The sequence below is a fragment of the Schistocerca nitens genome, chromosome 2 (genome assembly GCF_023898315.1).
Source record: "Schistocerca nitens isolate TAMUIC-IGC-003100 chromosome 2, iqSchNite1.1, whole genome shotgun sequence".
NCBI lineage: Eukaryota > Metazoa > Arthropoda > Insecta > Orthoptera > Acrididae > Schistocerca > Schistocerca nitens.
Genome location: NC_064615.1, coordinates 912,575,717 through 912,647,805, shown reverse-complemented (window position 1 = coordinate 912,647,805; position 72,089 = coordinate 912,575,717). Strand labels below are relative to the sequence as shown.

Below are 72,089 nucleotides of genomic sequence, written 5' to 3'. Positions count from 1 at the left end.
AGGATATGAATGGTATGTTTATTACATCCACACGGTACACGGTGATATATTGCTGGGTTGGATATCGGTTTCACACTTTAATATTCATGCTCCCGCCCTCAGTGGGAAAGCAGTGTATTTGAGTAACAGTCTTTCAGTATTTGATGATTTAGATGGCACTTTGCAAGGTTTAATTGTCAGTGCAATATGTTGATCAGTGTAAAATAGTTTATTGCTACTGAATGTCATGTCTGTAGAAAGAAAGAAAAGGCTGATGGTGTTTTCTTAGGACTGAGGAGCATCATGACATATAGCCGGTGTGAGTGTATGCATACCATAATTTTTTTATGTACTGTACAGATATGAAATATAACTGCACTGTTCGTGTAAAATGTGTATATATTGTACTGTAAAGTTACTGTGGCTCATGTTGTGTAACATGTGTATATATTGCATTGTAGAGTTATTATGCTTTATGTTGCGGCATGACTAGAGAGGATGACTGTGTGTGTCCTATCGTGAGGGGCGTATACATTCAGCACTTCGATAAATGTGAGATATTTTTTACGTGGAAAATTATGTGCGCTATAGATAGTGAGATTCATTCCAGAAGCACAACTGTCAAGAGCAGAAATTACGTGTATACTGATCGGTGTCAGACTGTTGTGGCAATTGTAATAATATTTAATTGGAGTTAGACTGGTAAACATGTTCCTGGCTTCTGACATTCTTGTGAGTCTCGTATGTATTTAATGATGTGTAGGCAATTTTGCGGGTTTAACTGTCAATGTAATTTAGCAATCTGTGCAAAATAATTTTACCACTGAAAGTCCCATTTGCAGAAAGAAAGTAAAGGTAAATGGTACTTTGATTCTGGGGGCATCAGTAAGTCAGTGGATAAATTCAATAAGAGCCAATCATAATGCTCGATTCATTCAAATCCTTTGTGCTCGGATATAGGGGCCTCTACATAGTGGAGGGAATGTTTGTGTGTGTGTTGAAAGCAGGAAGGGTAACACGTAATGGACTTGGCTATTCTGCATTATTTTCGTGAACAGCTTCTGTTATTGTAAGAATTTTCATGCATACAAGCTGAGACATCAAGAAAGTTAGCGTTAACTATTTCTGGGACACTACAATTTCTACGAGGTCGACTCTGTTCTTATTTTTTACATAGTCACGTGACATGAGTATAACATTGAGAATGTTGGTAGATATGTTTGCGAATTTTTGTAGCTTCTCTGTCATCAAAGACACGTGCTGCCCCGCAGGTGTCTCGCATATGGGTATTGCATGAGCACGCCTTGCAGTTCTGTGACATCAGTATAGCAGTGATTGTATACTAGAAAATAGAGGCTACTTTCACCAGCATCCGGTGGCGGCTTTTGGCTGTTATGGTGCTTGCGGTAATGGAGAATTTGCGCTCCCACCCGGTCACGTCAACACGAGTGCCTAGGTGAACACTTATTTTGCTAGGAATTTCTCGGGTGTCAAGTATGAATGCGGTGCCACCATGTCATGCCTGTGGGACCTTAACAGGAATCTGTATGTGGTTTGACAACTGACAGCTGCATCTTTTGGCAGGGGCTGCTGGCAACCTCCTGTACAGTGTAATGGAAAAGGGGTGGCGGAGGGTGCTTGCATGCATTGATTGTGTGGCTGTTGCATTATTTTGTGAGCAGATCTGTAGGCTGTGCTATGTGTTATTTGGACAGTTTACGATTTCGTGTCTGCACATCACTCTGCTGCATTATTTAAGAGGAGTTTGCATGTCTGCAGACTGTGTATTTTGACCCCAAGCACATCAGGGCGAGTGTTTTGTATCAGTGTGATAAATATACTCCATCCCTAAATATATTGTTCCAAAATAAATAAAGCACACTCCTTCCTCTCTCCAGCAGCCCAGTGCAGGCTGAGTCATTTTCCCACCAATCCCTAGGAAGAGGTAGCATTCGGGTGTCTTAGGTTATTGGAGCTGAGCTTTGTTTTCCGCAGTTTTCTTAGGTTGGTAGGGAAACCCCAACTCCAAAATTCAAACTTTGCACCAGTTCTTAGGATGAGGTGGCGGTCGAGTGACTTAGGTTAGTGGCGGTAGTCCAGGTGTCCTTTCTGTTGCACCATTTTCTTAGCTTAATAGACATACACGAATTGAGCTTTTTTTAACACCAAAATTCAAACTTGGCGCCAGGTCCTAGGAAGAGGTGACGGTCGGGTGACTTAGGTTAGTGGAGGTAGCCCAGGTGACCTATCTTCCTGTGATTTTCTTAAGTTAGTAGAGATAACCGTGATGTGATGCATTAACCTGTTGGAATTTGAACTTCCTGCCATTTTTCTGGGAGAGGGGAGTGGGTTGTGGCACCTTCCCACCAAAAGCTGCCATCTTGGATAACGGTACTTGTGTCATCAGCTGACATCATGGTCGCCATCTTGGATGATGTCATCGCTGCCACCTTGGATGATGTCATCGCCGCCATCTTGGATAACGGTACCTTGGGCCAGATGAACTTTGTTCCAATACTCACATAAGCGACTATGTTTGTGTGTCAGAAAATAATATGCTGCCCATATGGTTTGCTGAATACCGAAGTAATAACTCTAGAAACCTCCTCAATATGTTTCTGGAAGTGCCACCTGTACAAAGCCTTCTGGATCCAAGGACATACTCGAGCTTCTGTGTACATGGTAAGTGGCCAGTGGCCAGTCATTTAATACATGAAGTAAGGTGCACTCCTCTTCTGTAAAATGTATTTTCTTCACCTACCACTGCAATGGGTACGTCACAACCCTTTTCTTTACATATACAGTTGTGAATGCAGAACTTCAGAGCCAGAGCTCGGCATCTCAGCTGTTTGGGCCAAAGGGGCTGGGCACATCTGCACAAGTAGTTGGTGATACAGCGATGGTATGGGCACACCTCCTCAGATAGCAGTGTCACTGTTGTCTGAGGTTGCTAGTACATGGGTACATGGGTGGTGATTCAACCATTAACGGGAAAGTCCTGCGTACCGTAGGAAGTATATTTGCTGGATGCACTGCAACCCAAGAATGACCTAGAATATGATATAGAGCACTTCTGCAATGGAATACCTGTTTCCACCCAGGTAACTGCCACCACCCTACACAGAGGAATTGAGTAATAAAAATACTAGTAGACAGGGGGCAGGTCATTTAGGAGGCATTAATTTTGCCCCAGGAACTGAAACACCTCAGAACTGTACTCCGTAAAAACGGATACTCTAAATGCCAAGCCGGCTGCTATGGCCGAGCGGTTCTAGGCGGTTCAGTCCAGAACCGCGCTGCTGCTACGGTTGCAGGTTCAAATCCTGCCTCGAGCATGGATGTGTGTGATGTCCTTAGGTTAGTTAGGTTTAAGTAGATCTAAGTCTAGGGGACCTCCCTCATGAACCATGGACCTTGCCGTTGGTGGGGAGGCTTGGGTGCCTCAACGATACAGATAGCCATACTGTAGGTGCAACCACAATGGAGGGGTATCTGTTGAGAGGCCAGACAAACGTGTGGTTCCTGAAGAGGGGCAGCAGCCTTTTCAGTAGTTGCAGGGGCAACAGTCTGGATGATTGACTGATCTGGCCTTGTAACACTAACCAAAACGGCCTTGGTGTTGTGGTACTGCGAACGGCTGAAAGCAAGGGGAAACTACAGCCGTAATTTTTCCCGAGGGCATGCAGCTTTACTGTATCGTTAAATGATGACTGCGTCCTCTTGGGTAAAATATTCTGGAGGTAAAATAATCCCCCATTTGGATCTACGGGCGGGGACTACTCCAGAGGACGTTGTTATCAGGAGAAAGAAAACTGGCATTCTACAGATCGGAGCGTGGAATGTCAGATCCCTTAATCGGGCAGGTAGGTTAGAAAATTTAAAAAGGGAAATGGATAGGTTAAAGTTAGATATAGTGGGAATTAGCGAAGTTCGGTGGCAGGAGGAACAAGACTTCTGGTCAGGTGAATACAGGGTTATAAATACAAAATCAAATAGGGGTAATGAAGGAGTAGGTTTAATAATGAATAAAAAAAATAGGAGTGCGGGTAAGCTACTACAAACAGCATAGTGAACGTATTATACTGGCCAAGATAGACACGAAGCCCATGCCTACTACAGTGGTACAAGTTTATATGCCAACTAACACTGCAGATGACGAAGAAATTGAAGAAATGTATGATGGGATAAAAGAAATTATTCAGGTAGTGAAGGGAGACGAAAATTTAATAGTCATGGGTGACTGGAATTCGACAGTAGGAAAAGGGAGAGAAGGAAACATAGTAGGTGAATATGGATTGGGGCTAGGAAATGAAAGAGGAAGCCGTCTGGTAGAATTTTGCACAGAGCATAACTTAATCATAGCTAACACTTGGTTCAAGAATCATAAAATAAGGTTGTATACATGGAAGAATCCTGGAGATACTAAAAGGTATCAGATAGATTATATAATGGTAAGACAGAGATTTAGGAACCAGGTTTTAAATTGTAGGACATTTCCAAGGGCAGATGTGGACTCTGACCACAATCTGTTGGTTATGAACTGTAGATTAAAAGTGAAGAAATTGCAAAAAGGTGGGAATTTAAGGAGCTGGGACCTGGATAAACTGAGTAAACCAGAGGTTGTACAGAGTTTCAGGGACAGCATAAGGGAACAATTGACAGGAATGGGGGAAAGAAATACAGTAGAAGACGAATGGGTAGCTTTGAGGGATGAAGTAGTTAAGGCAGCAGAGGATCAAGTAGGTAAAAAGAAGCCTAGTAGAAATCCTTGGGTAACAGAAGAAATATTGAATTTAATTGATGAAAGGAGAAAATACAAAAATGCAGTAAATGAAGCAGGGAAAAAGGAATACAAACGTCTCAAAAATGAGATCGACAAGAAGTCCAAAATGGCAAAGCAGGCATGGCTAGAGGACAAATGTAAGGATGTGGAGGCTTATCTCACTAGGGGTAAGATAGATACTGCCTACAGGAAAATTAAAGAGACCTTTGGAGAAAAGAGAGCCTCTTGTATGAATATCAAGAGCTCAGATGGAAACACAGTTCTAAGCAAAGAGGGGAAAGCAGAAAGGTGGAAGGAGTATATAGAGGGTCTATACAAGGGCAATGTACTTGAGGACAATATATGGAAATGGAAGAGGATGTAGATGAAGATGAAATGGGAGATACGATACTGCGTGAAGAGTTTGACAGAGCACTGAAAGACCTGAGTCGAAACAAGGCCCCAGGAGTAGACAACATTCCATTAGAATTACTGACGGCCTCGGGAGAGCCAGTCCTGACAAAACTCTACCATCTGGTAAGCAAGATGTGCGAGACAGGCGAAATACCCTCAGACTTCAAGAAGAATATAATAATTCGAATCCCAAAGAAAGCAGGTGTTGACAGATGTGAAAATTACCAATCAGTTTAATAAGTCACAGCTGCAAAATACTAACGCGAATTATTTACAGACGAATGGAAAAACTGGTAGAAGCCAACCTCGGGGAAGATCAGTTTGGATTCCGTAGAAATGTTGGAACACGTGAGGCAATACAGACCTTACGACTTATCTTAGAAGAAAGATAAAGGAAAGGCAAACCTACGTTTCTAGCATCTGTAGACTTAGAGAAAGCTTTTGACAATGTTGGCTGGAATACTCTCTTTCAAATTCTGAAGGTGGCAGGGGTAAAATACAGGGAGCGAAAGGCTATTTACAATTTGTACAGAAACCAGATGGCAGTTATAAGAGTCGAGGGACATGAAAGGGAAGCAGTGGTTGGGAAGGGAGTAAGACAGGGTTGTGGCCTCTCCCCGATGTTGCTCAATCTGTATATTGAGCAAGCAGTAAAGGAAACAAAAGAAAAATTTGGAGTAGGTATTAATATCCAGGGAGAAGAAATAAAAACTTTGAGATTCGCCGATGACACTGTAATTCTGTCAGAGACAGCAAAGGACTTGGAAGAGCAGCTGAACGGAATGGACAGTGTCTTGAAAGGAGGGTATATGATGAACATCAACAAAAGCAAAACGAGGATAATGGAATGTACTAGAATTAAGTCGGGTGATGCTGAGGGAATGAGATTAGGAAATGAGACACTTAAAGTAGTAAAGGAGTTTTGCTATTTGGGGTGCAAAATAACTGATGATGGTCGAAGTAGAGAGGATATAGAATGTAGACTGGCAATGGCAAGGAAAGCGTTTCTGAAGAAGAGAACTTTGTTAACATCGAGTATAGATTTAAGTGTCAGGAAGTCGTCTCTGAAAGTATTTGTATGGAGTGTAGCCATGTATGGAAGTGAAACATGGACGATAAATAGTTTGGACAAGAAGAGAATAGAAGCTTTCGAAATGTGGTGCTACAGAAGAATGCTGAAGATTAGATGGGTAGATCACATAACTAATGAGGAGCTATTGAATAGAATTGGGGAGAAGAGGAGTTTGTTGCACAACTTGACTAGAAGAAGGGATCGGTTGGTAGGACTTGTCCTGAGGCATCAAGGGATCACAAATTTAGCATTGGAGGGCAGCGTGGAGGGTAAAAATCGTAGAGGGAGACCATGAGATGAATACACTAAGCAGATTCAGAAGGATGTAAGTTGCAGTAGGTACTGGGAGATGAAGGAGCTTGCACAGGATAGATTAGCATGGAGAGCTGCAGCAAACCAGTCTCAGGACTGAAGACCACAACAACAAACAAACAAGTCTAGGGGACTGATGACCTCAGATGTTAAGTCCCATAGTGCTTAGAGCCATTTCTGAATGGCAGATTAAGAGCGCTCCCCCCCCCCCCCCCCCCAATACAGTACAACCTGTGGAGATGGAAGAAATGACAGATGAAGAGGTAACCACAGCCTTCATTCTCTACACAGGTGTGCTATTGGGAAAAGTGGAGCACATACTGAGGAAAACACCGCGTAAGAACTATCTTTTGCTCGCCCAATAAAACACAGATATTATTGGGAACTGTCAAAGATGACCTAGGTTTGCAGAAGGCTGTGGTATATCAGATCCCTGCCAATGTGGCAAGACAGATACTGGACAAACAGTGCTCACCATCGAAGATCGATGTCGAGAACACCAATGACACACCTGACTAATGTACTCCCATAAGTCGGCGATTCAGAGCATATTGTTTTTCAGGGGATCATGCCTTGAAATACGGACGTACTAGGATGTTAGCTCAGACATCCAAATAATGGGACAGTGTCGTTAGAGGAGCCATCGAAATTCGCACCAAGGGTAGTCTTGTCAACCGGGACGGCGGCTGTAGCCTCAGTACGGATTCGGAGCCAGCACTGAGCCTAATTAAGAAGACGCTCAGCTAACACAACGGTACAGCGACCACGACAGACAAAGCAACCACAACGCCGACGCTAACGTCTCCGCGACTGCCGACGAGTGCCCATGGGCACGGACCACGAAGGAAACAGCTTGCAGTGCGAGGGGACATAAATCGGCTGCACGCCCTCAGGAGCTTTGTTTGTCGATACAACTGACGATGGTGAAGTGTCTAATCGCCCAATTATTGTACCCATTGGACACTATAGACCGACTGTACACCCGTGGAATGTTCGATCAACAAATACGCCAGGAGAAACTGAAGAGTAACATCACACAGAACTATCCATACCGTTAATGGGTTATTAAACAAACCAATTTAGCTAAAACCGAACTCAAAATTTTTACAGCATCGGACTCTAGACAATTTCAGACAAAGCAATGGTCATCAAATTAATCTATTGCACGAAATTAAATTAAAGAATCAAAGTATGGGATCTCGAAACGCTTCCCTAATGTAAATAAAGGTTAAATAAAACAGATTACACGCTGCTGCAAGCTAAAATATTACTTTAAATTACCTACATCCACAGCTGAACATGCCAATTCAGTATAGCGTTTATGTCCACACACCAGGACGCTGTCAGAGAAATGAGCATGGTGTCAAGGCGAAAACGGTTAGTGTTTCAAGTTGGTGGAGGAAAGAGCGGTCCCATTATGTCTGATCTAAGACCACCTGACAAAGTATGAATCTAACATTTACCTTTGGCTCTGTTCTCAACCTTGTTTCTGTACTAAACCAGTGGGTACACAATATGCGCAATACTTGTGCTTGCTCACAGAAACATCTGAATTCCGAGTACTGAATTCCACTTACTCATGATCACGTATAGGACTCACGGTAATTGGAAACGGTTTATATAACCAATCAATGGAACAAATGGGTTCATCCCTTCTGCAGAGGCTGCTGCTAAACAGAACAGAGTAACTATAATTAAATGTTTCAGTTAATTTACTAAACGATCAAAATCATTAGTGACACAAGAAATGTAATCACGATGGCGTTCACATACCAATGAGTTAATGAGCACAGACCCACATCATCACGTCTCCGTGTACGTAAACCAAACGAAATCTGGGTTTTCAAAATAAAAGTAATCGGCAGTACGTTAAAGTGAAGGATTTACTTTGTTTTCATTGATGTAATCCAACTATAATCAACACGCAATGGGCAACCAACTGCAATAGTTCTATCGCCAAGGAGGAGATGCACGTGGTGTTACACTTCATTTGTTATCTAATTCCGTAATACATTTGTCGGTGAATTAGCAAAAATCATAACGTTTTGATATCTTTGTAATTGTCCTTCTTAAATGCGGTTTCATGGTTTTCTTGCAAGTGTGTCGCTATGTATTCTACACCTTCTCGTTTGCGTACGTCGTATGGTGGAGAACATAGCCGGTTTCGATACTGTCATTCACTTTGGCGGGAGCCTTGCAATCAAGGTCGCCCATACCCGACGGCACGGGGGAGAAGGGGGCGGGGGCGACCCCCCCCCACGGCTGGCTCTAAGGGAAAGGAAAAAATATAGTGTAGTCACGTGTTTTTCTTTCAACAAAATCATTTAAAAGTCGGTATTAGACAAGTGTTTTACAGGATCGGACCTGGAACATTTTTTGGCTGTTTACAGTTGGCGTTCATTTTCAAAAATATAACAGAAATTCTCCATACCTCCAGATCTAATTCGCACGCCCCTCCCCACCCCTACAAACTATAGTATGGGAGCCGTTACCTGCAACGTATGGCCGTTTAAAACTTTAAACGATCCTGTAGCCATTGCAGATGCACATTCAATGTGATTTCTTCCTCTGCTTAACAGCTAGTTATAAACGCCGACTTGCGGAGGGTAGCCAAATGATGCTCGGATGCAACACACAATACCCCTCTTCGAGGCTCGCACATGGTATATGCAGTTCCTTATTTCAGAGTTGCGCAGTGTGCGGAACTGCGTTGCCGACCAGTCAACAACCAGTTGGCGATTTAGAAAGCCCGCCCGTTGCGTTCCTTTTCAGTCGCTTCGTGCGCGGACGAAATCAGACATCGACCTCGCGTCGATTTTAGTTTCCGCACACTACGTGGTTTGCTGCAATTTTGTAATTGTAATATTGTCTAGCGGTTCTCAGTGTGGGAAATAACTCGGTGTGGTGAACTAGGTAGCAGGGCGAGGATGTTCCTTTTGTGACGTTTTCTCTGGTTTTTATAGATTGCTGTCAAGAACATCGGCTACTTTATTTTGCGAGTTCAAGTATTTACGTAGCAGGTAGCTAGGAATTTTTGTTGTTGTATATAAATATATCTTCCGTAGAACTCCTTATTACATGAGTAATTTGCTCACTGAATGCACGGCCCTTATCAAATGTTATACCTCAGCACTTAATATCGTCTTTGCAATACAACCGCATATTATTAAAAGTAATTTGTTTATTAGGCATTAATCTTCTGGGGTGCACATAATTGCCTGTGTTTTGTCACAATTTTCTACTGTCTGTCATTACTAACCCCAGTGTTGAATTTGATCTCCGTATTGTTTCACTTTTATTGTTCCAAAAGATTTGGACTCCTGCTGTACAGAACACTGACTCCTGGGAATATTGATAAATAACTCCCAGGCTGCTTCAACGAGTCAGCTACACTTTAATAAAGAATACTGTTTGTAGCACACACGCCACTATTGGTATAATTTGGCTAATTGTTCCAGCCAGATGTGCAAAAAAAATTCTGCATTGAAAGAAGAATTAAAACATCCAGACATCGGTTTCTAGTTGTAGTAAAGTTATTTAGTTAAAACTGTGTTAATAATAATATTAATCTCCTGTTACTGAGATAATGAGTTAGCCTTTGCAATGGGAGGAAAGCTTGCAGATAAATATTTACCTAGCCTTTTTATTCCTGTTCTAAACAGAGTTTGCCTTTCACTAAGAACTGAAATATTAACACAGCAAGACGTCTTTAGTTATTAGATCGTTAGAACGTAAGAGTTAACAACTATGTGATCGAAAGTATCCGAACACCCCCAAAAACGTTTCCATGTTAGGTGCATTGTGCTGCCACCTGCTGCCCATATCAGCGACCTCAGTAGTCATTAGACATCGTGAGAGAGCAGAATGGGGCGCTCGGCGGAACTCACGGTCTTCGAAAGTGGTCAGGTGATTGGATGTCACTTGTGTCATACGTCTGTAGGCGAGGTTTCCACACTCCTAAGCATCCCTAGATCCACTGTTTTCGATGTGATAGTCAGGTGGAAACGTGGAGAGACACGTACAGCACAAAACGGTACAGGCCGAGTTCGTCTGTTGACTGACAGAGACTGCCCACAGTTGAAGAGGGTCGTAATGTATAACAGGCAGACATCTATCCAGACCGTCACACAGGAATTCCAAATTGCATCAGGATCCACTGCAGGTACTATGACACTTAAGCGGGAGGTGAGAAAACTTGGATTTCATGCTCGAGCGGCTGCTCATAAGCCACACATCACGCCGGTAAATGCCAAACAACGCCTCGCTTGGTGTAAGGAGCGTAAACATTGGACGATTGAACAGTGGAAAAACGTTGTGTGGAATGACGAATCACGGTACAAAATGTGGCGATGCAACGACAGGGTGTGGGTACGGAGAATGTCCAGTGAACGACATCTGCCAGCTTGAGTAGCACCAGCAGTAAAATTCTGAGGCTGTGGTGTTATGGTGTGGTCGTGTTTTTCATGGAGGGGGATTGCACCCAATGTTGTTTTGCGTTGCACTATCACAGCACAGGCCAACATTGATGTTTTAAGCAGCTTCTCGCTTCCCACTGCTGAAGAGCAATTCGGGGATGGCGACTGCGTCTTTCAACACGATCGAGCACCTGTTCATAAAGCACGGCCTGTGGCGGAGTGGTTACACTCACCGACCGACATCGATACCTCTCCTCAGTGCAGTATCCGTGAAGAATGGGCTGCCATTCCCCAAGAAAATTATCAGCACCTGATTGAACGTATGTCTGCGAGAGAAGCTGTCATCAAAGCTAAGGATGGGTCAGCACCATACTGAATTCCAACATTACCGATCGAGGGCGCCACGAACTTGTAAGTCATTTTCAGTCAGCTGTCCGGATACTTTTGATCACATAGTGTATTGTATTGTATTGTATGTTAACCGGGGGCGTAGAAATAACGGAGATGCTCCGTCCCCGCCGCAGCCGCGGTGGTCCACAACCCACGACGACTACCACGGTTCACTTCACCCCTCCGCCGCCTCACACCGAACCATCTCTTTCAGGGTTGTTGTGCGGATTCGGCCTCCGGTGGACTCCCCCCCCCCCCGCCCCCCCCCCCCCCCCCCCGCAGGGAACGTCTCACACCAGGAGAGTGTACCGCCTATGTTGGCGTGGTAGAGTAATGGTAGCGTACGCGTACGTGGAGAACTTGTTTGTGCAGCAATCGCCGACATAGTGTAGCTGAGGAGGAATAAGGGGAACCAGCCCGCTTTAGCCGAGGCAGATGGAAATCCCCCTAAAAACCATCCACTGCCTGGCCGGCTCACCGGACCTCGACACAAGTCGAGCGGATTCGTGCCGGGGACCAGGCACGTCTGACCGGGCGGGCTATCACATAGTGTACTATCAGCAAGTATTGTTTTACAATAGTGCAGATTATCCGTTACTATGTTTACAGTCTCTGTCTTGATCTACAGCTTTTGCGCTCTACAGCTCCCTCTAGCACAATGGAAGTCATTCCCTGATGTCTCAACAGATGTCCTATCATCGTGTCCCTTCTCCTTGTTAGTGTTTTCCACATATCCCTTTCCTCTCTGATTCTGCGCAGAACCTCTTCATTCCTTACTTTCTCAGTCTGCTTAGTTTTCAACATTCGTCTGCAGCACCTCATATCAAATCCTTCGATTCTCTTCGTAACCATCAATCCTGAAGTTAAGTTTCTCACTCTCAGTCCGTATTCTGTACTCATTAGACTGTTCATTCCATTCAACAGATCATGTAATTCTTCTGCACATTGACTGAGCATAGCAATATCATCAGCGAATCATATCATGGATATCCTTTCACCCGGAATTTTAATTTCAAAATGTTCAAAAAATGTGTGTGAAATCTTATGGGACTTAACTGCTAAGGTCATAAGTCCCTAGGCTTATACACTACTTAACGTAAATTATCCTGAGGACAAACACACACACCCATGCCCGAGGGAGGACTCGAACCTCTGCCGGGACCAGCCGCACAGTCCATAACTGCAGCGCCTGAAACCACTCGGCTAATCCCGGGCGGCTTTTAATTTCACTCCTGAACTTTTCTTTTATTTCCATCATTGCTTCTTCACTGCACAAACTGAGCAGTAGGGGTGAAAGACTGCATCCCTGTCTTACGCCCTTTTTAATCCGATCACTTTGTTCTTGGTCATCTACCCTTATTATTCCCTCTTGGTTCTCTCCTTATAGCGTACCCGTATTTTTCTCAGATTTTCGAACATCTTGCAGCATTTTACATTGTCGAACGCTTTTTCCAGGTCGAAAAATCCTATGAACGTGTCTTGATTTTTCTTTAGTCTTGCTTCCATTATCAGTCGCAACGTCAGAATTGCCTCTCTGGTTCCTTTCCCTTCCTAAAGCAAAACTGATCGTCATCTAACATATCCTCAATTTTCTTTTCCATCTTCTGTATATTATTCTTGTAAGCATCTTGGATGTGTGAGAAGTTAAGTTGATTGTGCGATAATTCTCGCACTTGTCAGCTCTTGCAGTCTTCGGAATTGTGTGGATGACATTTTTCCGAAAGTCACATGGTATGTCGCCACCCATCGTGAATAGTCGTTTTGTTGCCACTTCCCCCAACGATTTTTGAAATTCTGATGGAATTTTATCCATCCCTTTCACCTTATTTGATCTCAAGTCATCCAAAGCTCTCTTAAGTTCTGATCCTAATACTGGATCCCCTGTCTCTCCTATATCGACTCCTGTTTCTTCTTCTATCACATCAGACAAATCTTCCCCCTCATAGAGGCCGTCAATGTTATTCCTTCCACCTATCCGCTCCCTCCTCTAGATTTAACAGTGCAATTCCACTATTAATGTTTCCACCTTTGTAATTTCACCAAAACTTGTTTAGGCTTTCCTATATGCTGAGTCAGTCCTTCCAACAATCATTTCTTTTTCGATTTCTGCACATTTTTATGCGGCCATTTCGTCTTAGCTTTCCTGCACTTCCTTTTTATTTCATTCCTCAGATACTTGTATTTTTGTATTCATGAATTTTCCTGAACATTTTTGTGTTTCCTTTTTTCATTGATCAGCTTGATTTCTTCTGTTGACCATGGTTCCTGCGCAGTTCCCATCTTTGTATCTACGTTTTTCTTTCCAACTTCTGTGACTGCGCTTTTTAGAGGTGCCCATTCCTCTTAAACTGTAGTGCCTACTGAGCTCTTCCTTACTGCTGTATCTATAGCCTTAGAGAACTTCAAGCGTAGCTCGTCATTCCTTTGTGCTTCCGTATCCCACTTCCTTGCATATTCATTCTTCGTGACTAATCTCTTAGACTTCAGCCTTCTCTTCATCGCTACTACATTGTGATCTGACTCTGTATCTGCTCTTGGGTACACATTACAGTCCAGTATCTGATTTCGGAATCACCGTTTGACCATGATGTAATCCAGCTGAAATCTTCCCGTGTCACCCGGCCTTTTCCAAGTATATGTCCTCCTCGTGTGATTCTTGACCAGCGTATTTGCTATTACTGGCTGCAATTTATTACTGAAGTCAATTAATCTTTCTCCTCTCTCATTCCTTGTCCCAGGCCCATATTCTCCTGTACCCTTTTCTTCTACTCCTTTCCCTACAACTGCATTCCATTTCCCCTTGACTATCAGATTTTCATCTTCCTTTACGTACTGTATTACTCCTCAGTATCCTCATATACTTTATCTCTTCACCTTCAGCTTGCGACGCCGGCATGTATACCTGAACTATCGTTGTCGATGTTGGTTTGCTCTCGATTCAGATAAGGACAAACCTATCACTGAAGTGTTCACAGTAACATGCTCTCTGCCCTACCTTCCTATTCATAAAACAATCCTACTCCCGTTATACCATTTTCTGCTGCTGTTGATATTACCCTATACTCATCTGACCAGAAATCCTTGTTTTATTTTCATTTCACTTCACTGACCCCTACTACATCTAGATTGAGCCTTTACATTTCCCTTTTCAGATTTTCTAGCTTCCCTACCACGTTCAAGCTTCTAATGTTCCGCCCCAACTCGTAGAACGTTATATTTTCGTTGGTTACTCAATCTTCCTCTCGTGGTCACCTCCCCCTTGGCAGTCCTTCCCATAGATCGGAATGGGGGACTATTCCGGAATCTTTTGCCAAAGGAGAGATTATGATGACACTTTTTCATTAGAGGCCACAAGTTCTGTGGATGCAAGTCGTGTGTCTTTAATGCAGTGATTGCCATTTCCTTCTGCATCCTCATGCCATTGCTCATTGCTGATTCTTCCGCGTTTCAGGACAGTTTCCAACACCAAAGACAAGAGAGTGCCCTGAACCTCTGTCCGCTCCTCCGCCTTCTTTGATGAGGTCATATGAGGGTGACTCCTTATGCCAGAAGTCTTCCACCGCCATTGCTGATTATTAATCAAAATTCAAACTGGGGGAGGTTTCGAAGCCGCGTCCTATGCCGTTTTGATTGTTAATTAAAGACGCAATCCTAGACCAGGTGGGAAATCCAAGAATATTATTGTTTTAAAAACTCCTCAATCTGTTGCAACCCTCTTTGACTATAGTGCATCTGACAAGAATGACTGAAAGAAACCAGTTAATTTAATTAAGTTAACGACAGTGTTATTAGAAAATATCAACAAATGTGCATACTGTAAAACAGTTTATTACTGTTGCATGGTTCAAATGGCTCTGAGCACTATGTGACTTAACTTCTGAGTCGCCTAGAACTTAGAACTAATTAAACCTAACTAACCTAAGGACATCACACACATCCATGCCCGAGGCAGGATTCGAACCTGCGACCGTAGCGGTCGTTCGGCTCCAGACTGCAGCGCCTAGAACTGCACGGCCACTCCGGCCAGCCACTGTTTCATGACATTAAACTAATTTGACATAAAGAAATTGCTGCACTACACAACAGATAACAGTCTTCTGTCTCAATGAGGATACTTCAGCTAATTCTTGGTTCAAATGACGTTCACTAGCTGTTAAAGTTTCGGCTTCAACTCTGATAAACGTTGTAAGACTCGTTGGTTCCTGAGATGTTACGTTTTGTCCACGCTGCTGAGTCCAGAGAAGTGGCCGCAGTACAAAGACATGACCAATGAAGATAGAATTCTAACCTCCTTGGACATAACGCACCTTCAAACAGCATCTGTATTGTGCGTGTGCTCGTTTTTATGGCATAATGTCTTCATCTTGCACTAGACGGACGAAGATGGCGTAGTCCCTCTTGCTATATTAAAGTTAATTACATGTAAGAAATTACGTCATGGTAAATTAGTGATGTAAAGCTGACACTGTTTCTGGTCCCAACATATTTAAGGTATCTGTAGTTACAGGAAATGTTAGAATGGGATTTTTAGGTTTGGAACAGGTGAAACGCTAAAAGCTTATTATTCCAGAACATGCATATTTACTGATCTTTCCATCAGTAACACATAAAACTCACTTTTGGCCTTTATAATTGAATTATAATGCTAATATGCTGTTACGGTGCTCATAATCACAAATCTTTTACGTCTTCTGTGCTTCTGTAGCACAGTTTTCGAAGGTCACAGGTTATAGACGAGCGCCTATTATAGACGAGCGCCTATCAGTGCAGCAATATCACAGTCCACACTTTTCACTTCGTTCTTCTATTAACTGACTTTCTCTCTCCCACACAGTCCAAATCTGAAATCTAAGTTGCCAAATTGGTCTCTTTTAAAAACAGAACAATCAGCCATTTGCTTAAAGATACAAAACACTGAAATCGCGCGTCTCCAAGGCCTCCAAATTGACTCATTTCGGTAAAACATGACCCAGCTCTTCTTTTCCATGTCTTTCAAAATACTTCCCAGCTATTACTAAGCCTTGACTTCAAATTCCTGCTCAGCCAGATCAAAGTTTTTGAAATTGGCGTGCACGGTTTTATTGATGTTATGTGTTGAAATAAGGGTGGAAGGTGATTTAGTTGAAGAAACCGAATTTTGTCTGGCTCTGATAACTTAGTCTTTCTGATACTGTTCATGTGATTGTTAACGCTGAATACATCTGCACGGTTGAAAGATGGCCTGCCTTGAGCTCTGTTTCATTTGGTAGCATAGGCAGCGCCTCAGGGGCTCGATGTTTCAGTGGGAATGAGACTTCCACAGCTGGGGCCGTGGTTCAGACTCCGTAGGCTCTGGACAAGTAAGATAGTCTTAGTGATAGGACAATTTCTATGCAAATCGAAGATGGAGGAGGGGAGAAAGTAAAGGAAAGGGAAGGGATTACTGATGTCAGCTGCATCGGGACATTACGCGGAATCGACAACGAGTGAAAATATCTACTGGACCAGGATTCGAACCCAGGATGTGCTGCTTACTAGGCAGGGGTGTTAACCACTGTGTAATAAGGAGCAAAGTGTTGTTGCACCTGCGATGACTATCTCAGTATGTCTCATGGCTGATCACATTCCCACCGAGCGTCATCTACCAGTAGTCTTTGTCTATTTCCTTCATGCTCGCTTCTCTGAGATTCCCACAGAAGGTCAGACATACTTGTGCATCTTCGCTGAAGAAGGTGGATCCATTACCCATCTAGGCGAATTAATTATATGTATGCATGGTGCCCATTCTTTTGGACATGTCCGAAAGAACAGATACCACGCATACATATAAGGACAATATTCCTCGCACCTCACAAAACCACTCAAAAAAGCGGGTAATAAACGTCACGTCTGTCTCATCGTAGAGGGAGACCAAGAGATGAATACACTAAGCAGTTTCAGAAGGATGTAGGTTGCAGTAGGTACTGGCAGATGAAGAAGCTTGCACAGGATAGAGTAGCATGGAGAGCTGCATCAAACCAGTCTCAGGACTGAAGACCACAACAACAACAACAACTGTCTCATCTAGCTACGTATCTCTCTGTACAAAGAGTATGAATGGTCCTTTACCGGAAATATTATTAAAAGGACTGGAGTTCTAGGACTCTAAGACATCATTTCTAAATTGATCTTAGTTGAACACATTTATTCCATTGATCTAATGTCTAATAACTTATCACCCACTTTTAATCGAAACTTGTTAAGGTGAACCGGCTGGGGTGGCCGAGCGGTTCTAGGCGCTACAGTCTGGAACCACGCGACCGCTATGGTCGCAGGTTCGAATCCTGCCTCGGGCATGGGTGTGTGTTACGTCCGTAGGTTAGTTAGGTTTAAATAATTCTAAGTTCTAGCGGACTGATGACCTCAGAAGTTAAGTCCCATAGTGCTCAGAGCCATTTGAACCATTTCTTAAGGTATTATGCGGGTCATACAATATTTCCTTTTGTGCAGTGTTGCTGCCTTCATGTAAATTATCGTATCTCACAGTCTTAATGTAAAGAAACGTAACAGAGTTGAATGGATGTCACACTCTGTGAGGAGGAAGAGTTTTTTAATAAGAATAATTAGAAGTAATAAGGTAAGAGTGGTATGATACTAAAAAAAATGTGTACTCTGGCCTAATATGCTTTATAGAAATACCATTTCAGGCAGACTGCGCCGCCAGCTGTTGTGAATTGATTTCTGAATTGTTCCTCTTCTGTGCAGCCAGTGATTTAAGTTTGTGTTTGTACTCAGAAGCATCCAACAATGCCTAGTAAACGGTCATACGTGTGATGGATAATCGAAAGTTCCAGTGAGCTGCAGAGCCAGTATGTCGATTAATTTCATAGAGTGTGATAGGAACGAGTGCTAAATGGGTCATGACAAATTTACGGCAGAGAATATTCTCTGATAGACAACTTCGTGCATTGCGTGTACGTCTGCATTTCATTGCCTAAGAAGACACTGTCAGGCTCACATTACTGTGATTGATAACAGCATCTTTTCGGGTGCATAGCCGTTACTGACGATTTGCCTCCACAAGCACTATCGGAGCGATGTTGATTTACAAGGTATAGCAAGTGCTCTGTTTGGCGCCGTTGGATGTAATTCCACTGTGTAGGGGAATGGAAAACAAAAAATGGCACTGGAGGAAACTTTTTAGTCCTTACAATATTTGGTTATCATATGCATTATTGCTATATATGTTAATTTTGTTAAATTATACTCCATCTTACCATTATTCATCATTTTTGAGCAGACTTGCTTACAAAACTATGTCGTTGATTGGAACGAGCAAATTAATCTGTGCTTTTGCAATGAACAGTAAAGAGGGAGAGTAAAATTTCAGTTTATTCTTTGCTTCAATAAATCATGTAAAAGTCCACTTACACAGTGACACAGGCAGCAAAACAAAGAAATTGAGAGTAATGCTATGTGTGTTCCTGTGCATCACATGTTCAGCATTGCTTGTACTCATAGACTATCGTGTCGATGCAGTGGGTGACTTCAGTAATGTAATGAAACCTATACAAAATGTATACCACATAATACTCGACCCATTAGTAACGCTGCAATTTATTGTACTCATGTTGGAAGTGTGGGCTGGATTCAAAGCTGTGAACAGTAGCATTATACAGACAGTAGTGCCAAGAATCGACTCGTGTGTGGTGGGTACACTTCTGCGTCTCTCAAGGTCACCAGCTACTACATCAAGCAATTTCCAAGACCTGCGACAGGCACATCTGTTACTTCATCGGGCTGCGGAAGTTCTGCAGAATCATTTCGGAATGACGGTAGTTCTAGACCTCACTTTTTCAATTTCTGGAATCATCTGCAGCTCGTACGAGGTAATTGCCGCTATCAGCCGCCAGGAAGAGGCGGGAAACATCCTGTAGGAATGGGCTACGTGCGTGTCTCCGCTGTGACTGGTGCTGCACGCGTGGAAGTTGGCGGCGCTGACGCTGAGCTGCTCGGCGGTTTCCGCAGAGGCGGCAGCTATGCAGCTGCTGCTGCAGAGGGCGGTCGGCCTCCACAGCACGTCGGGTCCCCAGCTGGGGTCGCTGCTGCAGCTGGTCGCCCTCAGTCCGCAGCTGCGCTTCACCGCCGCCGGGTTCGTCACCGTTGGCCGCAGCCTGCTGGTGTCTGCCCTGGCTGCGGCAGTCACGTACCTCGTCTTACTGACTCAGTTCAGTGGTAACTGCTGAATACTACAACATTTTATAAATGTACTGCTAATAACTTCACCAGATAAGATATTATCCACCCCCTCCAAAGGGCACAGTGATCGGTTTGGAGCACTGTTAGCACAGTAAGATGGGTCAAGTGGGACTTGACAGAGAAATAGAAAGGAGTTATTGTGTTTCGGAGTCCCCACGACCACACCATGACTGAAAGCGCCCAATTTGTTGGAGTATCAACAAAGACTGGCCAAAGTGTCTACAAGAAATTGTGTACCACTCGAAGCCATGTCAGACGTGCAAGAACAATGGTCATGAAAAGATTGTAAGTAGGCTGTTTAGGTTTTTATGTTGGTAACGCCACGTAGCGCTCTATATGAAAATCACTGACTGTGCTGTGTGAAGTCCGTGGCTGGTTGGCATTGTTGGAATAGTCGCTATTGTAATGTTGGGCAGTAGGATGTGAATAGCGCGTAGCGTTGCGCAGTTGGAGGTGAGCCGCCAGCAGTGTTGGATATGGGGAGAGAGATGGCGGAGTTTTGAGAGCGGATGATCTGGACGTGTGTCAATCAGAGACAGTAAATTTGTAAGACTGGACGTCATGAACTGATATACAGGGTATTACGAAAAGGTACAGCCAAACTTTCAGGAAACATTCCTCACACACAAAGAAAGAAAATATGTTATGTGGACATGTGTCCAGAAACGCTTACTTTCCATGTTATAGCTCATTTTATTACTTCTCTTCAAATCACATTAATCATGGAATTGAAACACACAGCAACAGAATGTACCAGCATGACTTCAAATACTTTGTTACAGGAAATGTTCAATATGTCCTCTGTTAGCGAGGATATATGCATCCACCCTCCGTCGCATGGAATCCCTGATGCGCTGATGCAGCACTGGAGAATGGCGTATTGTACCACAACCGTCCACAATACGAGCACGAAGAGTCTCTACATTTGGTACCGGGGTTGCGCAGACAAGAGCTTTCAAATGCCCCCAAAAATGCAAGTCAAGAGGGTTGAGGACAGGAGAGCGTGGAGGCCATGGAATTGGTGCGCCTCTACCAATCCATAGGTCACCGAATCTGTTGTTGAGAAGCAGACGAACACTTCGACTGAAATGTGCAGGAGCTCCATCGTGCATAACCACATGTTGTGTCGTACTTGTAAAGGCACATGTTCTAGCAGCACAGGTAGAGTATCCCGTATGAAATCATGGCGGTGAATCGCGGGAGTACAGTACATACTGACGAAACTAACATGAGCTCTAACATGGAAATTAAGCGTTTCCGGACACGTGGCCACATAACATCTAACATCTTTTCTTTATTTGTGTGTGAGGAATGTTTCCTGAAAGTTTGGCCCTACCTTTTTGTAACACCCTGTATATATATGACTTTTGAACACTATTAAGGTAAATACATTGTTTGTTCTCTATCAAAATCTTTCATTTGCTAACTATGCCTTTCAGTAGTTAGTGCCTTCAGTAGTTAGAATCTTATATTTAGCTGACAGTATTGGCGCTCGCTGTATTGCAGTAGTTCGAGTAACGAAGATTTTTGTGAGGTAAGTGATTCATGAAAGTTATAGGTTATTGTTAGTCAGGGCCATTCTTTTGTAGGGACTGTTGAAAGTCAGATTGCGTTGAGCTAAAAATATTGTGTGTCAGTTTAGTGTTGATCTGAATAAGCAAAGAGGGAAACGTCTGAGTACGGTCAGTTCTGCTCAGCTGTTTGAAAATCAAATAATGTTAGAGGTTTATCAGTACAGTAATTCATTAATTTTGACGTTTCAAGATCCTAACACGGACCAGAGACGAGTGACACGCCTGGACAATGACAATTTGTTTCAAACTGGGAGGAATTCCTGCTGTTGGTGACTTGTCCGCAGCTCGTGGTCGTGCGGTAGCGTTCTCGCTTCCCACGCCCGGGTTCCCAGGTTCGATTCCCGGCGGGGTCAGAGATTTTCTCTGCCTCGTGATGACTGGGTGTTGTGTGATGTCCTTAGGTTAGTTAGGTTTAAGTAGTTCTAGGGGACCGATGACCATAGATGTTAAGTCCCATAGTGCTCAGAGCCATTTGAACCATTTTTTGTTGGTGAATTAAGGTCCATCTTAACAAGTTTCCAAGTGAATAATGCGAAAAGAACTTTAAAAACGGATTACAAACAGCACAATAAAATATTTATTTCAGTGGTTATATTTTGGTCAGAATGTGACTATCCTCATTTATAACATTTGGTAGGCGGACCTGTGAGATGTTGACGTTTGTGGAGTCGTAACACCTGCTCCATTCACCGCTACCGCCAACCATTGTGGTATAAATCGTCTGAGGATAGTCACTCAATAATAACATTTGGTAGGCGGACCTGTGAGATGTTGACGTTCTTGGAGTCGTAACACCTGCTCCAATCACCGCAACCGCCAACCATCGTGGTATAAATCGTCTGAGGATAGTCACAGTCTGACCGAAACTGGTAACTATTGAAATAAATTTTTCCTGCTGTCGTGACTGTTTTTAATCCATTTTAAAGTACTTTCAGCCAGATCACTGTTTCTTCATGGGAAATGTTCTCAAAAATTAAATAAAGAAGATTGCACCCAAGTCGAGTACCTCGCCAAACACCATTGCTCGCAGTGGCACCTAAAGCTGCATGTTTTCAACTCTCCAAATAACACACAAACATGACAGGATCTGGCTGAAGGTATTTGTTGTGATAGGATGAGTTGCGATTTCGACTCCGTTGGAATTATACGTAGTGTCTAGTGGACTGTCGCCCCAGTGAGTTATTTAACTCTCAGTATCTAGTGATTGTAATTCTGTCTATGAGTGGTGCTGTGATGTTTTAGATGTGAAAAAATGAAATAATCGTACAGCACTGATCGCTGGGAGTCACCACGTGGGGAAGTTTGGCCGCCGAGTTGCAAGTCTTTCAGTTGACGCCACACTGGACGACTTGCCCGTAGGTGATGATAAAATGCTGATGAGGACAATACAACACTCAATCATCAAGTGGTGAAAATCTCTGAGCTGGCCAGGAATTGAACCCAGGCCCACTGATGGCAGTCACACGTGCTGACCACTCGGTAATGAGGGCATGATTTTGGAGCTATTCTCGTACGATGTTTGGCCTGCTCATTCAGGTTACTTCGAACATGAACCAGAATTGTTTATATCAACATACTCAGTGACGAACTATTGCCCCTTCTTATGCATTTTCGTCCTGAGTAAGTTGTGGACACTGTTGTATTCCAAGATGGCAACAGCCATGTTCACAGGGTTCTTATATACGCTCTTGGTTTGACAAAAAATTAAACATCGTTTTTGCACATTGACTGGCACTCTATATCATTCGATCTTAATCTAATAAAAAATCTGGAACTATTCGGAACAGCTGGTTAAATGAAAGTAACAATCAATATTCCGTCAATATCTGTGCTCTGTGGGATCTCATCTCAACAAGTGGCTTCAGCTGGTAAAACTTGTGTACTTCTCTACTCCCTGAACTGAGGTCAGTGTCACACGAGATTAGCGTCATGTCTGCGGTGACAAAGTTTTTGTCATGCTTTTGCTTAAAGCTGTATAAGCTATCACCATTCAAAGGAAACAAGTGTTTAGTGGCTGCCTAAGAATCTTGCAACTCTGAGTGCTCTTCTACATCCACACAAGGACTCGTGTGTCACTACAGTTGTTTTAAGGGATACGTTTCAGCAATGTAAATTTCATATTCACGCATCTAGTGGATAGATGTGAAGGACTAATGGGATACATGATTACTTCCACCATAACTCGTCATACAAGTGCTTGATCAGTCACCGCACTGATCAAATCTAGATAACTAAACTGCGTGGTACACAACAATATTCTCGATTACACTTAGACATTATTCCACGTTTCTTCATATGCATTTACTTCTCCATCTTCTTCAGCAGTGAGATTAAGACTTTGGCAATATTGCTACTGAACATGCTGTCAAAAATTTTTTGCAACTTGCATATCACTCTCTGCTGTCATAATAAATTTCCAGACAGGATAAGAACTGAATAACTAACTTTCTATGGTTTCCCATTTCCTTCTTTTAACTTGAAAGACTTTTGCTTGTTCCAGTTTCATCACTTTGTCATAGGCCTTCTCATAGACTTTCTTCCTAATGATTGCATTTACAGAATTTGCTTCGAATTTTTGTGCCATGCATTTGTAGAGGTGTTCTTTCCATTTAATGTGTGCTACACATATTGACACTATAGACAGAATACAGAAGAGAGAGAGTATTAAAGAGATAGAGTATTTTAAAAGTTAAGTTCAGTTTTCAATTAAAGCATTCATGTTAGCAATGAGCCCATACTTGAACATGACGACTGATAGATAATTGGTTTCTTAACCTATATCTCAATTTCTTATAATTGAACATCATCTGTAATCATTAAATGTATCTGTTCATTTAACTGCTTTTTTTGTATTTTGTAGTTACTGAAATAGGAATAAACAGACGATCAGTTATGTTCATTTTAAGAATACTTGGTATCACTAATTGGTGTCAGTGTGAATCGCCACTAAGGAACTAAGTAATTAAGAATATTTTAATTTTGCCATGCAATTAGATTCCACTCCCACATTATAAGAGAGAAACAAACATCAGAAATGGATTGTATCACACTTTTTAGGTGGTCTTATACATGATCACTTGAAAGTAATCAAAACAGATATCAGAGAATACATTTTTCATATAAGATAACACATTTTCAATCTGTCAAACCAAGTCACTAATCTTAGTCATTTTTTAAAAAAAACTCCAGATGTCAGGCGAAAAATTCACAAAACGCAATGGAACAGCAATATGTTGTTAGTAGAATTCTGTTGTTAATTTAATTCATAGGACATTCAGTAATATTTGTTTTGCAGAACAGTGTTGACAGTGAGTTTAGAATTAAGAGGGAATGTTAGTAACGCAAGAAAGGTATGACTTTTACATCTGAGAATGGCTGTACACATCAATTCTCAAACATCACACTGTCATGAAATACCTGACTTAAAAATATTTGTGTTGGAAAAGCCTCTACACCTATTTACCAAAATTTTTGCTATGTAAAATAGAATGAACTTACTCAGACCTATTTCAATTGTGTAACTTCCCTCATAGAGTTTCGTATGGTTAAATTTTCCTTAGACAAACACAAGCCAAAATGAACAGCACAGTATGCAGAAAAAGTACAGTACTTCTTTGCACAACAGTAACAGAAAGAAGGAAAGAAAACACATTAATATGTTAATGAAGTAGAGAGGGTGGTTCTCATTCTCTGTATATCTAATACTGTGTCTTCAGACAATAAACTGACAGCAGCATTAACTAATCAATCCAAAAAATGCTGCAATAGGCAGTTAAAAATATGGTGATGATATATACATATCTGTTAATAGTTACAATGTTACTTTTAACAGCATTTTATGCTACCAGTTTATTACAAATGTGATACAGTCCTCTGGTTAGAAGTTGCATCACATTATAAATCTGTAAGATCCAAAGGGAAAAAAACATTCAAAATTTGTATATAAAATAGTTGTCAAAAATAATAATTACTTCTTTTACACTTAATTTGTTCTCAGCAACAAGTGAACGCAATAGTTTGCAACAATAATTTACTCCAACACCCAAAGCTCAGAGATACTAGTGAGTGAAGATACATCATTAAAACAAAATACATGGTACCAATATTATGGAGGATGTATTATATTAAGATTTAATATTCATTCTGCAGATCTTACTTCTCAAAGATTTCAAAGAAATCAGAAAGTTGGACACATGGTTACTCACAAATTGATAGAACCATTTTAGTAAATATTTTATTTCGGAGATACAAAAGTGCATTTAGTTCTAGGCTAGTTTAAGTTTTATGTCACGGATCATATGATTGCATTATCAACTGTAGAAGTCAAATATTGCATATAACTCCTATTATATGACATATTACACTTATTATTAACAATGCATCAGTTACTCATTTATGAAATTGACCAACTGAAAAGAAGGAGTCTGACAGTAATACATTCTTGTGACCACTCTAAAACTATACTCAATTTGTAGCTCATTTTTTATATTTCCTGGAAAGTTACTGAAGAGTTTTAGTGTTGTGTAATGGACATTTCACCTATGATGTAACTCTATAAGCCCTAATGAAGATTATTTTTACCTCTATTAATTCTATAAATGTATCTGTTGGAATGTTCATACATTTATATCAATATATGGAATCCAATGAAGAGTGATATATCTTTATAGCGCAACCGTTTTTTCTTTGCATGTGTTCTCACTCACTGTAAAAAGATGGATGCGTTTAGTTGTACCATGATTTGTACTTAACCTTTGTTCTGAATAAATATTATCAACATGGTAGCAGTTCACCGTTGTAAACCACAAACAAAGTGTGTCCCTCAAAATAATAGTGATCGGTTGTAAATTAAATGGAAGACTGTTATTCGACAAAGTGTGATTTGTAAAACTGAACATGGCTGATATTAAGATTTGATAGAGAAGACTACGGGAACTGGAAAAGAAGAATGGAAATGTACCTGAAAATGAAGAAATGCTATACAGTGGCTTGAAGAGCGAAAACAAGTGCGGACAAAGCAGATACGTGGGAAGAAGAAAATCTGATTGCAATGAACTACATATATGGAGCAATTTCGAACAAGCAACTAGAATTCGTGAGTGACAAGGAAACTGCATTTGAAATAATGAAAAAGTTTGATGATTTATACTGCAAAGAATCAACAGCACTGCAAATTGTGTGCAGAAACAAGTTGGACAAACTGAGGTTAAAAGACTATAGTGATATGGCAACATTCTTCAGTGTCTTTGAAAAAACAGTGAATGAATTAAAATTAGCCGGTATAAAAGTGACAGAAAAGGAGAAGCTAAATTATATGTTGAGAATATTGCCGGAAACCTTGAGCTATATTGGGGACTTGATCGATGTTTTGAAAGAAGAAGATCAGACAATGGAATATGTTAAAAGTAAACTTCAGATGATTGATCTAAAAGAAAAGGATGGAAGTGAATGTGTAAAATCCAATGCATTTCACGCTGGAAAGAAAACTAGTATGAGCTATCAAGAGCAATTGTGTTACGGATGTGGCAAACCAGGTCATATATGGAGAGACTGTCGGCATTCAGGAAGATGCAGAGATTCAAGGACACGTGGTGGACATCACTGAGGAGGCGGTCGCAGCAGTTGGCAACATGGGCAGAGTGATCGCTCCAGTGGGAACAACTGGTCATTTGGTCAGAGTAAACGTCATGTTACAAGAGGAAGTCGTCATCCTGGACGCCGAGGATGTCAACAGAACTGAGTCAGCATGAGCAACTTCGTAACAGAGGTACAACCTACAGTGATGTGTAACAACCTTGAGTCAGGTAACAATGTACAGATTGATTGGTTATTGGATAGCAGTTGTACATATCATGTTAATAATGAGTTATTTTTCTAAGTACATAACGTTAAGAGAGCCTGAAAATGTTAAAATTGCGGATGGAAAAGTCTTGCAGGCTACAAAAATAGGAAACATAATTAGTTATTTTCCAGTTTATGATGATATGGTTGAAATCGAAATGAAAAATGTGTTTTATGTCAGAGGAATGGACGGAAATTTGATTAGCTGTGCTAAAGTAACAGAAAAACATAAAGTTGTATCTGTGGGAAATACTTCAAAGATTTTTGATAAATACAATAACTTACTTGCGATTGCTTTGAAAGAAGATAGGCTGTATAAAGTGACAAGTAAAATCTACAAGGAGGAGATAAATGTAAACCCTGTCAGTAGTGGGGACAGTATGTCAGTTAAGGAGAAATGGCATCGTATACTTGGACATGTAAATTTTAACGATTTGAATACATTGTGTAAATAACAGTTAGCTTATGGATTGCCAACAACTTTAGAATCAGAATTTATGAAGTGTAAAGTCTGTATTGAAAATAAAATGCACAATTTACCTTTCAAAAACGAAAGAAGCAAAGCAAAAGAAACATTGGAGATTCTTCATACTGATTTAAATGGGCCTCACTCAACTTATGGTTTGCATGGAGAAAGATATTTTCTCACTTTCATTGATGATTATAGTAAAGCAGCTAGAGTCTATACTATTAAATCTAAAAGCCAGGTTTATGACTGTTTTGTGGAATATGTAAATGAAATTAAAAATTTAACTGGTAAAACTATTAAGAAATTGAGATGTGACAATGGGAAAGAATATTTAAATTCAGATGTGTATCAGTTTATGAGACACAAAGGAATCATATTAAATGCATGCCCTCCATACATACATGAATTAAATGGTACAGCTGAAAGATATAACAGGTCAATGATGGATATGTCACAATGTCTGATATCTGAAGCGAGAGTAGATGGGCGATTTTGGCCAGAAGTGGTATGTGCAGCTGCATACCTTAAGAACAGAACTTTAGCCAATACTATTGAAAAGAAAACTCCTTACGAGATATTATTTGAGAAGAAACCTGATGTTAAACATTTAAAGTTATATGGAAGTAAGGTTTTTGTACGTGTACCAAAACAGTTGAGGAAGTTGAAGTGGGACCGTAAAGCAGACTTGGGAATTTTAATAGGGTACAGTGAAGTTAGGTACAGAGTATTGATTAATAACAAATTTAACATTGCCAGACTTGTTGATATTGTGGAAGAGGGTGTCAGGTTTATTGATATTCCAATTCAAGGAATGAACATTTTAGTGTTTCTGAGTGCAAAAGCATAAACAGTGAATCAGTAAATGAGCATATGGAAGGAAGAGGTGTCGAGCATTGTCCAAGTAAGCAAAAACAGAACCAGGAACAAGAGTTGAGAAGGTCAACTAGGGAACATAGAATGCCTGATAGATTAAAGGATTACATCTTGAGTAACTTCATTTATGTAAACTTTTGTTGTGCTGATAGTCCAGAAAATTTTGAGGAGGCAATGAATAGTAATGAGTCAGAAATGTGGAAGGAAGCAATGGATAAAGAAATTGAAAGTTTAAATAAAAATAAAACTTGGAAACTAGTAACTAAACCAATAAATGTAAAGGAAATCAGATAACACTTGTAAAGCAAGATTAGTTGTAAGGTGCTTCCAACAAAAGGAATTTGTGGATGACATTTATTCACCAGTTGCTATGATGCAAATATTGAAAATGTTGTTGTCATTCTGTTGTCAAAACAGCTTAATTGTAGAACAAATGGATATACAAACTGCATTTCTTAATGGAAAAATTTTGTCAGAAATTTATATTAAGCAACCCCCTGGATACATGGATGGAACAGATAGGATTTGTAAATTATTTAAGGCACTTTATGGCTTGAGGGAAAGCCCTAGAGCATGATATGATTGTCTGGATGAGTTTTTAAAAGGTCAAGGGTTTCAGAGAAGTAACTATGACCAGTGTCTGTATGTGCTGAGGACTACAATTTATGTTGTCTATATAATTGTGTTTGTTGATGATATGCTAATTTGTTGTAATAGTAAAAGAGAAAATACAAGAAATCAAATGTCTGTTATCCAAGCGATTTGAGATGAAAGACTTAGGTGAAGTAAAGAATTATCTTGGGATAGATATTAATTATAATTATGCACAAAATGTAATGACTCTGAGACAGGGTAGCTATATTGAAGCTCTAGCTAAGAAATATCAGATTGAACATGCAAAATTGTACAGTACACCAATGGAAGAAAATTTGAAACTAGATTCAGCACGTGATGGAAGTCTTGATAGCAAGTACAGGAACTTGATAGGTTTTCTCTTGTTCATTAGTTCTGGAACACGGCCATATATAAGTTACAGTGTGAATTATTTGAGAAGATTTAAAAGCTGTTACAATGATACTCACTTTAGGTCTGCTGTGAGAGTACTGAAATATTTGTATCAAACAAAGGATCTGAAGCTAACATATAGAAAGACTGAAGATATGGATTTGTTAGATTGTTTTGTAGATGAAGATTGGGCAGGTGATTCTGTGGATCGTAAGTCCAGATCAGGCTATGTAATTAGATTATTTGGAAATGTAATATTTTGGAAATCCAGGAAACTAAGAAGTGTTACAAGATCTTCTACTTTCTCTGAGTATGTAACATTGTCAGAAGCTGTCACTGAGATTTAGTTATTTCTGGATATTTTGAATAATTTTGATGTAAAGTCTGACGAGCCCATTGAAGTTTATGAAGACAACTCAGGGGCAGTCAGTATTGCTAGATATGGTAATCTTACTAAAAATTCAAAGTATATTGAAGTGCATTACCATTTTCTGAATGAATGTTTTAAAAACGGAATTGTAGACATTTGTAAAGTAGGTTCAGAAAGCAATGTAGCAGACATTTTTACCAAATCTCTGAGCAAGCATAAGTTTGTAAAATTTCGAGACATGTTAAATGTAATCTGATTATGGTATAAATTTACTCCAACACCCAAAGCTCAGAGATACTAGTGAGTGAAGACACATCATTAAAACAAAATACATGGTACCAATATTATGGAGGATGTATTATATTAAGATTTAATATTCATTCTGCAGATCTTACTTCTCAAAGATTTCAAAGAAATCAGAAAGTTGGACACATGGTTACTCACAAATTGATAGAACCGTTTTAGTAAATATTTTATTTCGGAGATACAAAAGTGCATTAAGTTCTAGGCTAATTTAAGTTTTATGTCACGGATCATATGATTGCATTACGAACTATAGAAGTCAAATATTGCATATAACTCCTATTATATGACATATTACACTTATTATTAACAATGCATCAGTTACTCATTTATGAAATTGACCAACTGAAAAGGAGTCTGACAGTAATACATTCTTGTGACCACTCTAAAACTATACTCAATTTGTAGCTCATTTTTTATATTTCCTGGAAAGTTACTGAAGAGTTTTAGTGTTGAGTAATGGACATTTCACCTAAGATGTAGCTCTATAAGCCATAATGAAGATTATTTTTACCTCTATTAGTTCTATAAATGTATCTGTTGGAATGTTCGTACATTTATATCGATATGTGGAATCCAATGAAGAGTGATACATCTTTATAGCACAACCGTTTTGTTCTTTGCGTGTTTTCTCACTCACTGTAAAAAGATCGATGCGTGTAGTTGTACCATGATTTGTACTTAACCTTTGTTCTGAATAAATATTATCAACGATATCATTCACAACAAATTTCATTAAAATATAAATAAACTAAGAATTAATAGTTAGGGCACCTATTTATTTAGTTTCCTACTAGATTATCTTTCACTGGTGTAATGAACAAGTCATATCACTTTTGAAAATTTTAGTTTGTGAAAAGTTGTCAAAGTACAACGAAAATATTAATAATGAGGTGTGCTGCATTCTTTATTTTCTCGTGTCCATCTGGTATGTACATTGTAAAAATAAAATGTTTGTTTAACATGTATATTCTTTGTATGCTTCTTTCACCTTAGTTTATTACTAGTTGTTCTGTTATATGTCATGGATTACCACACGAGACACCATGTGTATTTTGTTACAGTTCTTTTATCACTTCTACAGTCAAAGCTATTAAATCCAGAAGTAAATAACAAACAGAGTTTTTATTTACAATCCTCAACATTCTCCCCACCCTGATGAATCTCAAACAGGATAACCAACTGCACAGTGCAACTAATATTTCTTCAGTCAGTTATCTGCAAAATTAAATTCTGTACTACTCCATGTCTTCCTAGTTTTCCCTCTGTAATATGGTCTCTCTTCCATATGTTGCTTGACTGCGTTTCTTCCTGTAAGATGGCAGTACCTACCACTTGTCATTTACAGGTTTTCTGTTAGGACTTCATGGTAGTTTCTGGTCTTGAAAAGATATTCCTCATGAAATCTTTTTGCAGGTTTTCCCTTTGCTTTGCCTATTTTCGAATATCCCTCAATACATTGAGTTTGTGACAAGTTACAATGTAGTCGTCCATTCGCCAGTTAAGGAATGACTTCATGTCAGGACTTCTGAGTCACCCTGATAATGCACCATGTTCTGCAATGGAAAAAATAGTTGATGACTCTCCTCTAGCTAATTTTTCATTTATTACATTAGATCTACATCTACGTAAGGTTATATCCAAAACGAAATTTTGGGGAAGGCTGCGAAATCTACCATTCAGAAGCATTGTGCCAAGCCCCTCTAAACAGTTTACCAACTGCTTTCCATTTCCTTTTCGTAATCAATTATTAAATATCACCGAACTTTAATCTTCATGCACCAAAATACGAGACGTAAAAGACAAAACATAGCCAAAAACAAACTAACTGTCCAAGAACCATTCTATAGGGAAGAAGGCGTTTTGAATTGATCTTTATTGTGTTGTATCACTTAAACTGCTTACATTCATAATGCACAAATACAATATTATAATGTTCCAAATGTTGCTCTTGCCCACAGTTCCATCATAACAGTCCCAACACTCTATCTCTTTTTTTCTACCCACTGCGATTGCAGCGCGCCAAGCGGCCATGGAGCTATACTGTTGAGTTTGGCGAGTTCTTGTGAAAGCGAAAGCCAATGTTAGCTGTTTATATTGGTGTGTAGAATGTTTGTTATAAACGGGAGCGTCTATAGCGCAATAAATTGCAGGTTTCCTAAAGACCCTATGAGTTGTGAACCGCTGCATTACAGAACATTTTACTCATGATTTTCTTGTAACCTAAAGACGTTTACTGAACAGTGTCGTTTTTCTTAAGGACAAAAAATTCCTAGTAAACAGCAAAAGACTTGACCTTTGCAAAAAGACGTCATATATCTACTCAGGAAAGTGCTGTCATAATAAGAACAGACAACAAAAGAAGTACTCTTCTCATGCATCAAATAGGTGTTTATATTCTCCTGTTTTCAGTGGAGCAAGCTGCAATTATACACATATTCGAAAGTGTTTCTTCGCCATTAAGTTGTAGCTTATATCAGTGAACCAAGGAGATTCGGTTGTTTTACGTGTACTTCATGATCATTCTTGTCTCATCCTAATTTAATAACGCTCAGAAAGCTAGAATTTAATAAATATTTCACTAATTAACTAGAAAAATGATTAAAAACCAACTTTAATTTTACGGCTGCTTTCTCACCACTAGGGGCGCTAATGTTGCACCAATTGTCAGATTGTAACAATTTTCACAGCATTGAGTGTCGTGACTGTATATGTTAGACTGTGCTCTTACTAATATATGGGGGTGCAATGTGCAACATCGATAGAAGGCTGTGTCCTGAAATAATACCTTTGACAAAATCGTATGAAGAAGTTTACAGAATGCGAAATCAGTAATGTATTAAAGACAAACAGCGCAGTGTGAGGCAATGCTTAGGAGAGTACTCCACTACTGGAATGGTAGATAGAAGCGAAAACTATTGAAGTTGCAGTGCCTGCGAGCTGTCTTTGTAACTGAATTGTGGTTCCAGCGCTGTACAAATACGGTGGAAACCTTGGAGTATCGGAAAGCGTGTGAAATTTTGATTCTTCTCCTCTTTTTTTCACTTTTCTCACTATCTTACACAGTTTCATTATTTTCTTCTTTGCTACAGTTTGAAACCCTTACATTGAACTACCACCGATGCACACTGTCCAGCGTGGAGTCATGCCGACTTCAGTGTCGCAGCCAGTTGAGCTAGATTACTCGGAAAGGGGAACGATCAGCCCGAGTGATGTGGTCCTACAGATTCGCGACTGGGTTTCATTTCGGTGTGTTTGGTGGCCACGGTAGTACAATAAACTCATCCTACTGCTCTTCGAACCACATACGTAGACTACAAGCTGTGTGACACGTTGCATTGTCCTGCTAGTCGATGCCATCCTGCCGAGGGAAAACAAACTACCTGTAGGGGTAGACATGGAAATGGAAATGATCGTTTGGCGTCATTGGCCGGAGCTCCTTACAGGGCACTCCGGCCGCCTTGGTGCAGGTCTTATTACATTCGACGCCACATTGGGAGACCTGCGATCCGAATGGGGATGAAATGATAATGAAGACAACACAACACCCAGTCCCTGAGCGGACAAAATCCCCGACCCAGCCGGGAATCGAACCCGGGCCCCTTAGGACGGCAGTCCGTCACGCTGACCATTTTTCTTTGTTTACTTTCTTTTTGTTCGGTACTGTTCGTTGCGTTTGGTCGGGGGGGGGGGGGGGGGGGACGTCAGATGACATCCGTTCAAATTCATCGTTGATTCCTTTACTCAATTTTTTAATTACAGAGGGCAAGTAGCCCTCTGACCGAACACGCTGAGCTACCATGCCGGCGTCCAACCAGCTATCGGGGCCAACGGGGTAGACATGATTCCCAAGGATAGATTCAGACTTTTGTTGATTGATTATGCCTTCCAGAATGACGAGATCACCCATAGAGTGCCACGAAAACATTCCCCAGGCCAAAAGGGATGCAGACGGCCGTCTGTCTGATGGAGCACAAAATGCGATTCATCTGGCACCATCTGTCGCCATTCAGTGCACGTCCAGTTGCGGTACTGACGTAGAAATTCCGACCTGCTGAAGAACAGCAGTTAACATGGGTGCATGAACTGGGTGCCAGCAGCAGAGGCCAGTATGCAACAATGCTCGCCGAATGGTCGTTTAGGAGACATTGTTGGTAGCCCCCTGATGCATCTGGGTGATCAGTTACTCGACAATTGCACGTCTGTTCGCCCGTACACATCTCCACAGCCGTCAGTCACCCCTGATATCTGTGGCTCGTAGCGCACCACAGTTCCCTCGGCGCCGGTTTTGGATAGCGCTATTTGCCATGCTGGGTATACTTTAGCCACGGCGGCACGCAGACAATTTACAATCTTCGGCACCTCGTAAATGCTTCTTCTCCTGGCCCAAAAGCCAGGCCGGCCGGGGTGGCCGAGCTGTTCTAGGCGCTACAGTCTGGAACCGCGCGACCGCTACGGTCGCAGGTTCGAATCCTGCCTCTGGCATGGATGTGTGTGATGTCCTTAGGTTAGTTAGGTTTAAGTAGTTTTAAGTTATAGGTGACTGATGACCTCAGAAGTTGAGTCCCATAGTGCTCAGAGCCATTTGAACCAATTGAACCAAAAGCCAGTTATCACTACCTTCTTGGATGTCATATAAATTACTCCGTTTCTGCATTGCGACAACGACTGCACTGTTTTCCACATCCCCCTGACACGCTTTATACACCGTCCACTGCTAATGCTGCCACCTGCGGTCTTGGGTGGTTATTGCACGTTGAGGTCGGATATAACCGGTGGTCACATTAATGTGACTGGACTGTTTTTACTTATCCCGCTCAGCATTACCTTGAGATATTTTCCCTTCGTCATTCTGTCCTAAAATTCCAGTTTTCTGCTTGCTTGTGTGTTCTTAATTCTCATGCTATTGAATTTGAGATTTCTGTTCAGCGCACTGAGGGTGTTATCTGAAGCTATGTTCCCATGTCGGAACTCTTTGCCATTCACAAGTAGATTTCTAAATCCGTATGTAAGTATTTTGTAGCCAAGTGTCTGCCAAGCTCTTCCACTTATATCTTTCTCTTACACTTTTCAGGGGCAAGAAGGATGTAGCAGGTATGGAGGTAGCAGGTTAGTTCAAAAAGGTTGCAACATATAGTGTTTAACTCTAGAAGCTTCTCTCCATTTTCTTACTTGACCTCAGCGCACATTCTCCAGAAATTCAGCTATCTACTGCGTCATGTATTGTTGCCTTCAAATCAACGAATATTATCATATTTTCATCCCCCTTCGCATAATTTAACAACTCCACTATGCTCCCGCATATTTACTAAGGTTAATCATCGTCAGTTGAGGACGTGGTCGTCTAAACTTGTGCATTGGTGAGTGGAGCTGGCCTCCTCATAGAATTTTTCAGTTGGGGGTCCGCTTGTAGTGGCTTCCTCTATTAGCGACATACTTGTCCATATCATTGCCATCTGGCGCAGCATTCCCTAACACTGTTACTTTCAACCACTATTAACTTTCTTAGAATTATCTACGGTCTTTCTGTATCTTTTCACTAACACCTTCTAAGTTTAATTTTGTCTGTCAATCTTTGCCTCTAGATTTTCTAGTTTCTACCACAACATTCAGACTGTAGGCTCCTTACACGTCAGCCTTTTGCATCTTCTTATTTATAAGATCCTTCTGAATAGTCCCCATTCAGATATTTGTGAGACTAGTTCACCTTTCCTGACACGCGTTTTCTAATAACTTATTTAGAGAGATCCGCTTCAGCTGTACTAACGTTTATTCAAACAACGACTGGTTTCGGGATTTTCAAATCCCATCTTCAAGTATATGATGTAACGGAGATGTGCTCTGTTTTAAAATAATCAGATGCAGAACGTACACTGCGTTTTAACTTTTCTCATACAATCAAAGCAAATAAACCCGACAGAATAGAATATTCATTTCAAAGTTTTTCCCTTTGGTGCAGAGTGTTCACTGCCATGAAACCTCTTGAGGAATTAGAATTGGCTGTTGGACCGGAACTCAAAACAGACCGTCACCTTTCGCAGACAATGTTCCTACCCGGCCGTTTCTTCACCATATCGTTACTTCTGGGATGACTGGCGCAGCAAGAAGTGAGTCGAGCTCTTGTGAAGTTTGGAAAGTAGGAGAAGTATTCGCCCAATTGGCGTGGCAGGTCGTTGTGAGTCGTGCCTGGATAACTCATCCGACAAGAGCATTCTCCGCTCAAGGTAAGGGTTCAGTTTCGAGTCTCGGACCAGCAAACAATTTTAGTCTGATAGTTCACCTCAATTTGAATCGAGAGAGTAACGTAAAGCAAATTACTCACTGTGTACATTCTCTCTCTATTACTAGTTCCACAACACCGCGAGGGAACCCGTCCATCGCGTGGAAAGGTAGGAGGAGACCCAGAGGCAAGATACAGCTTCACGTCTTTTCGCGAGCTGTGCTCGAGAACCATCAAAAGGTAGTTGCTTGGTGGCAGCACTCGTCAGTGTCTGCTTAGGGCTGCGTTTGCAGTGTCACCGACGACGCTCTTCAGACGCCGTCGCAAAGGTTCATAGGTAACATTGGCCGACAGCTTGGTCACTGTGGGTCCGACCTCATTCGTCAGTTTTTGACGGAATTTAGGAGGTTAGGTTAGTTAGAATCTATTTTATGTATGAGGCAGGTTATATTTTAATCTCCAAGGACGTGATGGACACAACGATGGTGTGCTTGGAGACGAGTGCTGCAGTGCGGCTTTTGCTATTAAAAGAAGCATGTAAAGTAGCTATACCCGTCTCGAAAAGAATGTGGCGAGTACTGTTCACTCTGTCCTCAGTTACTACAACTACCAGACAAGCGTTAAGAATATACGAGATGAAGGAAAAAACACCGTGCCAGAAAAGTTGAAAACGCTTTAACTCTGTAACGCCAATTTCCTTCTCCCACCAGCGTTTAGCCTTAGAAGGGACCATCAACTTAGAAACAAACAGGCCTGTACTTAAGAAAATATGTAGTTCCAGTGATACACTGCCGTAATGATCTCTCCAAAACATGTTGTTCCGAGTGTGATTTATTAAACTACGGTGTCAGGATGTGCGACTTCGGTGTGTAAAGTTTTTGCCAATGAGGCTATGAGCTCCTAATGGTTAGCTTACATGCCGAAAGTGCATCTTTCTGATATATGATGAATGGATGAAATGTGTGCGTAAGTAAGCAAATATTATCTAATTAATGAATGGTAGATTTGTGGTTTCACAACACTTCACTTTATTCTAAAAATTAATGCAGTACTGGCAGGATATTCAGATAATCAGATTATAGTACACTTCACTGCTCTCTAAACACTTACCCAGTGGATTTGAGAAAGGGAGTAACAATATTCCTGAGGGAAGATTGAAGGTTGCTTTTAATAAAGAAAGATAGCGGTCCCTAACCGGTAAAAAATGTTAATTAGACACGTTATTAAGTGATAAAATGCGTTAGGAAACACGCAAAATTCTTCTGGAAAAAATTAAATAATTGTGTACGATGAACTGCAACTTTACGACTGACTTTATAAAGTCCAGCACGCTAATAATCATAATGCCACTATTTCTATAATTTGGTTCCTCTTAATATGAAATTTTTTTAAGAATCACAAAAAGTTCAACGAAAACGATGATTTCAACCAAAATCACAAAAGTCAAACTACACATCAGTATCTGAGGCATTAGAGAGGTGCGGAGGGAATAATTTGTCAGTGGTCGAAATAGAAAAGAGAATAGCTTGTGGCCATTTTCAGTGAATCATTCCAGCATATCTGAACTGATCTACAAATCTAGAAGGAACGGATTTGCCACTGCTCCTCATGCATTCACATCCATAATTTTAACCAGTGCACTATCTCGTTTTGCATAAAAGCAAGCTGCCGCAGAGATACTGGAAAGATAGTGGAAAATTTAAACAAATACAAGTATCTGAGTACTGTGTGAAAATACTTAACCGTTTGATGGTTAAGTTACCATTGTTAAATCCAAGGAAACACTGAATCTTCATCACATTTTGTGAAACATGAAATATTTTGAGACATGATCGCGAGAGCTAGTAACGATAAAAGTAGGTCTACGACTCTGTACACCATCATGGAAATAAAAGAAAGTTTTACGAGTGGAATTAAAATTCAAGGTGGAAGGATATGAATGATACGATTCGCTGATGACATTGCTATCCTGAGTGAAAGTGAAGAAGAATCATGTAGATCTTCTGAATGGAATGAACAATGTAATGAGTACAGAATATGGGTTGAGAGTAAATCGATGAAAGACGAAAGTAATGAGCAGTAGTATAAATGAGAACTGCAAGAACCTTAACATCATGATTGATGGTCACGAAGTAGATGAAGTTAAGGAATTCTGCCACCTAGATAGAAGAAAAACAAATGACAGGTGGATCAAGGAGGGCATCAAAAGCAAACTATCAGTGACAGAAAGGGCATTCCTGGCCAAGAGAAGTCTACTAGTATCAAACATAGAACCTAATTTGAGGAAGAAAGATCTGAGAATGTACGTCTGGAGTACAGCATTGTATGATAGTGAAACATGGACTGCGGGAAAACCAGAACAGAAAAGAATCGAAGCATTTGAGATGTGCTACAGATGAATGTTGAAAATTAGGTGGACTGATAAGGTGAGGAATGGGGAGGTTATGCGCAGAGTCGGAGAAGAAAGGAATAAGTGGAAAACACTGACAAGAAGAAGGGACAGGATCTTAGGACATCTGTTAAGACATCAGGGACTGACTTCCATGGTAGTAGAGGGAGCTGTAGAGGGCAAAAACTATAGAGGGAGACAGAGATTGAAATACATCCAGAAAATATTTGAGGACGTAGGTTGCAAGTGCCACTCTGAAATGTAGAGGTTGGCACAGGAGAGGAATTCGTGGCGGGCCGCATCAAACAGTCACAAGACTGATGACTTAAAAAAAAATATACCATCATATTTCAGTCATTCAGATTTTTTCACAATAGTTTCATTACAACGATTGGTAATCCGTAAACGACTGTCTGCTAGCAGAAGTCACAAAGGTGGCAGAGAACGCCTTAAAGTAAGCGTATGCCGTCAAGTGGCAATAGTAAAAGGCCAACATAGCACAAGTAGCAGCAGCTTAAGCTGCGGTCACAGTGGCACCGACGTCGGTTGATTTCGCCCACGACCGACATCGGGCGAGGACGGCTTATCGGTTCTAATCAGTACGACACTACGCGCGCAGTCACAACGTAGCCGACCTCTTCATCCGAACGTACATATTTCGGAAGACAGCTTGTGAAATTCAAATGAGTTTGTTTTCGTCAGTCATAGCGGCCGACAGGACATGAATCATGAACTGTGAGAAACTGACAAGTCTAGTCAAAGGTGGAGTTTGTGGCATCGTGAGTGTAAAAATTATCATAATCTGGATACAGTTCAGAATCTATGGACTGAAATCGCAGGTTTATTGGTAACCACAAGTGGGCAACATCTTCATCAGAAAATTTTGGTGTGGACTATAACCTGGAAAAATAATTTGTTCAAGTGACAAGAATAGCTTATCTTTTGCTTAAAGTTACTGTAGTGAATCTTTTTGGGTTGTGGAAGGTGGACGTCAGCTGTCTATAGCTAATTACGAGCGTTGTCCAGAAAGTAAGTTCCGATCAGTTGCAAAATGGAAAAAACTGGGAAATTCCGGTAAAGCTTTGCACAGATTTGTTTGGCAGTCTCTAGTATGCTCGTCGATCGTGTCATGTCGCTCTTTTTAGTTTTGAGTGAACAGTGAGCACGAAAAGATAGGTAGGGAACAGCGTCTCCGTCCAAGTTACAGGGCCTGGTTAGAGATTTCGCCTGTGTCATGCAGCCCACATAACACAACTGTCGAGCAGTTCCTTCATCATGCCAATTCTCGGCCGCACACTGCAGCGGCAATGAAGACGCTCCTGCAGAGTTTCCGATGAGAAGAATTTGAGCACCCACAATACAGTCCGTAACTGGCTCCCCCTGAGTCTCATCTCTGCTCAGAAGAACCGCTGGCTATGAAGAGAGAACGAGCTGCAGACCAGTGCAGATAACTGGCCGAAAGCACAGGCGGCTGCTTTCTATGACGAGGATATTGGAAATTTGATACAACACTACGACAAAACTCGAACTTGGAGCGGCGACTATGTAGAGAAGTATGCGGAAAGTGTGCCTATCTGTTGCAAATAAAACACTTTCGGTTTTCAATGCGGTTTCCATTTCGTGACCGATCGGAACTTACTTTCTGTACAACCCTCGTATTACTGCTTACTGGCGTTGTTTTTATGGCACTAAGGTGGTGATTCCGTTATGTGACCTGGTTTGTTAATGTGGTGTACGTATATGTTTCCAATTTTCATTGCTTTAGGTGTTCAGAGTATCGTATGCTAATCTTTGTGTTTGTCTTTCGCACGTATACTGAAAGGCAGTCGTTGAAGGTTACTTGACATATACCTGCACAACGTCAAAAGAATCCGATTCTCACATTGAAGATGTAGTTCTGGTTCAAGTAAAACTAGAAGTAACACTTTGATATTTGGCATCTGTCAATTACATCATTCTAATAATTAGGTTTATACCACGCTCTGAAACGTACATTTTCAAAGTTTTTGTGTGGTGTATTGGATGTTACTTACGATGCTCTAAATACTAATTTTAAATCTAATATTTTCACTCTTGGATCTCAAATACTTGTACTACGAAATTTTAAATTTATTCTGTACCGACTTTAGGAGCTGTGCAAATGCTCTAAAAGACACTGTAATATTGTCTATATTCTTTATTAAAAGCAACCTTTAATCTGAAACAATACTGCCCTCAGGAATATTGTTACTTTCCTTCTCAAATCCACTGGGTAAACTTTTAGAGAGCAGTGAAGTGTACTAGAATCTGATTATCTGAATATCCTGCCAGTACTACATTAATTTTCACCATTTTTAGAACAAAGTGAAGTGCTGTAAAACCACAAATCTGCCTTTCATTAATTAGATAATATTTGCTTACTTACGTACACATGTCATCCATTCATCATATACTAGAAAAATGTACTTTCACCATGTAAATTAACCATTATGTGCCCATAACCTCATTGGCAAAAACTTTACATACCGAAGTCGTACATCCTGACACCGTAGCACAGTAAATCACACTCGGAACAACATATTTTGGAGAGATCGTTACGGCAATGTATCACTGAAACTACATATTTTCTTAAGTACAGGCCTGTTTGTTTCTAAGGTGTTGCTCCCTTCTAAGGCTAAACGCTGGTGGGAGAAGGAAACTGGCGTCACAGAGTTAAAGCGTTTTTAAGTTTTCTGGCACTGTGTTTTTTCCTACATCTCGTATATTCTTAACACTTGTCTGGTAGTTGCAGTAACTGAGGACCGAGTGAACAGTACTCGCCACATTCTTTTCGAGACGGGTATAGCTCGTTTACATGCTTCTTTTAATAGCAAAAGCCGCACTGCAGCACTCGTCTTCAAGCACACCATCGTGGTGTGCATCCCATCCTTGAGATTAAAATATAACCTACCTCATACATAAAATAGATTGTAACTAACCTATGCTCCTCGATCCCGTCAAAAACTGACGAATGCGATCGGACGCACAGTGACCAAGCTGTCGGCCAATGTTATCTATGAACTTTTGCGACGGCGTCTGAAGAGCGCCGTCGGTGACGCTGCAAACGCAGCCCTAAGCAGACACTGAAGAGTGCTGCCACCAAGCAACTATCTATGCGGTGTAAACTAATATGCGTATTTGTCAATCATAGTGTTTAAATAGATGTCTGTGTATTATGTTATGTGCTTCGTCACTGGGATTATGTTAACAGAAATATTAAAAAGCAATGTAATTATTATTGTACATTGTCTTGGCTTTAGTATTAAGACAGAATCATTAGGTGCATCGCCACGGAGCCGTTTAGGCGGTAAAGTCACTGTCGTTTTTTCATATCTGGAGGTGATTGTAGAAGAAGTCTCTGCACTTTGTGCAGTCTCTTGTCTTTTGAGTGAGGAACACGTACAGTATTTCCGCAGTGTATTTAAGCAGCGATAATCCGCGGAAGAAGCAGTGGCTATAATTAATTGCCAGTTCTAAGCTAACGTGTGCTGGGGTAACCTTATGCACTATGCTACATCACGATACCTTATACTGGCTAAGAAGTGCTACTGAAGTAATGGCATTGCTTCAAGCCACAAATGTAAGCCACTAATTCATCGTCTTGTAGCATTTCACGCCAGGGGCTTGCAGACAGCTCACCACGAGTGCAACTAAAAGTATTTTTATTTTTATTTTTGCGATTAGTGTAGTGTGGAAATCGTACTAGAAAGACTTAGAGTTCTGTAAAAGCCATGATCTAACTGCTGTGTAAAAGTTAAGTAATACATGTGTAACTATTGTTTAAAGAGAAAGCTTTCTTTTTCACCGTTTATTTACGTAGTTACTAGGAGTGTCTTTTTTCCTGACAAACGTAAATTACAAACCTTATAACTTTCAGTGATAACAGTTGGAATATTATTTCGTAATATGTATCACTACTAATTACGTACAGAACACAACCATAAATAGTTACCAGCTGAATTCTTTAAAAACAAAACCCGCGGAGTAGCCGCTCGTTCGTAGGCGCCTTATCACGGTTTGCGCTGCTCTTCCCGTCGGAGGTTCGAGTCCTCCTTCGGGCATGGGTGTGTGTGTTGTCCTTAGCGTAAGTTCGTTTAAGTTATATTAATTAGTGTGTAAGCTTAGGGACCGATGACCTCAGCAGTTTGGTCCCATAAGATCTTACCACAATTTAAAAATAAATAAATTAATTAATTAATTAAACGAAAATACGTTGCAGATGTTGGACACCAGGAGAAGACGATGAAAGGTATTGTGACTTTATATTATTGTCAGTACCAAATACTGGCGTGGATTTCAGCCTACACAATTTCAGGAGCTATAGTACATGTGACATACGTAATTTTCTGTTCACATAATATACAGGATAAAGTGGTATTTTACCTCGAATGTGTAATGTTTGAGAAAGTATGTTACTGAGAAAGTGCAACGTCTGCTTTAATATTCAGAAGTGCCGTAAATACAACTAGTTCTTTACTTGAAAGAAATAAGATTTTAATATTTACAAATACACAGCAACAAAGCAACTTCTACAGCAGCTTAGCACCCTCGATAGTTATCATGTTTTATTACGGTGATGTTTTGCTACATATTTTTGTAGATATTGAAAGAAGCTGAAGTAGCGATTAAAATTTGTGCTACGGCCCGGGTTTTGCTTAGTGAGGTGCTTATGCCAGCCATTATACAACATTAGCAGTACCGTATAGCTAACACAGCTGCTCGTGCTAGCCTCGTCCAATGCCCCCTGTCACACAAATTTCGCCTTCAGCCTATTTTCCCCTCTTAAATCGTCAGTATTGCCGACGCTGTCCAGTACTGGAATAGCCACACCAGCTTTGGACGTAATGAGGATATCCTGCCTGTATCTCAGACATAGGTGATCTATTGATCCGATGAAATTAAATTTTCCATGAGATATATGATTCTCATTCTCATCTTCAATCATGACAGAAGCTACAGTTGAGACTCATATGACTCAAGAAAGATTTAATTTTTGTAGAGAGTTTATGGTCTTGAAAGTAACATTTTGAAGGGGTATAGCGCAAATATTCCCTCTAGACAAATCTTATGTCTATGTGTCGTCCACGTTCGTCCATAAAGTTCCGCAACCCTCACCTCAAAGTTACGACCGTTTTAATGAAATAAAAAAAAAAATAAAATGAATTGATTTGAAAATTTTGGGGATGGAAATGTTGCTTTATATATTTTTGTTATTTTTTCTTTCAGTACGAACTTTGTTGTAGAACCCCTTATTTATGTGTGGTAATAAAAATTCATTTAGACAGAATTAAGCACATTTAAAATTACGTGTACCTTAGTCAACCCTCTCATGCTGATAAATTCATACTAACTGATTAAGAACATTTAGTTGAAAATTGTATAAATTAAATTTCTTTTTACGTATTTCGGCCTTGGCACACATTTTCTAAATGCAGTGGTTTTTTAAATAGTTACTGAATTATTTCCCGGCGTTAGCTATGGAACACAAGACTGTCTCTGTTAGCAGAAAATGGTTAAATATTGCCAAGCCGACCTGAACGTTTAATTATCATTGATAAAATACACTTCACTATACGTTTAAGTTATTTGCTTTAGAAATTGAAAGAACCAACAGATTGTTAAACTTCAACGTTAACTATCCGCCTATGAATGCACAAATGTGAAACCAGTAATAAATTCCGTCAGTCTCAGGATTGCTGTAAAAGAAAAATATTTTCGTAATTCACCGCTAATTTTATCTGCTCCCGATTTATGGGTTTGGTTAATTTTTCTTAGCGGAACAATTTTTTAAATGTGCCGCCGCTGCAAATCGTTCGGTCGCGGCACAGCCCAGCAACACCAGCGATAATTGCTAAAAATGCTGAAAATTCTTTAAAGAAATATTATAGATGACATGGGCAAGCTAATTTACATTAGTAATACACAATTTTGATAAATTATAATGTATTTAGACCACAACAATAATTCAACTTACATTAGTTTGTAATTTCTCGTCTAATGGCGGCTAAAGATAGATACAGACAAAAGAAATCTACTCATTCATAAAATGCTACGTCACAGGTTCCTCTCTCTCTCACCTCTCGAGGAAGACGACAAAAAATGCACATTATGTATTCCTATTTATACCACTGCCGACCGTTAATGTCTCTTTGCAATCTTACAACATTACTCCCCTCTGTGGCTGTATTTTACATTTTTCTTATCGCAGATATTGACATATTTCGTAATTACATTATGAGTATAGAAATATTACAATCATAAATACATCGAGGATATTATTACAGAAAATATTACAATAATAACGAATGTCCTTTATACAAAATTAAATATTTTTTTGTTAAACAATTACAGTACTTACGAATTGCTTCATAGCGTACATAGTACAATCAAATGTCATTTCCTTTGATTAATAGTGTGTGTGCTGCCAGGGAACGTTACACCGTGTACAGTGTTCCGTTATACTCTGCATTTTCTTTATACAGCTACAACTATTTTATATATTTAAAATTCCCTTTGTATGTTAGTGTGCATGCTCTGTACGCTAGAGAACGATTAGCAGTGGAGTTGCTGAGTACCTACTACACGCCCTTGCCCTCCGAAATTAAGAGAATCCGGTTGCCGATATCGGTCATTTGCAGCAATTAGGTATTCCTTATTAGGATAGATCCGGCTGGAACATCCCAGTGTCCTTATCTAATCAGATTATTTGACTGCTACGCAAGGATGACCCAGCGCTTAACGATGACACTGCATTCCCTGTGGTATAAAATGTATGATGGCGCTGAAGTTGCTTGTACGTTAGTGGGACGCGCGAGAAGCAGAATACAGCATAGCCTTCCTCCTGGTGTAACTGGGTATGTACCATACGCACAAAATATTATATTTGTTCAGTAACTATGTTCGACTACTGTGCTAACTGCTCCAACTGTCATATGACGTGTGAAATGTCTTACATTGCCTTTATTCCTATTATTTTGGCACGTTTCTTAGATTTTTGGGAAATAATTGTCTTACATAGCACTACTGTTTTCTTCATACTTCGTCCAGTATTTTCTTCATATTGGTTACATGGTATTTGCAATTTCCACTACTAATTTGAATAAATGACTGCTCCAGTGCTATTATTTTCTGCTTATTGCGTTCAGTATTTTCTAATATCCTTTGAGAACTGCAGTTCCTCTATTTCTTTCGTTGCGGAAGTTTGAAGACTATCCCACTAAATAAGTTGGTTCAGATACTTGCGTTTAGGAGGATTTCGATTCTCTTCGTCGTTTGGCGATTCAGATTTAGGTTTCAGGTCGTCTTCCTAAATCGGTTAAGGTTAGTAACTGGATTGTGCCTTTGACAAGGACATGGCCCAGTCACGTTTCCCATCTATGTGCAATCCCATCTACGTTCCGTCTCAAATTACCTCCTCGTCGGCGGGGCGCTATGTTTTAATCTTCCTTCTTGTCATTTCTGACTGGATTAAGAAACGTTGGGGAAAACCATGCAAGAATCTGAATATTCCATACGGTTAAGTGAAAGTTATCCTCTTACGCTGGTTTCCGTAGTTTCAGCCGTTCACTTCGTATCCTAACTGTACTTTTTAGCGTCGTTTCCCACATTATGACATACTGGGCAGTTATTTGCATGCAATGTGAGTAGCTCCGTTCTCGCTACAAATGGCTTCCCCTATATCTAAACATTTCTTGCTGCCAGGGGGACGTGGTTTCAATGCGTGAAGCAGTATTGTATTGTTTTGTATGTTAACCGGGGACCTAGAAACGACGGAGAGGCTCCGTCCCCGCCGCAGCCGCAGTGGTCCACAACCACACGACGACTATCGCAGTCCACTTCACCCCTTCGCCGCCCCATACCGAACCCAGGGTTATTGTGCGGTTCGGCTCCCGGTGGACCCCCCAAGGGAAACGTCTCACACCAGACGAGTGTAACCCCTATGTTTGCGTGGTAGAGTAATGGTGGTGTACGCGTACGTGGAGAACTTGTTTGCGCAGCAATCTACGACATAGTGTAACTGAGGCGGAAGAAGGGGAACCAGCCCGAATTCGCCGAGGCAGATGGAAAACCGCCTAAAAACCATCCACACACTGGCCGGTTCACCGGACCTCGACACAAATCCGCCGGGCGGATTCGTGCCGGGGACCAGGCGCTCCTTCCCGCCCGGAAAGTCGTGCGGGCGCGCGAAGCAGTAGTCAATGATATATCGTTTGTCGAACAACTGAAGTAGGGTATACTCACTTTCATGAAGAGGCCACTTGAATGAGAAATGCAGCTCCGGCTTCAAAATCTAACGGTTACGCCTGGAAGACCCAGGTTTCCCATTAAATACCAACCCATTTCACCATAGGCAAAATCGGAGGACATTCCGTGTTCCTTTGGATCGCTGGCATGTGTTAGGTACATGTAATACCGGCCGTAATGTAGCAATAATCACATTAACGCCTAAGATACTTAGCACTAGAGAGAAAAATCAAGGAAAGTTGTGCCATAAGGTGAAAACTAAACAGAAAAGACGCTTAACCTCGCCGGATCTCCGTCGTAGCATGTGCCCATGCACATCTGTAACACACACACACACACACACACACACACACACACACACACACACACACACACACAGCCCCTCGTAAGTCATTTCTTACTGATACTCTTCCTGTGCTTCTTTTACATGCAACACAATAACATTTACTGGTCAATGGAACAAAGCTTTTTATCCTTTAATGCACAAAAATCACTTCAGTCAAATGGTTCAAACGGCTCTGAGCACTATGGGACTTAACATCTGTGGTCATCAGTCCCCTAGAACTTAGAACTACTTAAACTTCACTAACCTAAGGACATCACACACATCCATGCCGAAGGCAGGATTAGAACCTGCGACCGTAGCGGTCAGGCGGTTCCAGACTGAAGCGCCTACAACCGCACGGCCACACCGGCCGGCTCACTTCAGTCAGAGTAACCAACATTTTTAAAGGCGAACCGTAGCACAGTTCAAAAACGATTGAGCGTGTTCAGTTAGGAGGGAATATGAATGCTGGAAGAAAAAATTTGGCAGCCCGAGCCGCATTTCCAGAACCACTATTGGTTTGTTTATTCGACCAACCAGAGCGGTATTGAGAAATCAATTTACGGAAACCAGACTTGCGGACCCCCTGTAAATGTTGTGAATGTAACGCTCAGGGCCGGCCGCGGTGGTCTAGCGGTTCTGGCGCTGCAGTCCGGAACCGCGGGACTGCTACGGTCGCAGGTTCGAATCCTGCCTCGGGCATGGGTGTGTGTGATGTCCTTAGGTTAGTTAGGTTTAAGTAGTTCTAAGTTCTAGGGGACTTATGACCTGAGATGTTGAGTCCCATCGTGCTCAGAGCCATTTGAACCATTTTTTTTATAACGCTCAGGGAACAAGGAAGTAGCACGACTCCTTATCGTTCTCTTATCAGACGTTATCACGAAATAACACAGCCACGTATCGCTGTCAGAGGCCTACCGCTTGTCACCAGAGTCCAGATATGCTTACTCTTAGTACATTAATATAAGCATCACATTTCTTTTACAGCCGATTAGGATCTACCGGACGCCTATCATTGGAATAGTAGTTACACAGCGAAGCTTGTATCGTTCAGATTTTCAGATCCATTACTATCATACATTGCGCGAGCTGTAAGTGACGCATGTACTACGAAGTGAGGTTGCTGCAATGTATTGCACTTGTATACAATGTGTTAGTTTGATAGAACCGTGGGCTAAAGGAATTTAGGCTGGCATCGTTGGATGGTGTTTATATTCAGGTAAACCTCTCAATATTTTAAAGAGGGATCCATGGTTACACTGTCGACAAAATTAGTTCTCCATAACTACGAGGGAACTCACTCAAAGTAACACTTTGTATGTAGGACATCCGCAGTCGAAATATTCCATACTGAATAAGAAGGACCATCACGACTGTTAAAAGTCTTTATTCAAAGACACGACTGGTTTCGCTAACTATATTTGATCATCAATTGCTTATCCGTATACATATGTAGAAGACAAGTTATTAGAATTTTGACAACGGCAGGTAATAGAAAATAAAAGCGATTACGTTTGTGTCTACTCACAGTCACTCCATAAATGTGACATGTTTAAAACCCGGCAAAAGCAAATTCTCCTACATTCTTATAAGGTATTTACAGTTGCTAACTTGCAGATATGGCTTGACACATAGATCTTCCCCTCTTCTGCAAGATTCTGTGGTGTTATCTCCTTTGGCGTCTCTACTGCAGCCCAAAAACGCGTTTACACTTAACAGAAGCAGAAGTCTGTGCTCAGCGCACTAATAACTGTATCTTTCGAGATACGGCAGCAACAATGCTTATTCTAATATTTTAAATACAGTGTTCTGTCGCATTTGTCTTTGCACGCTAAAAATATAAAGGGGCTGCTAGCAGCCCATGAAGCCGACAGGTCGCTCTGCAGTTAAAATAAGTCTGAAGATGTTAAGAATATGAGCGAAACCGCTTATCATTGTAAGGCTAAGCTATAATAAAAGCAGTAGAACAGCAATTCGGATTATCTCCACATCATCTCAAACAAACAAACACCGTCCGAACAGGCCTTCAAGATCCAACGGTACCCACCGACCGCCAAGTCTTCCTCAGCCATTAGGCGTCACCGGATGCGGATACGAAGGGGCATGTGGAAAGCACACCGCTCTCACGGCCGTTGTCAGTTTTCGTGACAGGCGCCGCTACTTTTCAATCAAGTAGCTCCTCAATTCGGCTCAGAAGGGCTGAGCGCAGCCCAATTGCCAACTTGGCGGACCTGGACGGAGACCCATCCAAGTGCTAGTCAAGCCCGACAGTACCTAACTTCCGTGATGTGAGAGGAACCAGTGTTACCACTGCGGCTAGGCTGTTGGCGACATCGCCTCAAGTTTTCGTAAACTGTGTTCCTCATTGGAACGATATGCCTTAGGAGAGCAATCTTCAGTACATGCAAAGAAGCACGTGGTGAAATAAGACATGTCATTATTTATGTGAAAGCTACCACAAAGAACGCCAGTAAAGGTGAGGTTGAGATATGGTGGCACATCTCAGTTTTAAACTTCTTGAGTTATGTTTTTCAACAAAATAACTCTGTATCAGTACTGTACCAGTGTAAGATGGCCTTAGTTCAGCGCATTTGCAGCTAGGTTTTACAAAAGTTCACTACTTGTGCTATCTGTCGACTACCTTTCAAAATCACTCCCTTATATTAACAAAAAAATACTTCAATCACTTTTGGTTGACATCTGCAGCACTTTTGCAGCACAGCAGTACGTCGACGATATTCTACGCCTGTTTTGTTGCCCTTCATGGCAGCCATCCTGGACTTGCTTTTCAGCAAGATAATGCTCGCCCACACACAGCGAGAGTTTCTACTTCTTGTCTTCGTTCTTGCCACATTATACTTCTGCTAGCAAGTTTGATGGCTCTCTCCCGAACTGAGAACGTTTGGAGCATTATGGGAGGATCCTCCAACCAGTTCCTGATTTTGACGATTTAACGCGCCTGTTGGACAGTATGTGGTACTATATCCCTCAGGAGGACACCAAATAACTCTATCAGTCATTGCCAGGCGGAATAACTGTTAGCATAGGAGCCGGAGGTGGACCAACGCTTTACTGACTTGCTCAATTTGTCAAGCTCTTTCTCCTGAATAATAATTTTTTTCTCAGCTCGTACGCTGTGCGAAGTGTTATTCGTTATTAAGATCATTTAAAATTACATAAAAAACAAACGTCCGCAGCTCATGGTCTCACGGTCGCGTTCTCGCTTCCCGAGCACAGGGTTCCGGGTTCGATTCCCGGCGGGGTCAGGGATTTTCAGCTGCCTCGAGGTACCTGGGTATTTGTGTTGTTCTCATAATTTTATCATCATCATCATGAAAGTGGAGAGATTGGGCTGAGCAAAGGTGCGGAATTTGTACGGTCGCTGATAACCGCGCAGTTGAGCGCCCCACAAACCAAACATCATCATCATCATCATCATAAAAAACAAAGGACGAGGTAGTTCCGAATCCCATCCCCATCCTTATGCAATTTGAACTTCTGTACCGTCTCTAGCGGCCTCGTTGTTACAGTACAAACCCCAACATTCCTTCACTCGTTTTATACTCTGTCTAACCATGTGCCAAACTGACATCATTAGAAGCTCGCAAACTACAACGTTGTCAGTCATTGATGTTGTTGCCCTATTACCTGTTCCAAACTGTCTCACCGAGCGAGGTGGCGCAGTGGTTAGCACACTGGACTCGCATTCGGGAGGACGACGGTTCAATCCCGTCTCCGGCCACCCTGATTTAGGTTTTCCGTGATTTCCCTAAATCGTTTCAGGCAAATGCCGGAATGGTTCCTTTGAAAGGGCACGGCCGATTTCCTTCCCAATCCTTCCCTAACCCGAGCTTGCGCTCCGTCTCTAATGACCTCGTTGTCGACGGGACGTTAAACACTAACCACCACCACCACCACCACCAAACTGTCTCTTGAAACTCTCAGCTTGGGGGAAATGAGTTCATCCTGACGGACTCTTCTTTCATTTGAATGACTTCGTTGGTGACTCAGATACGATCCTTACAGTAAATCGTTAGACTCTTTCATTAATTTTGTGATGCCGAACTTTTCAGCTGTGTCAAATTATTATCGCCGGGCTATATTTAGGCTAATCAGAGAGTAAAAAAACTTTGAGGCTACTAATGGTATTCCTATATTAAGTAATTGTCTCTGAGCACTATGGGACTTAACATCTGAGTCATCAGTCCCCTAGAACTTAGAACTACTTAAACCTAATTAACCTAAGGACATCACACACATCCATGCCCGAGGCAGGATTCGAACCTGCGACCGTAGCGGTCGTGCGGTTCCAGACTGAAGCGCCTAGAACCGCTCGGCCACAGCGACCGGCTATTAAGTAATAGCCAGGGCTATTGAGAAAGTAAGGTCCAATCGGTGGCGAAATGGAAACCACTGTGAAAATCAAAAATATTTCATTTGTGACAGTTTGCAACACGTTCCAGATACTTCCCTGCATAGTCTGACGTAGACCTATGTAGCAGCGTTGTACCAACTTGCCCGCACCCACGTCACAAAAGGCAGCCGACTGTGCTTTCCGTCAAATCTCTACGCTGGTCTGCTTCTCGTTGTCTGTGCCAAAATGTTGTCTCCATAGCCAACAGTTCATATGAGTAGAACTGAAACTCAGGGGGGAGCTAATTACGGGCTGTACTGTCGGCGACCAAATACTTCCCATCGAAAACGCTGCAGGGGACTCTTCATTGCCCCTGGAGAGTGCAGCCGAGAATTGCCATGAAGAAAGAAACGCATGACATTTTATGTGAGCTGGATAACATCATGTGAAATCTCTCGCCAGCCCCCATACTTGGCGGTAGACACTACTTTCTAGACATCTTTCCGTGCTCTGCTCACTCTGCTCTCAGAGCTGAAAAGAGCGACGTGACGCGACCGACGAGCATACTAAAGACACTGCCCAACACACTTGTGCAGAGCTTCATCAGATTTTCAATGTGGTTTCCATTTCGTACCCGATCGGATCTTACTTTACGAATAGCCCTCGTAAGTTTGCGTAAAATTTGATTCGCCATTTCACGTTTGGCACGAGGTCGAACAAGAGGTACAAAGTCGACTGTAATGATTCCCTGGTATAGATACATTGTCCATAATGTGTGACGGTGATAATGGCGGTTAATTCTGGCCGTGTGCAGAAGCGAGAAACAACCTTGCGTAACCAAGGAGCCTGCCCAAAATTGTGTGAATGAGCACCGTTAGGTTTTCGAAACCCAAGGTCTTAACTGAGACCTACAGCAAGAGCGCTGCCTCAGTGGGACCCGAGTTCTCCTGCCGTCTTCACGTTTTTCTGTGGCTGGTACAGTCATCAGCCTTCACACTTCCTGGTCCCATCTTTTACGCGATGTGTTGTGACAGTTTAACTGAGTGTTACGGATATTAGCAGGTCGGTAACAGATTGCTAGTTACACGGAGAAACAGTTAATGGTCTCTAGCTGGTTGCGACAATCAGACCATCTGGAAATACAATGGCAACTGTCAATTACGATCACTTCCGGACAACCGACGGCCCCATGTCACCGCTAAGGTAGTCTGTCACATTCTGATGTTATGTGCCGTCAAAAGACAATATCTTTCTTGCTCGACCTCAGTTGTGGTTCAAATGGCTCTGAGCACTATGGGGCTTAACATCTAAGGTCATAAGTCCGCTAGAATTTAGAACTACTTAAACCTAACTAACTTAAGGACAACACACACATCCATGCCCGAGGCAGGATTCGAACCTGTGACCGTAGCGGTCGCGCGGCTCCAGAATGAAGCACCTAGAACCGCTCGGCCACAATGGCCGGCGAACTCAGTTACACGTTTTATTTCTTCATATTGTATGGGCGTGTTTTTTTTTATTGCTCGAGCACTGTCACCACTACAGTATAACTGTGTTGTATCCAGGCACGTTCTCCATCCATTTCAGGGCCTTTTTAGCTTGCTCAGTCGTGTGAGGTCAAGTAGCAATGTATTTGTAGATCTTTTACTTTATACTTAATTGAGTCTTTAGTCAACTCTAATTCAAGTAGTGTTGGACGTCTGAGAAATATAGATGTGTAAGTCAAAATAGCTACTTATTCAATAATGAAGATTTTGTGTTTGACACTGTAGATAAACCAGTGAAGCAAGGAGAGGAACTTTATTGAAAGTTTTTGATGGTTTACATACTATATTAACCTTTTAAACTAAAAAAGAACATTTAATTGTGATCTTTGTAATTTGTACGTATTTTCCTTTCAGGGAAATACAGAGTTACACCACTGGGTATGCAAAAAAAGACTTACTTCGAACTGAGGTTGGATATTAAAAAAAAGAGATTATTTTCCAAAAGATATGTACGTTTAATAACACATTTATAACAACATAGTCGTAAGACTGACATACATTTTAAGCTCATATTTGTTCCTCTCTCTCTTCAGAGATCGCGTCAGGAGATAAGCCGACGTCTTGTGGATTCTGATTGCTTCTTATGTTTCTAAAAAAAAGCATGGTTCACTGGGGGGGGGGATGTACACTATGTGATCAAAAGTATCCGGACACCCCCAAAACATACGTTTTTCATATCAGGTGCATTGTGCTGCCACCTACTGCCATGTACTCCATATTAGCGACCTCAGTAGTCATTAGACATCATGAGAGAGCAGAATGGGGCGCTCTGCGGAACTCACGGACTTCGAACGTGGTCGGGTGATTGGGTGTCGCTTGTGTCATAAGTCAGTACGCGAGATTTTCATACTTCTAAACATCTTTATGCCCATTGCTTCCGATGTGATAGTGAAATGGGAACGTGAAGGGACACGCACAGCACAAAAGGGTACAGGCCAACCTCCTCGGCTGACTGACAGAGACCGCCCACAGTTGAAGATGTTCGTAATGTGTAATAGGCAGACACCTATCCAGACCATCACTCAGAAATTCCGAACTGCATCAGGATCCACTGCAAATAAAATGGCTCTGAGCACTATGGGACTTAACATCTGAGGTCATCAGTCCCCCTAGAACTTAGAACTACTTAAACCTAACTAACCTAAGGACATCACACACACCCATGCCCGTGGCAGGATTCGAACCTGCGACCGCAGAAGTCGCGCGGTTCCGGACTGAAGCACCTGGAACAGCTCGGCCACCGCGGTCGGCCACTGCAAATACCATGTCAGTTAGGCGGGAGGTGAGAAAATGGATTTCATGCTCGAGCGGCTGCTCATAAGCCACACATCATGCCGGTAAATTCCAAACGACGCCTCTCTTGGTGTAAGGAGCGTAAACATTGGACGATTGAACAGTGGAAAAACGTTGTATGGAATGACGAATCACGGTACACAATGTGGCGATCCGATGGCAGCAGAGTTGGCGTATGACGAATGCCCGGTGAATGTCATCTGCCAGAGTGCGTAGTGCCAACAGTGAAATTCGGAAGCGGTGGTGTTACGATGTGGTCGTTTTTTTCATGGAGGGGACTTGCACCCCTTGTTTTTTTTGCTTGGCATTATAACAGCGCAGGCCTACATTGATGTTTTAAGCACCTTCTTGCTTCCCACTGTTGAAGAGCATTTCGGGGATGCGACTGCATCTTTCAACACGATCGAGCACCTGTTCATAATGCACGGTCTGTGGCGGAGTGGTTACACGACAATAAAATCCCTGCAATGGACTAGCCTGCACAGAGTCCTGACCTGAATCGTATAGAACACCTTTGGGATGTTTTGGATCGCCGACTTTGTGCCAGGCCTCACAGACCGGCATCGATACCTCTCCTCAGTGCAGCACTTCGTGAAGGATTGGCTGCCGTTCCCCAAGAAACCTCCAGCACCTGACTGAACATATGCATGCGAGACTGGAAGCTGTCATCAAGGCTAATCGTCGGCCAACATCATACTGAATTCCAGCATTACCGATGGAGGGCGCCACGAACTTTTAAGTCATTTTCAGCCAGGTGTCCGGATACTTTTGATCACGTAGTGTATCTTATCAAATTCGAAAAGTCGCTCTTCTTAAGAACCGGTATAACTTGTCGACCTTTGTATAGTTTTTCTTGTTCAGTCGGAGCAAGGCTACGAGATCAACTCTGTTTAATAGGTTTTGCCAAAAGCTCTTCAAACGGCATGTCTTCATTCAGTGTGTATTTGTACAGGATAGAATACTCCTATTCCTTATCAAAATGTAGCCGCTGTATTTTCAACCGGTTCACGTTGTCTTCATTTACATTTTTTTCGTTTTGTTGCTGCCTTTGTCAAATTATTAATACTCTGAAACTCATTACCTTCCGTTCTTACTAACAGGAATTTGTTTGTTTTCCTTGTAGTTAGTATTATTCTCTACCAATCATTTGGAGCCAAGACAGTTCGATTTCGTGCTGCTTGTTCTATGTGACCAAATTCAACATCATTAGGCAGACAGAGCCCCTGAAACCACGAACTTTAAATCAGTGATGTCTACACTCGTTTCTTGTGTCAATTTCATTGCAGTTAAAGCTACATTAATATTGTATATATTAATTATGTATTTACAGGATTGTTTTTTCTGTGCTTGGTTAGCAAGCAGAGATTTCTTGTGATCTCCTGCTTCCTGTGGGCTCATCCCATACGTACATGTACCCTAAATTTTTCCCTGTATCATTCACCCAGAGCTTGTGACAGTAAATGTTTCCACAGAAGTATACCTCAGACACTATTAGTTTTGGAAATGGGAGGGCTTTCTGTAAAACAGTAGTTAAGGTGCATATATCTTCAATTTCTTTTGCCAATGAGAATTTTAGTCCTTATCTGCACCACCGTCATCACTATCATAAAGAATATCACGCATTTCATCACTGCTGTATCCATTGTGCTAGTGTGTAGTTTGTCTGATTTGTTAATGAAGCTTGAGAACGTTGTGGTGTAAGTCAGACTCATTTCACTATTATTCGCAAGGCATTTGACGTTTTGTTGAGTGCTCCAAGGAGGTGATACTACCTAGCGGCTGAAGGTCTACGTTTGTCTTACTCCACCGTACGCCGTAACAGACTGGTTATGTTAGACGCTGGACAGCTGGATATCTGAAAACTGCAAAACACTGTTTGTCAGTCATCCAGTTGTACTACCCCTTTCCATCTTTAATCCGTCATCACACATGATTTGCTCTACTGCAACTGTGATGACAAGATCGCATTACGCCTGTAGCAGGAGATCAGTTCGACACTTTAGCCAAAGTGAGAGCTGTGGTCAGGGTAGTGGGTGCTCCTTGCCAAGCCAACCAGCTGGGAAAGCTGTTTCACCTTCGCATACTTTCTTTCTTCCTCTTCTTCGTTTTGTCTGGCCATCTGTGGACCACGTTAATTCACGTCAGCTTCATTTCTTGTGGCCTTTCTCCTTGTCCAGTATTTTTTTATTCTCATACTTTGTAACCTTCTTCGCTCTTTGACCATGATGATTTTGTTCTGGGTCTAGTTCTGCCCTCGAAACGCGTGAAAACCTGGTCTTTTTTTTTTAATTTAAAAATCACCCTGCTGTACATTTCTGGTTAGCGTATTCCCATTTCTTCCAAATACTTTCGCACCACCGTATTTTGTTTCTCTTGACGATCAGAAACTGTATTATTTACTGTGTTCCTCTGGTCCATTCTAAGGATGTGTCGGAAAAAACACGCTCTTTCTTTTGCTGATGAGGTCTGATATTTTCTCTAGTGTGGTATACACTGTTCTTGGTAAGTTCGTCTTCTAAACTGACCATCTTCTGTTCTTCACGGTCCCAATATCCACCTGAGAATCTTTCGCTCCACGAGTTCTAGTCTCTTAAGTACTCCTGTTCTTATTAGGTTAAGATTTTCTGCTGCGGAAAAGGCTTCAGGGTGGATCACTGCCAGGAAATTTCTCAGTTTTGCATTGGTCGCAATATTCTTCCTATTGTAGATGTAAGTAGTTAGTTTGTATGATAAATTCATTTTGTTTATTCGTTCTTCTATGGCTTCCTTTTCTGTCAGTCCAAGTTTTATCCGTTCTCCCAGGTATTTAAATCTCTCCACCTCCTGAAATTTCCTTCCTTCCATTGTCATCCATAGAGAAAATGACACAATACAATCTGGCAAAACCTTTTCTAACCACATTACTTTGCCTGCATTCCCTCTGCTACTAAACTCTGTTAGGGAAATTTTCTTTCTTTAAATTTCAGAGGAAGGCAAAGAGTTTCAAGGAACTAAACGTGGCACATACTGCGTGGACAATACTTTCCAATACAACGACGTTGTTCTTTCCCAATGATTTTTGGTGATTTCAAAGCAGCGAATCCCAAAGTATAATCCGTGGGACTTTATGATTTATAAGTCTTCCAAGCACCCTGCAATGAAGTCGACGGTTGACTCTTGCAATACTTCGATCTAATAAATGATAATCATACTCGTAATTTCAATTTTTCTGGTAGTAGAAAAAAAAAGCAACCGGACATTAGGACAGTAGGTTCAAGAGTTCACAACCAGTGGAGAGAAATTTGTAATAAAATTTCGTGACGAATTACTCCTTTTTAACATTGACAAGACCAATCTAAATAATAAAGTACCGGTAAACCATTCACTTTTATTTCGGTCACTGAAAAAAGTATGTATCACAAACAATGTAAAAGTGTCACGCAAGACCCCTTGTAAAATACCTGGCTGACATAGACACACACGAATGAATGAAATTCTTTTTCAGCAGCAGAACATCACCAACTCTCTCTCTGATCTTCAGGACATCAGAATGGCCCCGCCTACGCTCTACAGCAACGCGCTGAGCACTCCTAGTCGCTTCGTCCGCCTTATAGCCAATATTATTGGAGTGGAGCTGAAAATAGTGAATATAAAAGAAATTACTAAAGAAATGCGAACACCGGAAATGCTCGAGGTAAAGTTTCTTACCTATTTCAGTGATATTACATGTACCCCGTCTGTCCAAAAGGTTTCGAGATTGGATTTTTGCCGCGCGGGATTAGCCGAGCGGTCTCAGGCGCTGCAGTCATGGTCTGTGCGGCTGGTCCTGGCGGAGGTTCGAGTCCTCCCTCGGGCATGGGTGTGTGTGTTTGTCCTTAGGATAATTTAGGTTAAGTAGTGTAAGCTTAGGGACTTATGACCTTAGCAGTTAAGTCCCATAAGATTTCACAACATCTGAACATTTTTTTAATTATTAAAAAATTCAAAAAAATTATGATTATGGTTTCAATGATTTAAGTGTTCTACATAGTCTTCCCCATACTTCATTAAACGAATAGAACATTATATAACCATGTCCTTATTCAGGCTGTTGTTCAGCTTGAACATTTTATTTAGAGACGTTTAGTTCTTAGTCCATTGCAAAACAAGTACGTAGATTCACTTTTTCCTGACGTTCACTACTTAACACTGCCTGCTCACAACAGATTGGTCGAAGGTGTTGTGTCCCACTTCTTGGCCTCTGAGGCGGCTAGTAACAATACAGTTAATTAGAGCATTCTGAATAAGAAATACTATTAATTACAAAATAGACTTACCTTTGCTCGTCAGGGTCGGCTGTAGCTATGAAGCTGTACATGTGGACTTGCGGTTTAGAACACACTAAAAGAGTCACGATTACTGAGTGGCGAATTGATACAAGTTCAGAATGGCCGTACTGTGGCTGCACTACAGACACTAGAAAAGACAAATTCGTAGACACTTGTTGACGCAGTTCTAATAGCGTTGGCGCAGCACACAAGAGACGGTTGTCTCTTCACTCCCTGACAGTTGACACGGGCTGCCGCACGGCGAGCTGCATAACGACGTCACTTCGATATGAATTTCCTGGAAGTTGGCAGGATCCGACCTCGAACAGAACTGTCCAGGTCTCTCCTGACGCTAGTTCATGGCAGAGGCGAGGCGGTGGGGCCTTATAACCACGGGAGGCACGGCTTCTTCCTGGCATCTCATTGGCGCCTTGTGATACCGCTCTGCTGTGCAGTATCTTTGCGGTGGTCGATATTTCTTGCGCCGCTGCAGAAGGCACATCCGTTCTCTGCAGTTGTTAGTTCAAGCTCCCACCGTAAATTCGTCACTGATGTCGCTTATTCGCCCAGAATAAATTCAGTCCCGTAACTTTTTGGACGGAAGGTAGCATACTGAAAAATTAACTTCGCTGCCACTTTCCATTGTGCACTAGTTATTATTACTGGATTGCAATATAAGTATTTCTCAGAGCAATGTCCTTTGATAGTATTTACTTTTCCTCCTATTGTTCATCTTTTGCATCTGTTTCAGAAATTCCCGCAGCACAAAATCCCAGCGCTGGAAGACAATGGTTTATTCATTTCTGAAAGGTGAGCTTGAATTAACATATGTGAGAAAATGAGAGCACGTTGATAAATTTCTGTTATATGATTAGTCTCGTAAAACGGAGAAAAGAACTGCCAAATATTTCTTCTCCGTGTGGAACCTCTGACTAGGTCAGCACTGGATGAGGCAGTAAAAAGTTAAGGAAAAATAGTGTGTATATGTTTCCAAATATGTAGATTCTCCTAGTACTTTATGCGGGCGAAACGAAATGCCCTATCTGGATAATGTAAAACCAGGTTGTGTATAAGGTACATTATCTCAGAAAATAAGCAACAAAAATTTTTGAAATTTTAGAAATAATAAATACACTGTGTAAATGTTGAAGTTGTAGGAATTTAATATTATCACTTATAAAGGAAGATATAAATGTTTTTCTCTGAGACTGATTTTTTCTTTTAAACTTCAGTCCTATTTGCCTGAGATAATGTTAAAAACATCTCTGTTAATATTAAAATAGCTTCTGCATGCGATGTAAAATGTGTGTTTGAGTATATCCTGAAAATTTCAGCTTTCTTTATTGAGTAGAAAGAGAGAAAATGTACCTTTTCTATCGAAAAAATAAGCCTATGGAAAACGAAGTCAAAACTTGAGACATAAATACATCCTGCCTTGGCACCTTTTTTAGTTGATCTTGCATACCTATCGTACATTTTTAGCTGGTTTTCTGCATTTATCAGTCTCTCGCTATCCAAATCTCTAATCGTCTCAGCAGTGCGACAGCTTACACCTAATCCTAGAGATTGCAGTATTTCACATTTACTGATGTTTCTCTGATTGAAAGTAGCAAAGGCATCATACACCCCACAGTGTAAAGTGGGTAAGACCACAAACACACTTTTGGGTAAACGAATCAAAAAGACATTTTTCACAGACTCGTTTGTATTTTGTGGTGTCCCATACAAACATTTTCGAAGTAGATCAGTGTTTGCCAAGTCTCTGAGTACTTGTTTTACTGGCTCCGTAATTGCAAAGGCAGACTCTTTCAGTTATTATATTTTTCACCAGTTGCTAAACCCTTATTATATTTGCACTAGCTTTGCACAACTGCCAGGCTCAATCCGTCTTGAGATTCATCAGTGTTGGACAGTGTAAGAAAATCCACTGACCATACAGCTTTCTTCATTGGATCTATACAAAAAGTATTTTGGCCTAATTCCTAAACCATAATAATCTTGGAATTTCTTTATAGCCGGTATTGTCAGTCCATCTTTGGCACCAGTTGGTTTCCCATCACTAAGGCAAGTTTTCCCTAACGACGACTTCAGTTCATGAAGACGAGCCCCCATTCTCTTCTACACATGCCCCACACATTCAAGTTTCTTTATTTCTAGCAAATCCCCATATGGTTTGGATGCCACAACTTCATTATAGGCTTTGCTGTTTCCATCACCTAAGTAACTGATGTAACGGACATCATAATACGTCTGAGTGCGTCCTAAACGTATCTTTACTCTTGCTATTTCCATGGCTCCACTTGTACCAATAAAATTTCCTGTGCAAATCTTTACATGAAGTTGCTTTTGTCTTTCTGGACACCTAAAAATTTGGGCATTATAGAAAAAACAGTCACTTGTCACACTTGTGGCTGTGAGGACACCGTTTTTTGAAACGTACATTTAGTATTCGTATGTTTGCTTCTAAATGTAGTGTGCCACATATTTATATCCATGGCATGCATTACGCATTATTTTAGAAATGACTAATGTAATATGGTGGCTTAAACAATCTTAACCCTTATCCGTGAAGATGGTTCAAGACTGAAACCGGTTGATATTTGGGTTTAAAATAAAAGCAGCTGATTGCTGAAATATGCATTTTATTCATCCCTTTCTTTAAATTTTTACTCTTCCCTTCGTTAAACATTAACCTCTGATTTTCTTATTACAGCCGTGCTATTGCCATGTACCTCGTCTCGAAGTATGGAAAGGATGACTCTCTCTACCCGAAAGACCTCAACAAACGTGTCCTAGTTGATCAGAGGCTATTTTTCGATGTGGACCTATACTCTAAAATTACGCAAGTTTTCGTAAGTAATATTCGCTTAAAATATTACTAGAGTAACTACTTAGGTTTCTGCATAATGTTCCTCAGGATGTACACTATTTTTAACTTTTATGTGCTACTGAATGCTTCGTCTCTTTCTATAGCACACCTAACAACATTAATACGGAATGATCCTACGACCCAGTACATTCATCATCTAAACTCATTACTGATTCTCAGCTGAACTTCTTTCACAGTTCTCTTTTTGAATTTCCACCATACATACAACTCCAGCATAGACACAATTAAGCGATAGACAAAGAATGATTTTAACTATGCAGACGAACTGGGGAAACTATCGCTGATGGGATAACTAACAAATGAGATCTATTGAATGTACGTCCCTAAGTGCTAATATCCACGCAAGGGTCATTCTGCTTTCATCAACCCGAACACTACACCGTCGCGCTAGGTCCTCTCACGTCATTGATGCTATTATGCCGTTAAGTAGAGCTTCTTTCTGCTTTATCTGCGCACTGATGGTTGTCCTGTCCACGACGCCCCATCCATATTCTGTACTCTCAAAAAGCATTGTGTTGCAGGGTACGAATGAATGTAGCAATCCACGGGTTTCCGAGCTTACCTTGATTGGACGTGGGTTGTTCCTTATTCTCTGGAAACAACTCCTGCAATTTATTCCTATTATTCAAAATTACATTTTGGAATTCAAACGCTTCTGACAATTACATCAGCAAAAGTCTTGTGGAATTTTCAGTAACTCTCTATTCCATAAAAGAAGCAATACAGTAGAACCAAGCTAATCCGATCTCAGATGGTCCGACTTCTTTCTTGCTCTGACCATCCCATTTCTGTTGTTGTTGACATACATGGGCCGCTGCTACAGTCAGGTCTGGAATCGTCGATGACCCCACCGTCTGCGAAATACACTCCTGGAAATGGAAAAAAGAACACATTGACACCGGTGTGTCAGACCCACCATACTTGCTCCGGACACTGCGAGAGGGCTGTACAAGCAATGATCACACGCACGGCACAGCGGACACACCAGGAACCGCGGTGTTGGCCGTCGAATGGCGCTAGCTGCGCAGCATTTGTGCACCGCCGCCGTCAGTGTCAGCCAGTTTGCCGTGCCATACGGAGCTCCATCGCAGTCTTTAACACTGGTAGCATGCCGCGACAGCGTGGACGTGAACCGTATGTGCAGTTGACGGACTTTGAGCGAGGGCGTATAGTGGGCATGCGGGAGGCCGGGTGGACGTACCGCCGAATTGCTCAACACGTGGGGCGTGAGGTCTCCACAGTACATCGATGTTGTCGCCAGTGGTCGGCGGAAGGTGCACGTGCCCGTCGACCTGGGACCGGACCGCAGCGACGCACGGATGCACGCCAAGACCGTAGGATCCTACGCAGTGCCGTAGGGGACCGCACAGCCACTTCCCAGCAAATTAGGGACACTGTTGCTCCTGGGGTATCGGCGAGGACCATTCGCAACCGTCTCCATGAAGCTGGGCTACGGTCCCGCACACCGTTAGGCCGTCTTCCGCTCACGCCCCAACATCGTGCAGCCCGCCTCCAGTGGTGTCGCGACAGGCGTGAATGGAGGGACGAATGGAGACGTGTCGTCTTCAGCGATGAGAGTCGCTTCTGCCTTGGTGCCAATGATGGTCGTATGCGTGTTTGGCGCCGTGCAGGTGAGCGCCACAATCAGGACTGCATACGACCGAGGCACACAGGGCCAACACCCGGCATCATGGTGTGGGGAGCGATCTCCTACACTGGCCGTACACCACTGGTGATCGTCGAGGGGACACTGAATAGTGCACGGTACATCCAAACCGTCATCGAACCCATCGTTCTACCATTCCTAGACCGGCAAGGGAACTTGCTGTTCCAACAGGACAATGCACGTCCGCATGTATCCCGTGCCACCCAACGCGCTCTAGAAGGTGTAAGTCAACTACCCTGGCCAGCAAGATCTCCGGATCTGTCCCCCATTGAGCATGTTTGGGACTGGATGAAGCGTCGTCTCACGCGGTCTGCACGTCCAGCACGAACGCTGGTCCAACTGAGGCGCCAGGTGGAAATGGCATGGCAAGCCGTTCCACAGGACTACATCCAGCATCTCTACGATCGTCTCCATGGGAGAATAGCAGCCTGCATTGCTGCGAAAGGTGGATATACACTGTACTAGTGCCGACATTGTGCATGCTCTGTTGCCTGTGTCTATGTGCCTGTGGTTCTGTCAGTGTGATCATGTGATGTATCTGACCCCAGGAATGTGTCAATAAAGTTTCCCCTTCCTGGGACAATGAATTCACGGTGTTCTTATTTCAATTTCCAGGAGTGTAGATCAGTTGCCAGTTGGTCGTTGTTAGGAGCGTTAGGTCAGTCAGTTTTAATATGAAATAACTGGTTTCTGACTCGACCATAAGTGTTAATGTGCACACGTTTGTTTTGAAATTTAGTGACAGTGTTCTTCTTACACATTAAAGCGTGTAATAATAACTCATGCCACCATCTAAAACTTAAACATGTGACGCTGTCTTTACAATTTGACGTTGAGCCAGTCATATAAGTGGGTGGGTCAGTACAGCTGACGTTGACTGGACAACAGAAGCAGAATTAAATGACGACCAACTCATTGACGCTGTAACTCAACAACCGATGAGAACGAGAAAGATGATGACAACGAAGGAAATGAACCTACGGCTCGAGTATAAGGGGCGTTCAAAACGAAACGAGCCGGAGGCGCAATTACAGACACCAGTACGTGTATGTTATAAGTATTGACCCTGGCTGTTGAGACACTTGTCCCACTGTGACACAAGGTGGAAAATTCTCGGGGCTGCTATGTTAACCAGTTACGCACGTACTGCTGGACGTCGTCGTCCGAGGTGAATCGTTTGCCCCTCATAGCTGACGTTCTTCTTTGGCCAAGATGGCCCCCTTCTGATTCATTTCCTGCAACACGGGACAACAGTGAATGCCCAGCGTTACTCGCAAACCTTCACCACCCACCGCCAAGCGATCAAATCAAAACGACCAGGTAATTTCAGCTGTGGGGTCATTCTACTCCACGACAATGCAAAGCCTCATACGGCCAACACAGTAGCGACACTCCTGCAGAAATTCAAATGGGAGGTTCTCAGCCACCCTCCATGCAGTCCGGAACTCTTTCCCTGTGATTACGCCGTTTTTGGTCCCGTTAAAAAGGCTCTGAGGGGCAAACGATTCATCTCGGACGACGACGTTCAGGTGTACGAGCTGAACTGGTTAACATCGCAGCCCCGGGAATTTTATCAGACAGCCATTTACCGCCTTGTGTCACAGTGGGACAAGTGTCTCAACAGCCAGGTTCAATACCTCTATCATACAGGTACTGGTTTCAGTGATTATGCCTCCGGCTCGTTTCTTTTTGAACGCCCCTTGTATTACACACAAATGCTAAAAATGCATTTGATGTCCTTTAACACATCAAAGTTCTACGTCTAGCCCAACAGGCATTTCGTGGAATAGGAAATAGCGGAACATCGCGGCAAAATCAAGGTTGTCGTCTGCTAAACAAAAGAACATAACAGACTTTTTTCGTCTTCCTTCAGAAGAGAACATTTTTTACTGTGCGATTCCTCATGTTTTAAACAGTTAAGTGCCAATCGGTTGCGTGTCAGTGCTGCACTTATAATAAGGTATGTACAGATGTTAAACTTCACTCACAGTAACAATATCTTACCATACGATACATATGTAGTTTGCAGTAAAGGCACTAGTATAAATTACACTTTCGTGTAAGATTTTTTAGGTTGTGAACGTTTTCTTTTCGTTTTGCTACTGTTTTAACACGGAACAGTATTTCAGACAATACTTCCAGTAGAAAACTGAAGTCGCACTGTACTGTATTGCGATGTTGTGGGTTTATTAAAAGTGTTCCTCTGATAATCTGACATTTTTTGGGTTTCAGCCATGCACCCGGTCCCATAGGCAACCGATAAGCGAGGTTCTACTCTACTGTCAATAACTGACAGTAGAATTATTGCAATAGAACAAGAATTATTCTAGTTGCTTCTACTCATTTACTTTTGCTTGGGCATAAAACCCTATGTTGGAGCTAATTTCTTCCGTTCATAACAAACGTCGAGGGACCGTGTACCGAAGACGGAGTAATTCTCCCCACACTTTCCCCCTCTCTCATCTAAAAAAGTCAATTGTATGTTTATTTTCAGTCCTTTCATTTTGGAGAAAGTATATATCGTCGTTAGTAGGACATTGTTTCAAATATTATTTAAAAAGAAAAGCCAGTAGCTGAAAATATAACCACCAGCGTTATTCTCTGATCCTATAGTGTCTACAATTAAAACGGTAGGCAAATGAGAAGAAACTTTCATCAACATCAGGGTTTTCACTATCACTATAGAAAGAAGTGCCTTTTCGTTACAATTGTTGATTAACGACCCACTTCGTTCTCGATTTTATTTAAAGTTTTTTATCATGTTAAGAGGTATTAGTTCTCAGATTTCACAGATTTCGTGGTAAGTACTCACAATAATGGCCAAATACATATTCATTGTTTATATAAAAAAAACGTATCTGCGAACTACTAAAGAAAATATTTGAAGCTGATAACTGAATATGGACAGTACGATACTCTGTGAAAAATCGTTCCTGTCTATAGCTCCATATGCGGGCAACTGAAATTTGCGCAATTTTAAGTGATTTTTTTTCTTTATTGATTTTCAATTCCCCCCGAAGGGGGCGGGCTGGCTTGTTTAAAAAAGGAAGAAGAAAGAAACAAGGAAAAACAGGCGATAAAATGGTGATTTAAAGTGTAAAATGGCGTGTGATTTTTCACTGCGCGAGAGTTTAATTGACCAAATTTCTCGATAGCGCTTATGAATGGCATACAGAAGTGCAGTTTATTCTTAGATTAGTAAAATCCAGTTGCATAAAAAGCTATTCATCATTTGTTCTTGAGAAATTGTAGTACTGATTGCCAGATATCAATGCACGCTGCAGGACAAGACAAAAAACACACCCCAGATCACATAAGACGTGATCTGGGATTCCGCTCCAGATCTTTCGCGAATGGAACACTCTTCGTGAAGTGTTTTGGCTCTATTTAACACCTAAGTTGAACTTTTGTGACACTGACGTTAATGAAGTAGTGTCTTACTAGTCGAACAGCAAAGATTTAAAAAAAATGCGCCTATATTCAAAATCTTTTTCTAGAGTTATTCTAGAGTTAATGTTCACTTGTTCAATATCTTGTTCTACATGTTCTTTGTTATTATATATATATATATATATATATATATATATATATATATATATATATATATATATATCGTATACTTTTTGAGTAGCATCTGAGATTTCAGAGCTGTGATTTTTCTGCCTACAGGTGCCAAAGTTTCATGGAAAGCAGATAGAACCTAATGACATTGACAAAGCAAAGGAAGGTTTGGAGACCTTGGACCGAATGCTTGACGGCAAACAGTGGCTGGCGGGGGACAATGTTACCATTGTCGATTACAGTATTGCTAACTGTCTATTATCGCTAGAGGTAATGCATGCACCGCCGCACGCGATCACTCGATGTTGTGATTCGTGCTTTTCCAAAATAGTTAATAATCGAGGTATTATGGCTAGTATTCATCATCCATAAAGATAGTTGTAGAAGCTGGAAGGCAGCAAAATAAGTACGGCGTTCAAGACGAGATCATAAAGTTGTGCGGATTTGTTCGGGCGATTGCCGAGCCTCGTACTGTAAAAAACAACGTATGACTATTGCTGGGGTATGTGGAATAATTTTAGGGTGACTGGTCTCTTTGCGAGTGATGTCATTACCGTTGTTGCTGAGGTGTGGAAGTAAATATAGAATAGAGGTAACAAAGTGTAACTACTGCCACTCCATGGAACATACAATAGCAGTTTTACAATCACTTTGAAAAATAATTCCGCATCACCAGACCTGAGAGAATGTGGCTATATTCTGCAGCACTTTGAAAGCCGGACCATTTTTCAGCCATCCATCAAGGAGACTTACTCTCTTTTCTAGCACCCAGCCGTAGAACAGGGATAATTGTTCACCTCCGGACTAGATATGTCCGTAAACGAGAACTTCAAGGAATCGAGAACACTATTGTCGAGAACCAAAAGGAACCGAATACATATGACGGACCCGAGAACTTCATCAAGTACAGCCGATCACTTCTTGTTTTACAGTAATAAACTTGGACATTTGCGTCCTTATAAGTAGTTAAAAAAGGATGTATACTTTCCAGATACTATGCTGCTATATCTGATGTGCTACAAACAAGAGGGAAATCGTACATTATAATGAGTGTTCGGAGAAAGATAAAACAGAATTTCTTTGTGTCAGTGCTGCTATAATCGGTTTCCGTTGTTTTATACATGTTTTGCAGTTAAAACCACTGCCAAACTCAATGAGTTTCTCACATTGAAAAATGTGTATTTGCATTGCTGTTACGCTGACTTCACCATCGAAATTCGTAAGTGTACTGTTAGTACATTGCAGCTAATTTTCTTTAATCACTCTCACGCAACCAATATAGTACCTGGTGCATTCCTAGACAAACTGAAAATAATGTCCGAGCCATTTGTATGATCTGGTTCTAGTCTTATATTCCCTTATGTTTGTATGTGTATAAGAAGATGAATAATTTCTCAGAACATAATGGGCTGAAAAAAGTCTCGTTTTTTAGTTCCTGACAGATGATCCGAAAGAGTTCTGTTTGTTTCCAAGTATTTACTTAATACTCTTTCCTGCTAAACATGGAGACAGATGTTATCAGGCATGTTATCACTCGGCCTACTTGCCCCGAAATTGTGGATTTGACAATAACATAGGTTGTTTTCGACACATGCAACCCTTTTCCTCATAGTAATTTAGTTCAGACTGGTAATTAGTTTGGTTAATAGGGCTCAAAAACGGCAAGAAATATATATACCTACATTCATTTGAATCTGCTCATCATTACGAGATTGCGCTTCCCCTGGTATGCGCAAGTTCCGTCACAACGTGTTTTCACAAACAAAAAAACATCGAATGAAAATCTGGTGGTGGTTGATACTATTATTCTGATCCGCACAAAGAGTGTACTCAGCACTGACGCGTATTAAATTCCATACCCAAGCAGGATTTGAACCTGCGACCTCGGCCACGGTAATCGTTGACGTTACCCTGAAACCGCAAACGCGAAAGGCTCACCACACAGTAGAGGTCGTATTCCCCCTCGTTTTCGTAAGCGAGATTGACTAGCGAAAATGTTGCCTGGCAGATTACTGTGTTCCGAGAATCGGTCTCGATAACGAGACGACCCGACACACTCGGCTGACCGCTTGCACTAACGCCTCGGCCTCATGGGGCGGTTCTGGACCGACGTCGTATTGTGTACGGCTTTCCGACTTAACAAATATACTAGTAAGGAACGCGCACGTGTGACATGTCGTAGTAGTTGTGCTGGTATGTATGGATCCGTTAGGGAAAACTTAAGACACATTTCGACAGAACTAGTCACAATTGAGACATTCGGACGAATCGGAACCACGTAGTTATAAATGTAACACGGCCAAAGTTTTCGTGTACCAGCGCTATTTGTCGATCCATCAATGGCGGCATTCTGGTTATTCAGAAACTGACATGTAACAGCAACAAGGGAAATCGTGAAACCTTGTGATGGAACGAGAAATGGAGACTGAAAATGATTACATGAAGATAAAACTATTGTGGGTCTCACTTGAGCGCTAAAACCAAGTCACTCGTTGCAGCAGCAAGAATAGCTAGCTGTATGTGTGTGGGGAGTGGGGTGTGTATGTACTCACAGTTCTTTTTATATTGGCATTTCTTTTGACAAATGTTTCGTATTTCCTGTGTAGCTGCGCATACTTGTTAAGGCTTCTCCAAGATGATTTTAGATGTCGACAATGTCGTAGCTGTTCTCCGACACAAAAACGTCAGCCTTCCGCGGAATTACTTTTCAATATTTCGTTTGTATTTATTTTTATTTCTTCTCTTTTATTTAGCTCTTAACTTATTCCACTTTTTCTTCGTTCTTTGACGAATTAGCACGGTTCATTGTATTCTCATGTTCTCCGTTAGCATTAAAGATTGCCTTCAATGAGGGCCAAGTTCTTGACATATTAATGTATTCCACAGCTAATTTTGTAACGTTTGTTTTCAAAGCTAATAGAGTAACTTTTCTCGTTTTATTTTTCTTCGTTGAAGATGTTTCATATTCGCGATGACGCTGTAACGGAACAATGTTCGAAAAGGCAAAGATTATGGACTTAACGAACATCATCAGCGAACAATGTGACAGAGCTGCTGATCCTATGATTAAAATAACAATCGAGATAGCAATAACATTCGTTTATTATTAGCGGTTTCGGCTTATGTTGAAGCCATCCTCACATTTTTTAGGCGCCCTATGCTGGTGCTGGCGATTCCTCGGTTCTTTACGCCATACCACTGTTTTTCGTTGCATCCCGTGAAGAACCGAGGAACCATCACCACCAGGCATACGGGGCCCAAAAAGTCTGAGCAATGCTTCAGCATAAAGCCGAAGCCGGTAATAATAAACAAATGTTATCGCGATATCGACTGTTGTTTCAATCAAAGTTAGCACCAGATCGCTGCACTCCTCAGACAATGTTGTCTAATTTTATCGATTACCGATGCGATCTGATAAAGCCTATCTGTACTGAGAACAGTGTAGGTATTGTCACGCTCACTTGGAGTACACTCGACGTTACTTTCGTTTCTGCTGAACGTTCTCCATCTAGTGTAATATACTGGAGTCTGTTAGTCAAATACACTGCCTGATCAAAAGTATTGCGGAATTGACGACCAGATGTCACGAGAGGCGGACTCGCAAATATAGAAGGAGGTGGGAGTGTTGTGTTTCCGTCAGGAGGCAGTTAGAGCAAAATGGATCCGCGGGAGAGCTCAGTGATTTCGAACGTGGACTTCTCACTGGATGTCACCTGAGTAACAAATCCATAAGGGATATTTCAGATCTTGTTGGTGAATTGTCTGTGAAGTGGAAATGTGAGGGAACAAGCACAGTTAAAGCAAGACCTCATGTGCTTTCGGCCAGGGACCGTCTAGCATTGCGGACGGTGGTTGTTTAAGATTGTACGAAATGAACGTGAGCTTCAAAAAGTGATATCAGCAGTCTAGCTGACACAATGACTGTGCGTTTGTTTTTCTTTTTTGGGAGGGGGGGGGGGGGGGGGGAGGGCTCTCCTGTGCTAACCTCTGTGCGTAGGGAGTTAAAAATAATGGGGTGCAATGGTCGGGCAGCTCCTCGCAAGCCATACATTTCCATAGTCAGTACTGAGTGACGCGTAGGGCGGTGTATTGATAGACGCCAGTGCTCAGTGGATGACTGGAAAGAGTCATTTGAAGCAATAAATCTGGTGGCAAACCTCTTGAGGAACAATGGGTTGCCATTCCCCAGTGTCCCTAGACAAATTCAAGACGTTATAAATACGAACAATGGACATATTCCATATTAATGTTCACTAATAATTATCTGGATACTTTTCGTCACATATTGCATCCATCGGTCCAATCACATATCTGCGGAGAAATTTCGTATAGTAATTTAATTACTCAATGATACGGTAGGCCTACAGTTTTTAACTTTCTAAAATCTAGGAAAATGGAATTAACCTACTTACCTGTATTTATGTTTGAAGGACATAGTGATTTAATAAAGCACACTAAGTGTCAAGTAGTTTTCCTTGATTTCTTGATGATGCTTTGAGAAAAAATTCTTTTGTTCCAAAAACTTATAATTTTGAGCTTAGAATGTACTCTAAGAAATGCAAGAGATGGACGTCAGCCACTCTGATCTGTAACTCTATCTGTCCATTCTTTTGTCCTTTTAAGCAGCTGTGATATTGTTTCTCTGCACATTTTTCCAGTGTAGGAAATATAACCTAATGTTAAACTCTATCGACAAATCTAAATCACAAAACAATGAAGGAATTGCTATATCTCACTGATAGAAACATTTTTCTTTAATTGTGCCACATTTAGTCATATTACAGTATTGTAGTCTGCAGGTACTGATAAAAAAATTTTATCGTCTTATTTCAGCTAAATCCAGAATCAGGAGTTGATCCGAAGACGTACCCTAACATCAAGCAGTGGCTTTCACGAGTCGAGACTTCTAACCCAAAATATGTGGAGCACCTCAGAGAATTCCGTGAGAATGTGAAGCAGTTACTGCAGCGGAGGAATACATAAATACAAACAAAAGTTGGAAATGTACCACATAATAAACAATACTCTGTTAATGTTTTAATCGAAAAAGACTTTTTTCCTTTTTCCGTTTAACACTGTTCTGCCTCGTAGTTTATAAACAAAGATAAAATGTGAGAGGGTTAAAAGGTGGAGATAGTCACAACGTTCAACTTACTAACGTTCCAACAATGCATCTATAGTTTTATAGGTTGCTGTATCTTCGGCAATCTTTCACCATCAGGAAGTATACGATTTCCTTACAATGACATGTATACACCGTCCATCGCTAACGTTTCGAAACTTATTTTATTTCTGGCGTA

General features: G+C 41.5%; 1 protein-coding gene across 5 annotated transcripts; it reads left to right on the top strand.

Moving 5' to 3' along the window:
• The first annotated feature begins 41,834 nt into the window (after nucleotides 1-41,834).
• On the top strand, nucleotides 41,835-71,803 carry LOC126237226 (glutathione S-transferase 1-like). 5 transcript variants are annotated; one of them, XM_049947118.1, is made up of 6 exons: nucleotides 41,835-41,851; nucleotides 57,871-58,059; nucleotides 59,424-59,482; nucleotides 61,386-61,524; nucleotides 66,898-67,059; nucleotides 71,623-71,803. In XM_049947118.1, the coding sequence occupies exons 2-6, from the start codon at nucleotides 57,916-57,918 to the stop codon at nucleotides 71,770-71,772; spliced, it is 654 nt and encodes a 217-aa protein (XP_049803075.1). In that variant the 5' UTR covers nucleotides 41,835-41,851; nucleotides 57,871-57,915; the 3' UTR covers nucleotides 71,773-71,803. The 5 variants fall into 5 exon arrangements, with proteins under 5 accessions (XP_049803075.1, XP_049803071.1, XP_049803074.1 ...); XM_049947114.1 differs by lacking the exon at nucleotides 41,835-41,851 and adding an exon at nucleotides 42,130-42,203; XM_049947117.1 differs by lacking the exon at nucleotides 41,835-41,851 and adding an exon at nucleotides 42,850-42,872 and having other exon boundaries at nucleotides 57,874-58,059.
• Nucleotides 71,804-72,089: the final 286 nt, after the last annotated feature.

Excerpts from the sequence above, each read along its gene's own strand:
- LOC126237226 (XM_049947114.1), top strand. The coding sequence starts at position 42,132 with ATGCTACATCACGATACCTTATACTGGCTAAGAAGTGCTACTGAAGTA. Across the intron at positions 42,204-57,870 it reads CATTGCTTCAAGCCACAAAT|CAGCAGAACATCACCAACTC; the intron begins GTAAGCCACTAA and ends ATTCTTTTTCAG. Across the intron at positions 58,060-59,423 it reads GAACACCGGAAATGCTCGAG|AAATTCCCGCAGCACAAAAT; the intron begins GTAAAGTTTCTT and ends CATCTGTTTCAG.